At 54.0% G+C, this 69719-nt stretch overlaps 3 protein-coding genes across 3 annotated transcripts in view; 2 read left to right on the forward strand and 1 right to left on the reverse strand.

Annotated features, from left to right (window-relative positions):
- Nucleotides 1–12792: 12792 nt before the first annotated feature.
- KLF17 (KLF transcription factor 17) lies at nucleotides 12793–15085 on the forward strand (the record flags this gene model as incomplete). The annotated part of the gene is made up of 3 exons (XM_082002885.1): nucleotides 12793–12885; nucleotides 13156–14119; nucleotides 14908–15085. The coding sequence occupies 3 exons, from the start codon at nucleotides 12793–12795 to the stop codon at nucleotides 15081–15083; spliced, it is 1233 nt and encodes a 410-aa protein (XP_081859011.1). The 3' UTR covers nucleotides 15084–15085.
- Nucleotides 15086–22973: 7888 nt separating this feature from the next.
- On the forward strand, nucleotides 22974–56317 carry DMAP1 (DNA methyltransferase 1 associated protein 1; the record flags this gene model as incomplete). Its single annotated transcript, XM_082003213.1, has 10 exons — nucleotides 22974–23120; nucleotides 25911–26002; nucleotides 26613–26808; nucleotides 31167–31325; nucleotides 32488–32655; nucleotides 33887–34072; nucleotides 36920–36991; nucleotides 49464–49536; nucleotides 50953–51236; nucleotides 56309–56317. Exons 1-10 carry the CDS (start codon nucleotides 23019–23021, stop codon nucleotides 56315–56317), a joined length of 1341 nt encoding a protein of 446 aa, XP_081859339.1. The 5' UTR covers nucleotides 22974–23018.
- Nucleotides 56318–59780: 3463 nt separating this feature from the next.
- The window catches only part of ERI3 (ERI1 exoribonuclease family member 3), a gene marked incomplete at both ends in the record, with an annotated part of 125073 nt that continues 115134 nt past the window's right edge, over nucleotides 59781–69719 (reverse strand). Inside the window, one exon of the mRNA XM_082003101.1 lies at nucleotides 59781–59863. Within this exon, the coding sequence (XP_081859227.1) occupies nucleotides 59781–59863 (83 nt within the window). The remainder of the gene's footprint in view (nucleotides 59864–69719) is intronic.

Genomic DNA, 69719 nt, shown 5'->3' on the forward strand with positions numbered 1-69719 from the left:
CCTCCCCACCTCCTCCCTGCTGCCCCCATCCCTACCTGCCCCCTCGACTCAGAGGCCCCTTCCCAAAATGGGGGCTGACCACCTGGACACATCCCGACGTGACTTTCCATCCTCCCTGGACGCGTGCACATGCTGTCTGCATCCTTCCTCCAGGATGCGCACAGCCCTGCGAGCGCCGGGGCAGCCAGGCGAGCTGTGGGCTGTGCAGGGCTCGGCTCAGTCCCAGGTGCTGCTCTAGGGACAGGGACAGTCCCAAAAGGGCTCCCTCTCTCCCTGCCCCATGCACGGGCTGGGAGCAAGGGGATGGAGGGACCCTGTGGGAGGGGTTGGATACATATTTCCCCCAGAGGGGGGGAAAAGGGGGGAAAAAGGAGCAGGGGGATGACTTTCTCCTGTCCCCTATCCTGGGTCTGTCACCACCAAGCCAGGGCACTGGGAGCAGGTGACAAAGAGTGTCTGGCTACCTGGCTGCAGGACTGCTGCAGCCTTTGCCACAGGGCTTAGAGTCCCTCCATCCCCAGGCCCAGGGGATATTGCCCATGGGTGGCAGCCGTCCCTGCCAGCATCCTCCCAGCACCCCGCAGGATCTGGGCCTGTGGCCACTGCCACGGGGAGGGCACAGGGGCTCAGGGGCTGGCGGGAGCCAAGGGACAGGGTGCGAGAGGAGTCGCCCGCCCGGCAGGCAGGGCCGGCGAGGGCGGTGAGTCACTGCCAGCTTTCCCTGCCGGGGTGGGACCGCCACAGCCACTCGGCATCCCGCTGTGCTCCCCAGTCCCACCCAGCAGCACCGAGCAACTTGCAGGCATGGCAAAACCCCCTCCCCTGCCTGAAGGGCTCCTTTCCCAGCATGTGGGGGGCTCCTGGCCACGCCAGGAGCCCCATCTCCAGCAAGGCCAAATTAGGTGTGGGGCAGGCAGCGGTGGGGCCCTGTCCCTTGTGCAGGCACCTGATGCCCCCCACCCTGCTCCTTGCAAAAAGGTGCAGGTGGTTGGGGTGTGCTGGGTGCCCCTGGTGCAAGCACTCTTGCCACGCTGTGCCTTCTCAGACACTGTGTACACGTCAGTGCCATATGGCAACAGTCGTTGCTGCTGGCACCACCAGCGGGTTACGGAGAAGGATGGGGAAGCAGCTGTGTTTGCTGTGAGAGGTGACTGCCGGCTGGGAGCCGTGGGCCAGCGCCCTGGACGGCGCCAAGCCAGTGCAGGCAGCACCCCTGTCCCACTGCATAGGTGTCCTGGTGTCCCTGCAGGTTCACTGTGCCATCCCTCCAGCAGACCAGGGACACCACTGTAGGTGGATGCTAGGAGAGCTCATCCAGGCAGGGCTTGGTCTCCAGGAGCTGCCTAGGGTGAGGATTATACCCTTCGGGTGACCCAAGGGGGATTTGGGGTCCTCCCAAGCAGGAGCCGTAGGGCCACCAGCCCATGGTGTAGAAGCACCCACCTGGTGCATCCCTCTGGATGTGGAGATGGCTCAGGTCTATCCTGCCTGCAGGTGCAGTGTGATGTCACCTTGGACCATGGGGCAGGGTCTTCTCCACACCCAGGGAGGGTGCTTGGGGGGCCCTGGGGGGTGCAGAGCAAGGAGGAAAGCACTTTGCTGAGAGGAGGAGAGATTCTGGTCAATCTGCAAGCACACCTCAGGGGATGCAGCAGCCACAGCCCGGCCACCCCAGGCTGCTGGCCATCCCACCCAGCCTGGCACCCCGTTAGGCAGCTGCCGAGCGGCACCCTCCCTGCCGGTACGTGGCACCGGGGCCACTGGTCCTTTCCCTAGGGACACCTTGCAGCAGGAGGAGGATGGTGCCACGCCCTGGTGCAGGGAATGTGGGCCAGAGCTGCCCCAGCCAGTTTCCTTTCGGATGTTGTTAGTAACCCTACACGTGAGTCAGGGTGTTTGTGGGTGCTCCTGCCACACGCTGGCCCCACGGCCCCCCCAGCAGCAGGCAGGGGCTGCGGCCCCCTCACCAGCCTGTCCACAGCCACGTTCCTCCACGACCTGCGTGGGCAAAAAAATCTCCTCCCTGCAGCCCTACGGGGGAGGAAACCTCAGCAGCGGGGTGCCAGGGAGGGGCGCAGTGCTGTCCCGTCCCGGCACCCGGGGAGGGCTGGTGGCCCTTCTCCACCCCTGTTCCGTGGGCTTCCCCGCAGTCGCGGGCCCTCAGGAGCGGGGTGGCAGCCGCCGCGGCAGTGATGAAAGGTGGCGGAGGGGAGGTTTGTGGCCAGGAGGCTGCTATAAGTGAGCCCGGGACCTTTGATATGCAGAAGCCTCCGGGCCCCGCTGATTGCGTTAGCGGGTTTAGCGCCCGAGCAGGCACCCAGCCCCGGCTATCAGGAGCAGACGAGCTGCTAAATGGCCCAGCTCCCATTTTAGATGCAAATGACCCTGCAATTGTGGACTTGGACGGGAGAAGAATCCCAAAATCACCGTCGGGTGGAAGCAGACCTGACTGGAGACAAAAAGGTTCCCAGGCGGCTTGAGTGGCCCCGTAATGGTCCCATTGATGCCTCAGGTGCGGGACATCGCAGCCTCAATGCCTTCCCGGAACCGGCCCCTTTATGGGAAGTGCAGATTCCCGGAGGAATCTCCCACCATCCCCACCACCAGCCCGGGCTGCCCGAATGTCCCCCTGCCTGCCACTAATGTCCCCAGGGCAGGCGGCTCCTGCCTGGAGCTGGGCTCTGCTCCCAGCTTTGAAGTGCATCAGATTGGGCTAATGGGGAGGTGCATCCACCAAACCCGCACCCAGAGGGGGCTAGGACAGGGGTGGTCCAGGGGAGGTGACCAGGCACAGTCAGAGCCCCACAGGTGTCCCCCGAGCCCTGCATGCCCCGACCTCCTGTGCCCATTGTGGCCCCATTTGCACCAGGTGAGCTGGAGCAGACTCAGGGTCAACCCCGGATCTGAGTCTCTTTAGGAGCGTCCCGGCTCCCTAAATCCACCCAAGAGCATGGAGCAAGGCTAGGCCACCATCCCTGTTGGGATGTGGCAGCCCCCAGCACCCCAGGACAGCGAGGAAGGCTTTCCTCCTCCTCGTCCCAGCACAAGCCCAGTGCTGCTCTACTGTTCCTGGGGCACCTTGTGCCACCCCCCCACCTGTCCCCTAAGCTGCTGTGGGCTCTCGCTCAGGCAGGAGGGGGCTGCCCACCTGCCCCACGGCTCCTCGCCCCCACCCCTGGGCTGTAAGCCTGCGAGGGCAGAGCCCACAAAGGGCTTGGCGTGGGGAGTGCCTGGGATGTGGGGCTGGGCTCCCTGCTGCATTGTCCCTTGCCCACTGCCCCGGAGGCAGCCCAGAAAACAGCCCCACAGAGGCCCCCAGCTCCATGGAGAGCTCCAGAGCCCCACAGAGCCTGACTGCAGCCCCATAGGAACTCTCCTTATCCCCCAACAGCCTCAGCCCCAGAGCAAGGAGCAGTGTGGGGCCATGCATGAAGGACAGCAGTGGGGCTGCAGTGGTCTTGCAGCTCCAACCCGCCAAAGATCCCCTCTCCCACACCAGACTTTGCCCTCCTCATGGCATGGCCATGCCATAGACACCCTTCCAAGCAGCCTCCTCGCCCTCACATGTGCCACAAGTTCAGTCAGGTCTCATTCACCCCGCATGTCTGTCAGGGGGGATGGCTTTAGGGCCATAGCCCTGGAAAAGTCCCCCGGGTCCCCTGCATCCCACAGTGCATAGAGTGCCAGGGTAGCAGGAGGGGCTGAACTGGCATGATGGGGAGCAGCGGACCTTGGGGTCCTGTGTGGTCACTCACTCATGGTCACCACCACTTTCCAAAACAAGAAGGCAGGCGGGCAGGTGTGCAGGGCATGGCCTCTGTGTCCATCCCTGCAAAATCGCATGGCTCTGCTTTGATGTGGTTGGAAAATTCCCTGTTTGGCCGGGAATCTGGGGGGCTGCGGACTCCAATGCCAGCTATGCTTAGTGAGGAATTAAAAGCATGTTTTGTTGGAAAGATTTTTCCTCTCCTGACTGGGGAGGCGACATCCGAACCTTATTTTCCTTTCCATGCTGGGACACGCGCCAGTGGGGCTGAGCGGTCCCTGGGGAGCCATGGGACGCCGCGGCTGTGCCGAGCCCCTCGCCAGCACGTGGGAGGTAGCGGCGAAGTGGGGAAGATGGAGCCAGGGAAAATGGAGGCCACTAGAGGTTGGGTTTGGGCTTGGGGCTGTTTGCCTGCAGCCCGAACACGCGCCGAGGTCGGGCAGGGAGCCGGCTCGGCTGTGGATTTTAAAATAGCACCTCATCTGCCAAGGACCCTCCTACTCTGTCACGGGCTGGGTGGATCCCGGTTCCGCTGTGCACCTTGTGCTGCTGGTGAAGCGCTGCATGCCTGGCCGGCTCTGCTCCAGCGGCACAGCCGCTGCAGGGCCGGGAGGCAGGGAGAGGTGTGCTGCCTGCTCCTGCCGCACGCCCGGCCGTGGCTGTGCACCAGCCCAGCTCGCGGACAAACAGCCCACGGCCACCTCTGGGCACTGTCCAGCCAGGGGATGCTTCTCCCCAGGCATCCTGCGGGCCAGGCTGTTGGGCTCCAGTGCTGGCGGCACTGTGCCCTGGAGCAGGTGGAGAGGAGCATTCCCATCTCCCGGCATCAGCCTGGCAGCTGCAGCTCCCAGGGACCCTTCACCCCAGGGCCATGGTCTCTGCTTTGGGACCACGCTCACGGGACATCAGTACCCCTTCTGCCTGCTTCCCACAGGGACCAGCTTAGGGCAGGAACAGACCGGGGTGGCTACATCAGGACCACCCAGGGAGTGCAGAGGAGAGTGGGGTGTGCACGATGGGGCTGGGAAAGCCCAGGCTCCCCCTTAATCCCTCCCCTGGGGTACTGCCCCGCTATCGCACCACTTGTGAATGGCAACAGGGTCCACTCGGGAGCAAAACCTTGCGAGAGCCTGCCCTCCAAGGAACCTGCTGCCCTGCCAGCCCCACAGGATGCTCAGGGATGGGAGGCTGTGAAAAGGATCTTCCTCCATCTTTTCAGATGCGGGTGCTGCCCTGGGGGACACTGGCAGCCAGGCACAGGCTCTGCCGGAGCCGCGGTGCTGTGGCTCCCCGCCGTCCGGCTGCGGCACCGCCAGCACTGCACACAGGTGTGCACATTCAGCTGTGGACGAGCTTGCAACCTTCCTGGGGATTATGCTCATGCCATGAAGCTTCAAAGCTTGACGGATGCTCTGAGGCAACCCCTCTCCATGTCCAGAAATGGCTGCAGCCCCAACAAAAGGGAGGGCAGGATTCAGGCTCTGGGCTGGCAGTGATCTTTCTTCATCTCTCTCCTGCTTGCCCAGATTTGTCTCTGTCCATCCTTGGACCAAAAGCACCCAGAGGTCCCCTGCATCCCTGCTGTCCCCACTGTCCCCACTGTCCCTGGTGCACGCCGGCACTGCCAGCACTGCCATGGTAGGTGAAGCAGCCGGTTCTCTCCGAGTGACTCATGCTGAAATACATGACGTTCACCATACTTCAGGGCTTTCAGCTTGGATGAGAAAAACATCAGGGCATAAGAAAGTTTCTTTGTGAGCTGCTCTTAAAACACTGGAGGGACTTCTCCTCCCACTTGCTCACACTCTACTTCTTTGGAAGAAAAGTAGTATTTTTAATAAAAAATCATTTTGATTGTTTATAACACGGAAAATAAACAATTAAGCAAAATGTTTGGTCTTGATTTATAAAAAAAACCCTGAAGACCATCCGGGTCCCTCCCAAATAGCTCCTGGCTGCATGCAGCAAGCAGCAAGTGCGTGGCCCTGCAGCTGGACACGTTGCCTCTGCCACCTCCTCCCTCCGCCCTGGCCCCTCCGGCCGAGCCTTCATGTAAGGGTCCAGGGAGCCACGCAGCCGCTGCGCCCGCTTGCCGCCTGCCTGCGGGGCCGTGCGATGGCCATACCCGGCAGCGCTGCCCGTCCCGGCACGGCTGTCCCGGCAGCTCGGTGTGGTTTTGCTGCTGCGTTTGCTCGCAGGGTTATCTGCTCCGGAGCTGGTGTTGGTTTTGGCATGCAGCGCCGGGACCACACCTACTATTTAAATACCACAGCCAAGGGCTCAGGGGGAAAAAAAAAAAAAGGGGAAAGAAAGAAAACGAATATGAAATATTTGTTGCGGTTTGGAGATACACACACACATGCACACACAACACAAACACAGCAGCCCGGCTCCGGGTCACTGGCAGCCGAGGAAGGAAGACTCTGGCTAAGATTGTCTTCAAAACCACGCTGGCGGCAGAGTCTGCTGAAGGGAAACCCTTTGGGCCAAAATTAGCCCCTGCCACATGCCAAGCGGGAGCCTGCTCTCGCCTGGGCTGGGGAAGCCGGGGCAGCCCTGGCAGCGGAGCTGCGGCCAGGGAGCTGTGCCAGCCCTTCCCGGGTGGCTGCCCTCCTGCCGGGCTGCAAAAAGCAGGGGAAAAGGTGCCAGGGATGGAAATCCCCAGGGAGGCAGCCCTCGTGGGGACGGGAGGGTTTTCCTTCCGCAGCACCCTGGCATAGCAGGTCCTGTCCTAGAAATGCCCATTGGGACCGCAGCACTTGCATTGGGGCTGGGGTGGCTGGCGAGACAGATGGACAGTGCTGCCGCGTGGTGTTGGCGTGGGATAAATGGGCACCCAGCAGCTAAGGCTGGGCGGGAAATGAGGAGTTTGGGTGTCTCACAGGAATAGGTGGCTCTGGCCACTCCCCTGCCTCTGGGACCAGGGGGCATCCGGGACAGGCTTGGTGACACTGTGACCCTGCCAGTAGCGCTGGCACTATGGCGGCTGGGAAGCGGTGCCGTTTTCCTCCTTGCCCCGCTCAGCTCACCCTGCCGGGGCAGGTCCCACTGCCCCCTTCCCCGGTGTTGGCCCCGCTGAGGCAGCTGCCGCCGTGAAGCCGCAGCAAGGTGGCCCAAGGGGTGCTGGGTGGCCGTGCCGTGCCATGCAGCGAGGCCTGCCGAGGCGGCTGGAGCAGGTGGATTACCACCACCTTCCTTTCCCCAGGCTCCTTCCCGGAGAAGTTTTCCCGATGATCTCACTGGATGCACATTTCTAAATTGTTTGGTTGATTGTTTCATCATCAGAGGTCAATTAAAGAGAAGGCGAGTTCCTGTCACCCCGCTCCGAACCCCTTCACTGCCAGAGCCCCAGAACAAAGGGAGGAATTGGGCTTGGGCTCAGCCAGCTTGGATTCCCATTTGATTATTTCCAACAAGGGAACGAATCTATTTTGGAGCTGGTATTCCCAGGGGATGAGCTCACCAGCGCAGCGCATGAGTGGAGTTGGGAAAAAAAAAATAATAATACAGCCTTTTGTAATGTGTTGCAAACCTATTTACTGCCAGGGAGGCTGGGTAATTAAATGCCACTTCCTGGAGCAGAATGAAGCAGCTTTATGTAATGCCGGTGCAAAGGGGTTTGCTCCCGATGCAGGGTGGACGCTGCTCCTGCCGGACACTGCCACGTGTGTCATGGGCAGGAGGATGCACTTTCGTGGGCTGCGTGTGTGCAGCTGCGCCGTGGCATCTGCGTGTGGCCGGCTGCGAGCCGGGGCTAGCGTGCTGGAGCGAGTGGCCTCAGTGCAGCGCGTGTCCCAGGGTCGCGAGACGGCAGCGGGGCGGCTTTTCCATGCAATGCGCCGCGGTGTGTGATTTACACCGGTGAGGTGGCTGTGGGTAGATAGCTGCATGGGAGAAATAATAAAATCAGATGTCCTGGAAAACAGCTTCCACACAGACCAGGATGGCTCCCCAGCTCCCTGCTTGTCCTGCTGTCCCCTGGGCTGTCCCCTGCGCTGTCCCCTGCTGCCTCACACCAGGGCTGTGTCCCCAGGGGTGCCAGTGACCCATGGAGCAGCCCGTTCCCTCAGCCCCACGCCACAGCTCCTGCCGGAAAGTCGTTCTCCCACCGGGGCGGCAGTGCCCTGTGCACCACGGCCACCCCGGTGCCCAGCCTCTGGGGCCAGCCAGGCTTTCTCCAGGCTGGGAAATGGCGTGGAACTGCGTGGAGCAGGGCTGACCGGTGCTGGGCTTGGTGCCTGCACTTTCCCTGCCTCTGTGCATGAGCAAGGGAGGTTTTCCCCACCTGCTGAGAGTCTGGGTTTATTGGAGGCTGAATACCTTAGAGTATCACTGGAGAGGAGGGATGGAGGCTGATCGGGAAAGGGTGGTGGAGATATTTACCTGGATTATTTGAAACTTTCATAGTCAAATTGCTTGTACATGATGTACAGCTGTTAATCCCCAACGCACGAAGAGAAGGGCTCTAATGCACACATGCCCTATGCTGTGCAGCCATACCATGATGCCCACTGCGAAACTCACAATGCAACTGCTGGGATTGTGTGTTGGTGCTTTTTTTTGTAAAGATTAAACCAGAGATGCTAGGAAAAACATTCTGCGTTCCTCCCAGCCTTCCCTGTTGCTCACAAGGAATCAGAAGACAGCAATTCCTCCTTTTCCCCCTGGAGCTACTGGGGTGGCACAGGTCTTCTCCAGCACTGTTGCAGGTGGCAGCCAAAGCAAACGGCTCCCACGGCCACGGTCCAGACCTAGCTGCTGCGGCTGGAGCCAGGGGGGCTTGCTGGGCCGGGGGGCAGGATGTGGCCCTGGGCTGGCACGTGAGTGCACGTGTTCGCACGTGAGGCCGCGGCTGCGAGGGCTGGCTGGACGCCTCAAGCATGTCGCGCTGCCGATGGAGGCTGCTGCATGCATTATGGGTTGGGACATCACTCAGCACCACGTTGGGTGCGATGTCCCCTCCGAGCAGGGGGATACCCTATCCATCACGGTGCTGGACCCTGTGGCTCCGTGCAGAGCCCAGTGCTTTCAGCTTTCCTGTACCAGTGAAAGTTAAGCAGTGGAGGAAAAACATTGCTGTATGTTATAGAGGAAGAGAGGTAAAAAGGGCAGGAAATTTGCACCATGTCCATTTCCCCTTGGCCCCCAGCCGCTGCTCATTCCGGATTCGGGATTTGCGTAGGCAGAGTTAAAAATAACAGGGGTATATAAAGAAGGACGGAGAGGGCTGCGCTGGCCCCGCAGCCGCCGGGGCACAGCCAGGCAGCAGGCAGAGATCAAAGCAGGATGCGGTCCAGGCAGCGCAGCGGGGCCGGGAGCGTGTGCGGGGCCTGGGGGGTGCTGCCGTGCTGGGGGTCGGGGCTGGGCAGCACCCATGGGAGACGGGGCCATGTACATTCTCGTAGGCAAAGTTGTCACCCCCAAGCCCTGTCCCTCCACAGCGTTTACTGCATGGTGACATTCAGCGGGAGGGACCTGACCCGGCTCCCCCAGCCAGAGAGCTGTGTGGGAAGCCTGGATGTGACCCCAGCCAGGGCACCCCATCCCAGGGCCGAGCTCCCTGACAGTGCTGCCGGGGCACTGCCTGTCTCCCCAAGCCCCCGGCAGCCCCGGTCCTCCGCCGTGCATCCTGGTGCTCCCCAGGCCCAGGGCAGGCAGGGCGGACACAGCAACTTGCTCAGCCGGTGCAAACGAATCTGCCCTCTGTGCCCTGATAACATTGTGTTTGTTGCAGAGCGGGAAGAGCCTGCCAGCACACGATAAGAGCAGATGACTTTACTCTGGACCCGCTCCGGATTGAATTATGCTTTAATTTCATTTTCGGTTCCTCTTTTCTTTTCAGGAGGGGAAGGGGGCTTGCGGGGGTGCAGGTAGGTTTGGGGGCTCCTGGACCCTTCTCCAGGCAGGCCAGCCCGATGCAGAGGGGAGGACAGAGAGTAAAACCCGGACAGATCCACCTTCCGCTCTCAGGGATATAACCCCGAAGCGTCACAGCAGCCCAGGGTGTCCTGCTGTGTGGGTCCCCACAGCACCTCCCCATGGGGTCCCCTGCAGAGCTTTTGGGGCTCTTTTCGGGTTTTGCCTCCGACAGAAGCAGAAGCTCTCTGGAGTGTGACGCCGTGGCCCGTGTTGCAGGGGCTCCACGGTTCCTGTCGGAGAGGGGGCACCGGAGATGCCCAAAGGTGAGTCCCCACGTTCACTCCAGGCCCCCAGCTCTAGCTCACAGAGCACAGTGGGGAGCACACTGCGTGTTTTTCAGTCCCTGGTGTTTTGTGGGGTGGGGGACGCCTCTGAGTCTACTGGGGGTCCTGCTGGGCACTCCATCAGTGCCGTGGAGCACTGTCCCTCTGCGTGCCCTGCACGCGCTGTGTGCGGTGGGGAGGGTGCCGTGGCACTGTGGCAGTGTTGGCAGGGCTGCCGATGCTCTCGGCTTGATGGAGCCGCCGCCAGCACACCACGCTGGGCATGGCACACTCCTCTGCTGTCAGATGTGCCAAGGCCAGGGATAACCATTAACCCCTTCCTCTTTGGCCATCGCCTGAGTGGCTGCCCTTCCCACCCTCTGTTTGCTGTCCTGCCGGGCCGCCGTTTGATCTCCCGGGATGCCAGCGACTTTACAGCCTGCCGTAGTGGCGCGGGAGATAATCCACGTTTCCTAAATGGGCTTCTGTCAACAGCGGGCTGTGCACACCCCAGCTGCTCCCACTCGCCTCCCTCTTGGCTTGGAGGAGGCTCCCGCAGCTGAGGGGCCAGCAGGGCTGCGGTGGGGAACCCCCCGTGCCCACCTCATGGCTCACAGCAGGCAAATCCCTCCCGTGCTGCCCTCCCTGCATGGTCAGCGCTAGCAGCGTTTGCGTTGGTGCGGTGCCTGGCGTGGTGCCGCTCCCCTCCGTGCTGGCCCTCCCACCATAGCATCAGTAATAAGAGTTTCCTGGGGAATATCCCACATTTGCAAGAAATATTGCCTGTAAAAATGAACCTGATCTGCCGGTGACGCCTCTCTTAAAATAAGCCAGCAGATGCCAAAACTGCCTGGAAAAGGGGAAAACCAAGTGGAATTAGTGTTTGTCTCTTGTGGCATCTGCTCTCACTTATCTATGAAAGTTTGGGGCAGGAGCTGCCTTGCTATTAATTATTATTTGGCCAAGAAACAAAGGGATTAACTGGTGACTTAAATAAGCTACTCTGGGGGCCAGGTTAGAAGGGGTTTCGAGTGATGCCCACATGCTCCTCTGCCACTTCGGAGGTGACTTTTTCCAAGAAAGGACTTTGCAGCCCGTGTGTTTTGACCCGCTGGGTGGCATTAATAACCTGCTCCCTTGCCAGCAGCGGGGCACGCCAGGCCCAGGCAGCGACCCAGCGTGTGCTCTGGAAACCAGGGCAGGGATTCTTGGTAAAAGGGGGAAGATTTGAATCGTTGTTGTTCCACTGGATTACTGAAATAATTTATTGCAATGCTCCACCCTTATAATTAAAGCACAGTGATGAAAGCAACTGGTAGAGTAGCTTTGGATCCAGAAGCAGCGTGTGCGTGTGTGTGCGCGCACCTCACCTTTGGTGTTTATATTTGTTTTTTTTTAAATCGAGTCCTGGCTTCTGAATAGGGCAGGCAGCAGCCCCAGTTCTTAGAAAGGTATCTGGGGATGGAAAGCCCCAGAAAGCCGGGAGACAGGCTCCAGAAGATAAGGGCCATTGCTTCTTGACAAGCGCAACAGTAGCAGGGCCATTCCTGGTACTGGCTGGATGGGGGCCAAGCGGAGAAGGTCTTGCTACAAGCTAGATGGGGTGGCAGAGAGCCCCCAGGGAGGCCTGTCCAGCACCCCAGGTCTCTGTGCCATGTCTTGGCTCGCCAGCACGGAGTGGGGTACCTGGGTGTCTCCTGTGAGGTGGGAAATCCCGATCCCTTCATGTCCCCTGCCATGGAAAGCCCTCGGGCAGGGCAGCACTGTCCCAGGGCTCCGTGGGGGGTCGGCCAGCCAGCCCGTGCCCCCCATGGCAGAGCGGTGGGAGGCTCGGCCGTGGTGCCGGTCCCTAGGGAGGGCAGACAAACGTCCCGCAGGGGTTGTGAGGTGAGATGAGGCGGCAGGCAGGGTGCCAGCCCCCCGGCAGGGTCTGCCGGGCAGTTATCTCTGCTCGCACACGCACGCTGTGCGGCCTGCGTGCTCTGGGCCGCTGATTGCCTCACCGACAGGACCCGCGTGGGGGGACGCGGCCTGACGGGCGCTGTTACATGAAGCGAGTGGTGTGGGGGTACCGGGGCTCAGCCACCCCGGCCCAGCTCCCCCTGGGAGTGGCACAAGCACCCGTTGTGACGGCACCTGCGCTCGCCGACACGCGCGGTGTCCCTCACGGTGAGCGCGGCGCCCGTCGGCCCGGCTGGCATGCTCCCGGCTGCAGCCCCACACCGGACCCCCCCCCGCACACTCCCGCTCGCGTCCGCGCACGCGGGCGTGCGACACGGCCGTTCCCCCTCCCCACTGGGGGCAGGGTGCCGGGCGACCCCCGGCGGTCTACAGCCCCCCTCACCACCCCGATCGCAGTGTGGGGCAAGGCGTGAGGGCGCCGCTGGCTCTCTCACGTCGTGGGGACAGGCAGGAGGGACCCTGAGCTTTGCGATCCACACCGGCACCACTGCCCCGTCTCCCGCCGTGGGGCAGGGCGCGGGTGGACTCACGCTCGCAGCCTGGGGCACGGCGCGGGACCCTCCCCCGGCCCGGCCCGGCCCGGCCGCGCGGGTAGGCAGGCGGGCGCGGTGGAGCGCCGCCGGGCCAGGGGCGGCCGCCGACCCCCTCCCGCCGGGGCAGCCCCAGGAGAGGGGGCGTGGCTCGGGCGAGGGGAAAGCCAATGGGAGGCGGTAGCGGAGACTATCAACGCCGGACGGGCCAATAGGGGCGCAGCCATGCTGTTAACAGCTTAGGGGCGCGGGGCGGCGCAGAGCAGCGCTGCCGCCGCCGCGGGGAGCGGAGCGCTGCCGGGCTCCGCGCGCCCCCAGCCCGCCCCGGCCCGGTTCCCCCGCCCGGCCCGCCATGGCGGCGGCCGTGGACGAGAGCACCCTGCCCTCCATCTCCACTTTCGCCAACCTGCTGCCACTGGAGGAGCGGCCCGCCGACATGCTCCATGTAAGCACCGGGCAGCGGGGAGGGGGCGGCAAGGCGTGGGGAGGTATGGGGCAGAGCGTCCCGGGCCGGGGCTCAGCCCGGCTGATGGGGGCGGCCCCCCTCCCGCCGTCGGAGGGCGCCCCGGGGGCGGTGCAGCCGGAACGCTGCCGACCCGTCGGACGGGTTGGGGGGAGCCGCCGCCCCGAGCGGGAGGTGCGGAGCGCGGTGCCCGAGCGGCGGGCGCCGCCGCGGCCGTCGCCCCGCCGGTCCTGACGCACCTCTTCCCCGCAGAGGATGCTGCAGCAGGACGGCGGCGCCGCCGTCAAGCGGGAGGAGGACGACTTGGGCAAGTTCGTGGACTTGGACTTCATCCTGGCGCACACCAGCAGCGGCGGGCAGGGGCCACCCGGCCCCAACTACCCCCTGCCCGAGACCCCCGAGAGCTGCGGCACCACCTACGACAGCGACGGCTCCTACCCCACGCCGGGCAAGTTCCCGGCGCCTTATCCCGAGGGCCAGGGCCACAGCTACGTGGCCGAGCTGCTCACCCCGGACCTGCCCGGCCACTGCGACCTGCAACGGAGGGAGTACACGGAGCTGCGGGTGCCCGGCGGCCCCCACCACCCCCACCCGCCCCTGCACCCGGCCCTGGCCCGCCCGCTGCCCCTGGACCCCGCGCAACCCTTCGGGCCCCGCATCAAGAAGGAGCAGCCGGAGGAGCGCGCCTGCATGCTGGGGCTGCCCGTCGCCGAGTACCTGGGGCCGGGCGGCAGCGAGCACAAGCCACGCGTGGCGCCAGGTCCCGGACCGGGACCGGTGCCGGGGCCGCCGCTGCCCTACCCGGGCTTCGCCCACGGTCGCCTGGGCCCCCCCGAGGATCCGCTGCCCGGCGCCGACCCCCACCTCCTGGCCGACCTGCCGCCCCACTACGCCGTGGCCCCGCACCGCTACGCGCCCCACTTCGCCCCCCAGCCGCCGCCGCCGCAGTTTCATGGACACTTCAGTGTTTTCAGGGAGCCCCTGAAGGGGCCGGGGCCGGGCCCGGCGGGGCTGCCCGGGCTGCTGGTCACGCCGCCCAATTCCCCGGTGCTGGAGTACTTCCCGGCCGGGGCCGCTCCCGAGGACTGCAAACCCAAGCGCGGCCGCCGCTCGTGGGCGCGCAAGCGGACGGCCACGCACAACTGTGAATACCCGGGCTGCGGCAAGACCTACACCAAGAGCTCCCACCTCAAGGCGCACATGCGGACCCACACGGGTAAGGGCGCGCCGGGGAGGGCGGCCACGCAGGGAGGGGAATGCGCAAAGAGTCCCGGGTGGAGGGTACCGGGCACACCCGAAACCCGCGAGCCCACTCCAGGCGTCGATCCTGGAGTTGTGGAGGGGCGACGGGGTGTACGGAGAAGACCCTCCGCGGTCAGTCCGGGGGCGCACGGAGTGTTCCCATGGTGGGGCCGGGTGGGGGCACCCACAGAGAGCCCGCAGCCGGTACGGGCCTGCACGGATGGGTCCTGCGTGGGGCACGATGCAAGTGGGATGCCTCCAGCAGTGCTCAGAAGGACCCTCGTGGTGGGGCCGGGCAGGGGCACGCAAGGACCAAGGCACACAGTGAGACCGCTCCCGTGACGGGGCCGGGGTGCCTGATGCGGCAGGGCCTGGGGGCACATGGAGAAGCCCCCCAGCTGTGCTGGGAGCAAATAGAGGGAGGAGACCCTCGGCAGAGCTGGGATAGGGCATGTAGTGTGTCCCCACAGCAGCGACGGGCAGGGGAGCACCCACAGTTTGAAGTGGGGTAGGGGTGCCCAGAGGAATAGCCCCATGCAGGGCACATGGGACAGTGGAGCACGTGGGGCAGGGCAGGAAGACAGGATAAAAAGAAAGGTGGGTCAGGCAGGGGTGTGCAGGGGACGAGTATACAGCAGGACTCCACTGAGTGGTGGGCAGGGATCCCTCCCGAAAAGGGGGTGCTGGGCAGGGGAGCACCGGGGTGAAGGCGTAGGGAGGATGGGGACCTCCAAGCCCACTGACACCCCCTCTCCTCTGCAGGCGAGAAGCCCTACCACTGCACCTGGGAAGGCTGTGGCTGGAAATTTGCCCGCTCCGATGAGCTGACCCGCCACTACCGCAAGCACACAGGGCACCGGCCGTTCCAGTGCCACCTCTGCGAGCGGGCTTTCTCTCGCTCTGACCACCTCGCCCTCCACATGAAGCGGCATATGTGAGCGGCGGGCCGCGTCCGGACTCGGTGTTCCCGGAGCCAGCTCACGGTGTAAATAGCGTTGGGGCAGGGACAGCACCGGGGAGCAGCCCGGCCGCTCAGCCCTCTCCGCTTGTAGTTGATAACTAGTTTTCTCTTCCTGCCCCCACTGTGAGAGCTGGGCCCAGCTGAGTGGTGGGGAAGGGCTGCTTTGGGGTGTAGATGGGGAGCAAAGCTGCAAGAAGTGTCTCCAGCCACTGCCCAGGCACTGCCACTCAGCTCCCCGCACCCGGAGGGTCCCCCCCAGCCATGCAGTCAGTGAGTGGGGAGGCTGGTACAGCAAGGATCTGTCCTCAGAGTTCCTGGCTTGTATTTGGCATCAGCTTAAAAACCCTCTCCCTGCTCTGATCTTGGTACCCCCCTGGCTCCAGGGACTGTGGGTGGCTGACTCTGGCCAGGTTTTGGCTAGAGACCCACACATGCTGGGTGCGTGGGTCAGGGTGCTGGGAAGTGGGTTGCTGGTGGTCTTGGTTGTGGCCATCAAAACAAACCTCCTGACCCAAAACCCAGGCTGGATGGGGCAAGGGTGGGACCTGCCTGTGGCTCATGGCTATAAAGGTTTGCAGGGGTTGGCAGCACAGTGTCACCTTGCACAGGGAGCGGGGCTGCTCCCGTCACCAGCTTGGGACACTGCCGGGCGGTCTGGTCCTGGCCATTCCCACAGTTTTCTGCTCGAGAGCCTAAAATGGCTCTCCTGGCTCTCGTCTGCTTTCATTTGTCTTGTTCTTTCCCTCAGGATGACACCAGGTACTGCTGCAGCTGCCTTCCCCATGCTGCTTTTTTAAATTTAGTGTGTAAAGGACAGCGAGTCCAGCTATGAATGCCCAGGTCTCTGCTATACTTGAAACTTTCGTAGAGGGAAAAAAAAGAGAAAACTCCAAAGAAAATGAGTCTTTTTATGTGCAGCTTCTGCAAAGCAAGTTGTAAATTAAACAAAGCAGTAATATATAATGTTTCTGTTTTTTAATATATTTTTTTCTTCGAGCTGGGAACACAGATGAGTCTCAGCTTTGGGAAGTGCACTGTTCCCGTCTGTGTATATTGTTAATTAACATTTCTCTGCTTGGGCACGTTAGGTCTCTTGCACTCTGAAATGTTACTTTTCTTTATATGCAAACTGTTGAAATATTGTGATCTGCTGTATAATAAATAAACAAGGAGTAAACATGAAAGAGCCAGGAGAGTTTACTTTAAAGCTTTCTTCTAAGAGGAGAGGGTGAGGCTGGGCTCGCTTGTCAGTAAATATTTATATCGATGTTCATTTCTGCTTAAGTTAGCTGCGGAGGATCGATGGGGAACGCCCAAGCCTCGGCATCTGAGTAGCATCTCCTGTGCAACAGCTCTTGAGTCACCCCACTTCCCCGTGCCTTAGTTTCCCTAATCTGCAGATGGGGCAATTGCGGCACTGGGATGGCGTGACTGGTCCTGTGGTGAGTCACTGCCAAGGGGAATGGCAGCCGAAACCGTATGGGGAGCCTCGCTGGTCCCATCTTCTTCCCGAGCGGTCCTGTCCTGCTGTCCCCTGCAGCGAGAGCTCTGCGGCACCAGCCTTGTGGTCACAACTGGGAGGTCAGTGGCAGCCGCCTGGCCCAGTGTGCTGTCCTTGTCCTCCCGGGGGGTGGCCCAGCAGCTTGGCGGGGTTTGGGTGCTGAGGTTTCCCTGCGTTAATAGGTGGTGACTCAGCACAAGTGTGCTGGCAGGTCCCAAGCTCAGCAAGCAGGTCTGGCTCCATCCCTCCCTCCCTCCCACGGCTGATTACCCGTGATGCACGCATCCCTCTGAAGGCTGGGGCTTGTCCGGACCTGACACCATGCTCCAGTGCAGGGAGTGTGCCGTATGGGCTGTGCGGTGCCCTGGCCCAGGGTGGTGGCAGCTTCTTCCTCTTGTGCTCGCTGCTGTAACCCCCGGTGGCTGGCCAGGGCTGGGGGATGCCCTGGGGCTCCTTGCCCCGCAAGAGGAAATGGGATGTAGCTGTGCTGCCAGCATGGGCTGGGCAGGGTTGATCCTGCTCCTTCCCTGTTTCCTGCTTCCAGCTGTGGAGAGTCAAGCTGGAAAAGAGATGGGAATAGTAGAGCATGACTGATGCCTCCCTGAGGGGTGGCTAGTGTGTTGGGGTCAGGCAGAGTGTCCTGGGGCCGGCACCCAGCCTTGGGGTCTGCCCTGAGCAGGTACAACAGCATAGGTGTCTCCAGGCAGGGTGGCAGCAGTTTGGGATGTTGCATCCTGCCTGCGGGCCTGGGCATGGGACCATGGGGCTGCATCCACAGGTGTCACAGATCCACCAGGCTCAATCACTTGTCCTTTCCACAGCTGCCTCCACCCTCTGCTTGCCCCACTTCCTGAGCAGTGCCTGTGTGTGGGTGACCGTGCTGGGACACGAGTGACCTGTGATAGGGTGTCAGGGGTGTCTCGCTCCTGGGACCCCTGGTACCCAAGGGCAAGGGTCCAGCGCTGGTGGGGTGTCCGGAGCAAAACTGCTGCCTCTTCCCTGGAGACTCCTTCAAAATGTCACACAGAGGGAGAGGGAAAGGTGTGGGCTGTTTGAATTAGCGATGACTCAGGCTGGCAAAGCCAGATGGGGAGAGAGTGCGTGCCTGCATGTTTGTGTGCATATAAGTAATCTCTGGCTTTGTGTTTTTATTATGATTATTATTTTTATTTCCAGGGGAACGATGAATTTCTCCAACCATCCTGTCCCACTGGAAAGGCTGGCTCTGCTGTCCTGTCTTCTCTAAGCATCCTGGGAGCCAGAGTGACGGTCCGCGGCTGTTTTGAGGTTCAGCTCTGAGATCAGAGCACAAACCAGTTCTTCCTCGCCTTTCATCATCGCTACACTGGGGCGGGAGCGAGGCCTGGCTCTGCTGCCGCTGCCTTACATGGAGGCAAGAGCAGGGGAAGGTGTTTCGGCTTCTTCCCTGGGCAGAGCCACTCCAGGTTCGCTCCCCCAGGCCCAGGGCAAGGTGCTTCTTCAGGCACATGATGGGGCACAGCGGTCACAAGGACCGGCATGGCTGGGAACTTTGCCTGGGCAAGGAGTGTCTGTAGTGGAAATGGCAATTATGGTTAATTTGTTGTTAATAAAAAACACCCTCTTCCAATTGCCTGGGCTGAGATGCACTCTCCGTTGGAGGAGGGAGCCTAGCCCTGTCCCCAGCAAAGCCTGCCCTGCAAAGCAATGGGAGCAGCAAGAAAACGCCCTTGGCAGTGCTGGGGAAGGCAGGGCTGGGGCACAACCCCTGCCTGCGGTCCACGCACCTGCGGTCAGCTGGGAAGTGCTTGGCAGGGGCAGACGGGGACCCGAAATGTGCCAGTCAACCAGGTGAGACCCTGCTTTGCAGGAGATGTGGCACTAGCAGTGTGTCCTGTGCCACAGGAGACGGGAGTGCTCTGGAGAAACCAGGCTGGTTCCTGACAGGCTGATTTACACACGTACAACCCCTGGGTCCATGTCTGCCCCAGCCTGGGCAGGTCTCGGTGTCCTGGATCACACACATGCCAGGCTGCTGCAGGGACGGTGCAGAGGGAGAGCTGGCTGGCATGGCAGTGCCGCGGTGCCCACGCCACTGTGCCCATACTGGGGCCATGCAGACCCTGCTCTGGGACGTACCTCCTCCCGCCGGCCTGGCCTTCCTTTTCTCCCTTGGTCACCTCCTGGCAAAAAGGCCCTGGTGAGGCGCGGTGCGGGCGATGCAGAGGTCCCTGAGCCCCCCTGCGAACCTTAAAGCTCAACCCCGTGGCTTTGGGGTGTAGCCAAACTGGCACAGTGGGGAGGCAAGCAGGGAAGGGAAGGAGCACGGCATGGAGAAACACCTGGCAGAGGGCTGAGTCACGGCCGCAGCATGGGCTGGCAGCGTGGCCTGGCACCCTGCAGTCACCTGCCAGCAAGAGCGGGGCCTGGGGGGTTTCATGGCTGGAGTTGGGGTGAAAGAGCACCTCAGTGGGTTTCTGTCCTCTGGGGTGACCCAGCTTGTGCAGATCCCCCGTGCTGCAGCCAACAGGTCCCACAGAGCTGGCCTGGGGGATGTGGGGCTGTGGGGAGAAAGGGGGGGTTGCCGGTCTGGGAGGGTTCTTTGCCCAGGGCTGACTCTGAGGTTGCTGCAGTCCACAAGGACAACATGGAGCTGGGGAGGGGGATGCGGGTGCTGGAGGGGGGGCACGGCCTGCGTGCTCTGGAGTGGGAGGGACGATTTGGGGGTGCTTGGAGGGGCTAACACAGACCTTTCCTTGCCTCAATGCAAGGTAGGAGCCTGTGTCCCCAGGGAAGGGGCGTCCTTGCTGAAGGATGCTCTTCCCAGGGCTGGTGTACCCCCTCCCAGTGGGGCAGTGGGAAGCCTCCCATCCCTGCTGTAGGTCCAGCAGCCTGCCCCCATGTCCCCACCGCTTGGGGTGGGCCAGGCGCCGTGATAGCGGGGCTGTGGCTGTCACCGCACCCTTAGGAAACATTTGGCTTCAGGCACCTGAGCCCACGGGGAAGCGATAACTCCCCGGCTCGCTCGCCCTGCCTGGACCCACACTGGGTGCTATCATGCCTTAGTCACACACTGAGAGTTTTTCCACTGCTGGGCCCCAGATAACCTCCTCCTGCCCCACTGGCCGCAGTGTTTGCACTTGTCCTCCTCCACTGGTGCCAGGCTGGGAGACACGCACACCTTGAGCGCTGGGCTGGAGACACGCACATGTCTGGCCTGTGGCCTCCTTTGGCCATGCCTGGCAGCCGGGGCACGAGCAAAAGGCATGAGGAGCATCCTTCCCCCAGGACCCCAGAGGGGTGGGCAGCTGGCCCGAGGGGGCCAGCGCTGCGTTCCTGTCAGGGCTAAATGTGGGGGGAGATCCCTCCCCCAGCTGCTGGGTGGCAGTGAGGTCACCCAGACTTGGCACCCTGTGCCCACAGGAGGTGGGTGATTGAGGCTGCAGTGACAGAACAGTGCTGCTGGCTTTTGCTGTCCCCCTGCCAAAGCCCTGGGGCACAGGAGCACTCGGCTCATTCTCATTGCTGGCTTTCTCCAACCTGCTACATCCCCTGGGCTCTCCCTGTGCCCTGGCAAGGTGGGACCCCAGTGCTCTGAGGAGGTGACAGACCTGGGCACGTGTCCCTGTGCAGCACTCTCAAGGACGGACCAGGTGTATGTGGGCTGATGAAGGTCTCCAGCTGTGACCCTTTGCTCTGGGATACAGTGGCTGCTGCCCAGAAACAACATCTCTGGGTTCCTTTGAAGGCAGTGCTAATTGCTCCGCTGCTGATCAGGTTAGCAGAAGCACTCAGCTAATGTGTTTCTCTTGCAGGTCCTTACAGCTCCTGGTGGGACGTGGCCCCGCAGTGACACCCACGCTCACAGAGGTGTGGGGGAAGCAGGCTGTGAATAATGCAACCCAGCTGCCCACAATCTCCACCTTTCATGAGGTTAAAAAGCTGCTACCCTGGGGAGAGGAGCTTAAAATGTGCTGTGGACTTAGTTTGTTGAAGAGTGATCATCCTGCACTGGGGCAGAGCTTGGGCCAAGTCCTGCTGGGATAGGGCTAGAAGCTGGGCTTGAGCAGGTCAGGCCTAAAAGTGAGTGATATAATCAAAACTCAAGGATACTGAATGGCTACCTGTTTCTGAATTTTACTTTGGGACTGGCTGTGTTTTCTGTAAGTGCTTGCCAGGCAGGCAGAGCAGGGGTGAGACTGCAACGGCAGGGGAAGGCAGTGCTGGGAAAGCTCTGTCTCCCTCTGCAGACCCACCGTGGGGGAGTATGGACCCCACCTCCAGGCCAGCAGTGGCAAGAGAGCAAGGAAAGGTGCTAGAAATCATTAGGAATGGCCACAGATGCTGATGGTGGGAGGACTTGGGTGGATGTGGCAGAGCTGAGAGCAAATTGGCAGGACAGGAGAAGCCTCAGGATCAGTCTTGTCCTTGTGGGAGGAAGGGCCAAGATGCTAAAAGCCATCCCTGGCAGCATGGGAGGGGGCAGAAAAGGGTTAAATGATTCCTGGGGACAATAGATGGACAACAGTGGTGTCATCAGTTCCTACTGGGGCACGTTGGTGCAGGCTGGGCCCTGGTGTGGAGGTGATGTGCCAGTCCCTGTGGGAACAGATCGCCAGTGGGGTGGGAATGGCAGCAACTCCAGCACAGTCTGGCTGGTGTTGAGGGGCTGCGTGCCCAGCACAGCGGGGTTCAGCTCATCTTGGGGCTGCTGCAAGGGAGTAAGAGATCCCCTCAGGGACACCCTCTCTCCTGGGCTATCTGAGGTGGCTGGCAGATCCTTGTGGATCTCTTTGCCCCATGCTGAAACCTTCTGCATTGGATAAACCTCTACCAGGCAGCCTGGCTCCTGCCTCGATGCAGCGGGAAGGTGATTTCTTGAAGTCTCTCCTGGCCCTACACTGCTGTTTCCTCCCTCTTCCCCCTTTCTTTCCTTCCACAGGGAAGAGGAAATGAGACAGTCCTATCAACAGCTTTCATTCCTGGCTGCCCACGGCCTCAGGTAAGCGTTGCACCTCTGGAGTGCTTCGGGAGGGTTTTCTTGCCAAGCATGAAGGCGAGAAGCGTAATAAGCTTTGTAAAATGAAGTCGGGACAGGCAGCCCAAACGTGCCACGTGGTGCAGCGCTCGCCTGGCAGGTGGCCAGCTGGCACGGCTGGCTCACCGCTGGCGAGACCGACATGGGCTGGCGGGGAGAGCGGGAGAGTGCGACAGCCGCGAGGCAGCGCCTTGGGACCCGGTGAGGAGATGGGAAAACTCCTTATCAGCTCTGCGGGGAACTGGGCTCAGCCCCAAGACCCCCGGGAGGGCACGGCACTGTACCGAGCTGCCCTCTGCCATCGTGCCGGGTGGGCGGTGGGGGCGGCCTGCCCCTGCCCTGCCCCACAGCCCCGGTGTCCCCGGCTGTGGCAGAGCCCAGCGACCCATCACCATGGCCCCGGGATGGTGGGCACCCCTGGCTTTGCCACATCGGGCAACTGGGGGGCAAGGTTGGGAGCCCCCTGGAAGGCCCCGCACACCACGCAGCCACTTGCTCCCGCACACAGGGAGACTCCCGGCCGCGACCTGGGCTGAGGTGGGGGGTGGCCCCGGGCCGGGGGACACCCGTCGGGTACGGGCCGAGCACGGCTGTGCTGCCACCTCCTGGCGCAGGAGCGAGTCCCGCCCGCAGCGGGCTCTGCGCCCTAAGCGGGGCGGGAGCCATGTCAGCCCAAAGCGGGTCTGGGCGCTGCCGCTAGGCCACGGGGGAGGTGGCGCCGGGCCAGGGGGCGGGAGGGGAGGCTGCCGCGACCTGCCGGGAGCAGGGCGCGAACCCGCCATCCACACCGGTCACATTTCCCCCGCCCCCGGTGTTGCATCCCCCAAAAGGCTCCGGCACTTCCGCGCGCCTCTCGGCGGAGCCGGAAGTGGCGCTGCCCGGGTCGCTGTGTTGGTCGCACCGTCCCGGTGGCTGTGGAGCCGGCGCCGGTGGGTGAGCGCGGGATCGGCTCGGTGCGGGGTTGCGGTGTTCTCACGGCGGCGCCTCGTCCCGCCTGTCCTCCTGCGGTCGTCCTGGGACTCCGCTGCGGCGTTCCGGGCTGCGGGATCGGCCTGTGTGGCCCCCGGGACCGGCCGGGTACAAAGGCCCCGTTGTTGGGCCTGGGGGGGATGGGGAGGCGGCTGGGGGTGGATGTAGATATACGCGCGTGTGTGCATATATATATATATATATATTTATATATGCGCGTATTTAAGTAGATATACGTGTGTGTGTATGCGTGTATGTATGTAGTTATTCGTTGTATCTATATACACACATAGGCGTGTTTGTGTGTGTATGGGGTAGCCCCCGCGGGAGGTGCACCTTAAGCTCGACTCCTTGGTTTCCACCTCCCCAGAGCCGGAGGGTACGCACAGGACGGCGGCAGAGAAGGCCAGTGAGCAGGCGGAGAGATGGCGACGGGCGCAGACGTGCGGGACATCCTGGAGCTTGGTGGCGTAGAGTCGGAGAACACAGGCACCATCAACAAAAAGGATATCATCAACTCGGATAAGGTGAACTGTGATGCCCTAAGGAGCCACTGCTTGTTTTCTAGGCACTGACTGACCTGGCATGTGGTGTCGGGGTGAATATTGGAAACAAGATGGAATAAAGCATGCTCCTACCATAGTCTGTTTATTTTCATGCTTCCTAGGAGTGTCTGGAAATGCCTGGAGGGCCCCACTCCTGGGTTTCTGGTGCTCTTAACTGTGCTGTGGCATTTGGGGTGGTGTTTCAGCTGGAGCTATGTGGTGTCCTGGGTGAGCTGGGCCTGGCCCCAGGATATTTTCAGCTGTCTCTAAAATTCCCATTTTATGGAGTAAGTGTGAAGTGTGTTTACCATCTAGCCCCCAAGCAGATAAAAAGAATATAGCACAGTCTTATTATACAAGCAAAAAATGTAGTCTGACTTGATTGAACGGTAAATGTCTTCAAACCACAGTACTAGTGCCCATTAGGGGAAGGTGTGCACCTGTGTTTTGAGAGAACTGGGAGGTATTGCCTGTGGGAATATGGGCAAGTTAGTAAGCTCTGTTAAGGACATATGCCATCACATGCTGTCTTCTGTGTGGTAATATGCTACAGTATGTTGTTGGCTTCTGTATTTTGAATTTGGGCAAGGTCTTCACTGTCCTTTGTGCTTTGCAAGGTGTTGGGAAGATCAATTCACAAGTAGTTATGAGATGTGGAGGTGCTTGGAAATAAGGCAAGGGAGATGAAATCCCCAGGAGCTCTCTGTAACAGAGGTGGTCTGATTTGAAGTAAAGCCTGTGTATTTGTTTGAAAAAAAAAAAACCAAAAAACCAAAAAAACAAACCACCCAAAAACCCAACAAAACAAACACACACAACCACCTCATCCCTGAAAGTACTTCCTGAGTGTCTTTGCCTCCACTGAAACACTGAAATGTTTGTCTCTGAAGAGAAGTGTACTGCTTTCATGACTGCCTTGCTGGGGATAGGACATATAGTATAACTGGTGTAATGGAAAACTGATGAATTACAGTAATTCAGAGGTTGAAATGTTAAAGTCACCAGTTTTCATCTGTGTTGGTGGATAGCATGTCTGGTGAGCAGCTTGGCGGGATTCAGTGGCGCTGTGCCGCTGAGCGTTCAGAGTTGTGAGTTCTTTGATTGAGATGCGTTTGCTAGCTAGCAGAGAGCTGAAGGAGTACTGGTGCCTGCCTGTCTCTCTCTTGAAGCAGAGAATAAGATGGGTTTCTCCTCAAATTTACTGTAATGGAAAGAGAGAGGAAGGGGAGGTGCAGTGAGAGGTTTCAGAAGGTGTGCAGGAGGTGACTTATGACCCTGAGTGAAACATTCTGAATTTCTGTGAAGTACAGAAACTAAATCAAACCAAAGTTGTAAGCCATTATTGCATGGAGAAAGCAAAATTGCTAATATCAGTGCAGTGGTTGCTCAGGAAACAGATCTGTTCTCAGTTAGAAAAGGAACAGATTGATGTCTTTAAATCACAAGAGAACCATGAGGTACTTTCCAGTCCATTAGTGACTGAGAATGTTAAAGTAAAAATTACTAGGCATAAAAACATTTAAATCAGCAGGACCAAATAATTTGTTCTCAATTCCTGAAAGAGCTGGTTGAGCTGATCCTGGTCTGCTGATATTAAATTTTAATAAACCTGGGAACTTTGGGGGGATTCCAGAAGCCCGTCTTCAAACATGGTGTGTGATGACCCACGTGTAGCTGCCTCAGTTGGCCTTACCTCATTCCTGGGCGAAGTGATGGGCATAGTAGGAGAAAGGCGTTTGATTAGGAGTGAAAAGGTGCTACTATAATGAATGCCTGTCATGGAGTTTTACGGAAAATAGTTGTAGTCTAAGCTGATAGATTGTTTTTTTTTTTAATGGGTTTTTGAATTTGCTTGATAAAGGTGACAGTGTGGATTTAATACAATTTATGATATGGTGTTAGTTTTACTACTGCAAAATACTCTGATTTAAAAACTGGTAGTGATATAGTAAACAAGTAGTTAAAAATAGTGGCATGGTAAGTAGTTATAAAGATGGTACAGTTAGACCAAATGCTCCGGACTACTTAGTAAACTTGGCCCACTTAAATAAAGTGTTCCTTGATAATGTGGCTGTTACTGTGTCTATTTGAATCCAAAATGGATTACTTTATAAACTTGTGTACGTGATATGAGGGGGAATGTGTCTTAGAAACCACCAACTGTGACAGGATTTTAGAGGCCATATTGAGTCGTCTACTCTGAATTCCTAGTATGAAGAAGCTGTGTCAAAAAAATTACTTGCTGTATAAATGGGAGAATGGAGGCAGGAACAGGGATTTACTTTTGTAGGTGATACTGGTAGTTTTGACATGGGGCTACTGCAAGACCTTGATCACAACTGGTAAAAACTGAAGTTGCTGCAGAACAAAGTGACAAAAACTAAGAAAGGGCGGGAAGACCTTTCTCGTATCTTCTCTGAAAGGTAGAAAAACACTTAATTAAATGCATTAATACCTTCATGTGGGGACAGTGCCTACCTAGTGAAAAAAGGCTTGATGCACTAGCCCCTGAAAACTACAGCCAGATGTTCAACTTGGAATTTAAGTGCATGTTATCAGCAACAGCAAGTGTCTGAGTAGTGGTGAAGTGCTATCATTGAAACTGGGCATGCTTTGTCTGTCGATGTCTTCCACCGGGAACTTTCCTGGAGAAATTCAAGGTGTCTAAAACCAGATAAAAGTGCAAACCATCACAGGGCACCAGGTTATGCAGTTTAATGTTCCCTAAGGGATTGCTGCTTCTGAATCTAAAATTCAATTCTTTTCTTTCAGAAAAAATCCAAGAAATCTTCAGAGACACTGACGTTTAAGAGGCCAGAAGGAATGCACAGAGAGGTTTATGCACTCCTCTACTCTGACAAAAAGTAAGAGCTTATGGTCGTCTGTGCAGGTTGTGGGTTAGCATAGGCTTTTTGTGGCAGGGCAGCATCCCCTTGAAACCATGGGCAATCTCACTTCCCAGATTGATTGCCCTTTGTGCTTGGCCCATGCCTGTGCCCTTCTTTCTTAGACAGTCATAGACAGTGTCTCTTGTATCTCTTATAATTTGAGGGATTTGCTTTGTGCAGGAGATGAATTAGGTACAGGCACAACAGTCTAGTGCAGACAAGGCAGTGTTCTTACCCTTCTGTATCTAATACTCTTTTATTTGCAGCTGGGAATAGCACCTGCTTTTATTTCTGCAAAAAGAGTTCTGCTGCAGCCTGTATTTAGCTTGCTATGGATTATGCCCCTGCCCCAGGGGTCTCTTGCATAGTTTGCTTTCCAGATGGTTCTGTTCAAACTCATCCATGCTGTCCTCTGATGCAGGAAGCATCGCAGTTTGGGAAGTGCAAAACCTGGAATAAAGCTTAAAATCAGGTTTTCTCACCCTAAACACTGTGGTGGCATATCCCACTCTGAGTCCGAAATCTCTTTGGGTTTGTCCTGGGCTGCTTCTTGCTTCTCGTCAGCCAGTGCTTTTCTCCACCACAGGGATGCGCCTCCGCTGCTGCCAAGTGATACAACTCAGGGTTATCGAACAGTCAAAGCAAAACTGGGGTCCAAGAAAGTCCGACCTTGGAAGTGGATGCCCTTCACCAACCCAGCGAGAAAAGATGGAGCAATGTTCTACCACTGGAGGAGAGCAGCAGAGGAAGGGAAGGACTACCCTTTTGCCAGGTTCAATAAAGTAAGTGGGAGCAATTTCAAACAAAAGCATATAAATAGCAGCTGGAAAGTACCCTTCGGTCAGCTTCTTGAATGTCCAGATGGGAAGTTTGTTCTTTCAACAAGTGGAGGTTGAGTTAGATTTGGCAATTGCATTTTAAATTACAGCATGGCCTGCAGCCATGTGACCACAGACTGTGATGTCTCCAAATCATTCAAGCTAGGTGGGCTCAGTATGTGATGAGAGCTTGCTGGAGCCCCCTGTGTTTCAGGTCTGCAGTCATTGATCCGATAAGGAGGCACTCTACCATCTAATTTAGTTCCTAACCAACATCCTCCCCCTGATTACAGGCTCTTGGTAGTAAAAGATACTGTATGCTGAGCGAGACATTAGTCGTAAGCCTTGTAATTTTGCCCAATATGAAAAAATTCGCTTGAGCTTTGCAGCCAGAAAGCTGGCTTGCAGCCTCCTGGCCAGATTCCAGCACAGATGCTGAATTACGTTGTGTTCCCTCTGAAATTGCTTCTGTGGTATCAGTGTGGTGCAGTACCCTGTTCTTTGCGTCTTATATTAAATTGTCACAATGTGTTGTTGTAATCTCCTGCTGTCTTTTGTCCCAGATGTATCTGCTTTGAGTGGTTGGGGCTTTCATGTGTATGCACAAAGAAAACTACATCAAGATTTATTCTTCAAAGTCAGGACCTCCAAAGTTAGGAAGGGGCAGAATAAGGGTGCCTCCATAATGTAATTTAACCTCCTTCATGATGCAAATCTGAAGGAGGGGAAAAAAAAGAAAAAAAGAAATGTGTGCTAACATGATTCCACAAAAGCTCTGCTTGCATATAACTGTATACAACGTTTTAAGTTTGTAACCCATCAAGCATCAGCTCTAAAAAAGCCTGGCTTCCTTCAGAGTTAAGTGGTTGGTTGACCTTATATGTTAGAAGGCTCAAGCTCTGACTGATGCTTTTTCTCTTGCTGGGACATTGGTAAGAGCCTCCTGTGGTATCTCTTCTCTTATTTCTAGAGTGGAAGTCTGAAGCATGGCTCACTTAGTCAAGGCACCTACCTAGCTTTCTGAGTGAAACTTTGGGAGTGTAATTGTCTCTAAGACTCTACTGCTGTAACAGTTTTTGGCTGAGTTCAAGTGAGTTTATCAGAGGACCACACATGGGTGTTGTAATTATACGATTCTTGTTTCCTTAACTTTATCATGTACTGCGAATTGACAGACAGAAGAGCCTACAGCAAGGCTGCAACCTTTAGATTAGTGGTATGGACCTCTGCCATCTGCACATGCACAATTACATAATATTAGGAGCAAGTTGTTATCCTTGTGGATCCGCGGTTGAGAGGACAGAAGGCACTGATGGGGAGTTTTGCAGATGTTTGCTATGTCAGAGGAATTTTATTTGCTTTTCCAGACCCTTCTATGGGTTCCTTCTCACATACTTGATACCTCTGCCTGAATCTCTCGCTCCCTTTGGCATGAGCCCATTCTCCTGTGTAGTCTGTCCTGTTGGTTGCTCAAGCTCTTTAACCTGGCTCCTGCATCGCTGCTCAGTTGCTTTGCCTTTTGTCTGTGCTTCCAGTCTCCAAACCAAATCCCTCCTCTTCATTGTGAAATCCAAAATGTAAACTTAGGTTTCACAGTGTACACTGAGCCTTGGTCGAGGGTGTGAAAGAGGAATATAAAAGCAGCTTCACTGGTGTCAGAGCAAAGGCCTCTCTCAGGTGATATTTTGTTTCTGGCTATCATTAGTAAAGGCTTAGGGAAAGAGCATGAGAATGGGGCAAATATAGAGCATTTTTTCCTAGCTCCTGGTGGTCTTTGGTTTAAGGATTTCTTAACTTGGAATTTGTGTTTAATAATTCTTGCTAGGTACATCCAGGGCAGAAAGCTGCTTTATGAATATCCCACAGTAAAGAGTTCTTCAGGTTAATTTTGTATGGTGTGCAAAGGTGCTTTCTTCTTTTAATTTTAAACTGCTGCCTTGGGATTTCATTAGGTGCCTCTCAGATCTTGTGTTACATGACTCAGTAAATTGTTCTTGTTATGTACTGTGTTTTCTGTAATTTGACATACATCTGTCCTTCTGTGCCCTGTCTCACCTTTGTTGTTCTCAAATACCATTTCTTTTGAAATGGGTGGACTAGGAATGAGTGTTTCACTTATAGAAGTATGGTGGGTTTGTACATTGGCTGTCTTTCTCTTTATTTCCCTGATCTTTTTTACTGTTCAGTTTGTCTTTTCACCACTACTAGACATTGTGCTGATACTTTCACAGAATTGTCTCATGGCTCCAGGATCTTGCCTGAGCAGTTTCAGCTAATTTAATGCCCATCATTGTGTGAGTTTATAGTGTGAAATGTAGGACTGAGAGAGGTTTTCTGGGCCATTGAATCCTCTTCTTGGCTCTTTCAGGTCCTGCACCATCCAGTCCCTTTCATAAACTGATCAAGTTCCTTTTGAAAAGCACTTGGATTTTCCTGCCCGTGTGCTTTCTTGGGAAGCTGTTCCGGACTGTCTCTGCTGCATTTCTCATTTCCAGGTTAAATTTTCCATGTTAAATAGGCATTTCTTTTCAAGCCAATTTCTTTGTCCTTGTTTCAGTTGTTGTTTTCTTCTTGTGGGTATTCCTTTAATTCCGTCTAGCATACTTGAAGCCTGCAGTCAGATTCCCTTTCAGACTTCCTTTGCTTGGCTCCTTTCTTTTCCAATCTGCTGTGGGAAGACAAGCTCCCCACCCCATTACTCATCCTCGTTGCTCTTCTCTGTGGTTGTTCCCATTTCAGTTCATCTTTCCTGAACAGGGGTCAGTAGAGTTGTAGTTGGTATTCCTGCCAAGGTCATCTTGTGCAACTGAAATCCTGCCAGTTTCTGTTGGAAATCCCTCCCTGGGGGCCACATTTGCATCTTCATGGCTACATTGTATTTGAACTTATAGTCATGCCATGGTTGGCTTGACGTTTCTATCTGATGAGTTCCTACCTTCTCACTACTGAGCAGTTCTCACCTGAGCAGCTGTGAGTGGGGCTGAGGAAGTGTTTTGGTGACTACTCTTTGCTCTTGTCCCATTCTCTTCTCTGATCAGGCATCTGCCACTTTCCTTCCATCCACTGCAGAAGGCCCTGCCAGCTCTTTTCATGTATATCTGTTACTCTAGAAATGTTGGACATCCTTACAGTATCTAGTAGGATGGCTTTTCTTCTGGTGGAAGTGGTACCTGAAGGTTGAGCTGCAGTGCATCCCAAAGGGGTATGCTTCACCTTTAAGCTTCTGTGTCCAAGTGATGAAAGAAGGGCAGTAGACCTAAGGAGGCTGTTATTTAGAGGCTCACAAATGCTCCTCTGAGCTGTATGGAGTTCATGAGGATGGTTTTTCTCTTATAGGACTCAGGAAGGAATAGAGGTGTTGAAGCATGTGTGCTGCTCGCATGCACATGGTGTTTTCTTCTGGAGGCTGGGCTTCCTCAGGCTGAGCAGAGTTCCACTGCAGGAGTGGTGGGAAGGGGGTAAAGGAGGAAAGCATAGGCTTATTTGCACTTCTGCTTTACCATGTACTAGGACTTCCCCTAATACTGTATTTTTACTGTTCCTTTAGTACTCATGTGACACTTGTGTTCTGGATAGAGCCTTTGCAGAGCAGTTCCAGGCTGAGGACAGTGGTGTGGGTTTGGCCTTTTAGGCACCTGGGACACTCTGATTTGGCCTGTCATTTGTCCCTGTGGCTCTGCTGGAGAAAGGGTCGATGAGGAAGGAGGGACAAAGCTGTTTGCCAGGTTCATGGCCCTCAATTATACAGCACGCAGCCTTTCAGATCTTCATGGCACTGTCTGCACCAAACATGGAAGAAGTGGGCTGTGTATCAAAGTAGAAGGTGCGGTAAAGGCTCCTTGCCTTTCCCGTTCTTCCCATATGAGTGAGGGTGTCCCAGCCCAAGTAAAGAGTCGACTGCCAGAGCAGTTTATGTCAAGGTACTGATGCTGCTATATGGGAGGAATGCAGGGATGCTGCCTGAACCTTGGTTTCACTGTTGTGTTAGCCTGATAAATTTGAAACCTATTGTCAGGATGTGGGTTGCTGACTTCTGCCTATGTCAGCCACCTGAAATAGGTTTCAGCCTCCCAGGCGATAGTTCCTGGTGGGCTGCCCAGAAAGTCATGTGTGTGGCCCTGAGATCACACATTGCTCCTTAGCAAGTCCTCTGCCTGCTTGTCATGTTTCCTACCAGAACCCATTACTCACGGTCCTGGCAGCCCCCTCCTGTCAGTATGCTGTTCTTGTTCTTGGCTCAAGTATCTCGGCCCTTACCAGCTGGCAGTGAGAAGGGCAGAGAGTAACAGGAGAGATACCATGTTTTTCTTGTCTCTGCATAGACGGTGCAGGTACCTGTGTACTCGGAGCAGGAGTACCAGATGTATCTTCATGATGATGCGTGGACCAAAGCTGAGACAGACCACCTTTTTGACCTGGCTCGGCGTTTTGATCTGCGCTTCGTGGTGATTCATGACCGCTATGATCACCAGCAGTTCAAGGTGAGTCCCAGGGGCCAAGGTGCTGCTAGCAACCTGCTGCTATGGCACGTGCAGGGCTTACTGCACTGCAAAGACCAAATTACCCTTTATATCAACTTAATTAGGGGAAAATAATGAATTATTGGCAGCAAGGAATATTGAATTTCCAGCACAGGACATTGCTGCTTGCTTTGCTTGTAATTAAATCCACTGTGACTTGTGCTTATTCCCTGTTGTGTTTTATTAGAAAGTTAGGTTTACCCCTGTCAGGAGAAAACTCATTGTTCCTTGAAGATAAGCTAGCTGTGGAGTTTGTTTAGTTGAGCAGGACAGATGTCCTTGTCCTGGATTCCAGTCTGTGCCCTAGGAGAAGGATCTGTTAACAGTCCCTGGGGATTGGGATTTTTCCCTGCTCTTGACTTGTGGTCTGACCTGGTGCAGGTTTCTGTCATCTCTGCTGTGAAGCTGGGACCATCAGTGGTCTGAAGATGCGACCTTGGTGTCATGATTGTAAATCTCCTGTAACTGCTGGTTCCATGCCTCCTGGTGACACAGGGGAATGTTGTGACTCTTACAGAACAGCTCCAAATGCTGGAGCTTTTTGTTGTCCTCTGAAATGCTCATGTGAAGAGCCTGTAGTAAAGTGAAATAATAAGAGTCTGCCCAGCTGGGCAGCCCAAACACCTTTGGTGCTTGGAGTAAGGGAACACAGCTCAGACTCTTTGTATAATGATGGGTAGTGAAAGGTTGGAGCTGATACCTTCTTGTTTATGGTTTGAATGGCCATTGTCTGGAGCAGCTCAGAGACGACCTCCTGTGTGTTTGTCAGAGTTTCCTGTTTGCAGGTTTTCTCCTCTTGAGACAACTATCCTTGCATCCTTCCATCTGGGAGTGCTTCACTGCTATTTTGTCTCTAACCCTCGGCTGTATTGTTGGACCCTCTGGTGGGCATTTTTAAAGCAGTAGCTGTGAACCCATGACAGTTAATTCACATAGTTCACTGAGAAACTTGCCCTTCCCTGTGGTTGCACTGGGACTGGCGAGGCTCCCTGCTGATCTTACTCCCAGGCACTGTATCTTATACCCTATCTGACATCCTTCAACCAGTGGTCCTTAGCTGGCTACTGCACAAGGATCTGCTTGGTTCTTCCATAATGTTGTCCTCCTGTGATGTCTTCCACAGAAAAGATCAGTGGAGGACCTGAAGGAACGATATTATCACATCTGTGCCAAGCTGGCTAATATTCGTGCAGCTCCGGGCACAGACCTGAAGATCCCAGTCTTTGATGCTGGCCATGAGAGGCGAAGGAAGGAACAACTGGAAAGGCTGTACAATAGGACACCAGAGCAGGTAACTTGGGGAAGAGAGCATCACTGCTACAAAAGATTTATGATAAGTTGAATCAGTAGGTGGATGAAATAGGCCAGAGGGTGGGAAAGGGAAATAAAGACTCGACAAGAAAAGAACAACATCAAAGTACTGCTTTTGTTGTTGAATTCGTGTCATTTTAAAGGATACAAAAGGTCAGTAACTGAGAAATCTGACTATAGAGGAGAGAGGGCTAGGTGAGCAGAGTTATGGTCTCTGGTAACTGCCAACACCTTCTCTGTGACACTTACTATACTAGTCCTCTGATAGAAACAAATTCTCAGATCAATGTCCCTGATCCCTCTCTTATGAGTCCCGGAGTCCCATGGGGAGAAAATTACTTCCTTGAGAGTAAAAATCTTGCCAGAAAACATAAAAGACTGTAAATCTGCATGTTTAGTTCTCCTCTTTGTTGAAGCTCTGTAACAGTCTTAGGGTTTGGAAGGAACTGTGTGTCCCTCAAAGGCTGGGGGAGAGATCCCTTTCTGTTAGTAGTTCCCTCTAATAACATGTTTAGTATGTGTAATGACTCTGCTTGTCCTTTCCACATTGACAGGTGTGCTGGTACGAGACATAGCTGCTCTAGGTTCTACATGCTATGTCTGGGAAGGGGAGCTAGCTTTTCATAACACCCCATTAGCAACTACAGTATATTTGGCATTTTTTACTCTTCTCTCTGAGAACTTGGTCCCTTTGTCTGGAGGTGGGATTAATCATTTATGGATGCTGCTGAAGGGTGCCTCATGGATGTTGTGATACAGAATCACAAAATCATCAAGACTGGAAAAGACCTTTAAGATCATCAGGTCCAACCATCAACCCAACACCAACCATGCCCATTAAACCATATCCTGTCTGCACGTTTTTTGAATACTTCCAGTGATGGTGACTCCACCACTTCCCTGGGCAGCCTGTTCCAATGTTTGACCACTCTCTCAGTAAAGAAATTTTTCCTGATACCTAGTCTAGATCTCCCCTGGTGCAACTTGAGGCCCTTTCGATTCAGTACCTAACAGTTTCTAGACTGGCATTGCCATGGATGCAGGGTGAGGTTGTGGAGCATAATGTGCTCTGCAAATCCAAGATATTGGGCAGGGGAGCTTAAAGTCATTCCCAAGCTGGCCCAGAGCAGAGCTGTTACCGGTAGATGGCCCCCTTGCCTTGCTAGGCCTCCTCTGCTGCTCTGATTGCCTTTACGTGCTCTGGTCTGCAGGTGGCAGAAGAAGAATACCTCATCCAAGAGCTCCGCAAAATTGAAACCAGAAAGAAAGAGAGAGAAAAGAGAACCCAAGACCTGCAGAAGCTCATCACAGCTGCTGACACCACCACTGAGCAGAGACGTGCCGAGCGCAAGGCTCCCAAGAAGAAGCTGCCACAGAAGAAGGAGACGGAGAAGCCTGTAAACATTTCTCTCTTCCCCCACCCCGCTTATGCTCTGGCTGGGTAACATGTTTCCTTCAGAAATCCTATTGGGATCAGGCCCTCAATTTTTTGCGGGGGAGTAGCTGCTGGCTGCTTTCTGGCAGATGCTTTTTCGGTTATGTCTTTTGGAAGGCAGATTGGTCTAAGGCAGCCACTGTCAGAGTCCTCTGCTGTGTTCTCTGTCTCTCTTCCATTTGAGAAATGCTGGTATAAGTTCTGTTTCCCTTTTCCTCCCTGAGAAATGGGATGAAATTATACCAGACATTCATGCTTCATGGCAGGGAGAAGCATCTGTCTCCCTGCTTTTCCCAAGTGTATTCCAGTACTGCTGTAGGGTTGTCTCACAAACCTGTTGTCTTTCACCTGCTGCCTTTTTCTAGCCCAGGTTTCCCTTTCCTTCCCCAGCTCTGGGTCTCATCAGTGTCTCCCCAAGCTCAGTGCATGCCCTTCTCTTGATCCTCAGCTGTGATCAGAGCAGCCCTGCTGAGGGACTCTGGCATTCTGGGAGCTATTGCTTCTTACTTCTCCTTGAGCCAAGCTAAAGTCTAAGGAGCCCAGAATACAGGTTTCAATTCACATTTGATGTTACCTCAATTCCCCTTTCTGGAAAGAGGACAGTGTGGGCTGAACTAAATTTAGCACCATCAGTCGGAAAGGGCTGTCACAAAATCTCAGATGTTTCCAGTGAGTCCCTGGGAATTCCTGTCCTTCCACCTTGTGAACAGAGAGCACTTGTGCCATTGTCCTCCAAAAGGGTCTGTGCAGGGAGGGGAGAGAAGCAGTGAATGCTAGTCACTTATTGCTTGATGAAGTGTGCCTAACGGCCACCACCTCCTTAAAACGTTGTTTTGGTTTCACCCCCAGTCCTCTATGTAATTAATGTAATATCACTGGGCACCTTGTGCATTGAATTCCCTTGAGGGTTGATCTGGTAAAGCTCAACCATGGCTGGCCTATTTTCCTCTGAAGAAAGCAGCTTGTTGGTGGTGGTAATGAAAAAAGGATGGTGATGGAGAATGGGTCTTAGAAAGATGCCAAGGATGTCAAGGTGAGGGAGTCCAGCCCTAAATATTGCTTGTTGGCTGGTGCCTGTCTACAGGCATGTAGTGGATAGGCACGCCAGGGTGGGCAGAGAAGCAGTTTCTGTTGTTGCACTAGCATCATTTCAACCATGACAGAGTCCATTAGGAGTCAATTACCAACTATAGCTGGGAAATGTTAAGAAAAAAATTGCATTTTAACTAAGAATTTGAATCGGGAGCTGCATCAGCATCATTTCAACAAAGGAAAATCATTTACCAAAGAGTCAATTGAGGTTGAAGCGTTTACAGCATGTACAGGCACACAAGGCAAAAGAACCCATTTAATTGCTTATGTGCTGAGCGCAGTCAGAGTTGTCTCAGCTAAGCCAATGATGCTGATTTACCCTTGCTGCTTGTATCAGGGTGTTCAGCAACAGGCTGGGGGGCAGAGTTTGGAGAGTCTGAAAGCCAGCCTTCATCTAAAGGAAGCAGAGAGGTTTTTGATTGCAGCCGCCTTTGTCTCTAATAATGCAAGCAGGGAAGCTACATCCTACCAAAGATCAAAGTGATCCCTACAAGTTCATGAGCGCCATTGGTACTTAGAAAATACTCTTCCTGGGGTCTCTGTTTATTGGACCGAGCACAGGTAACTGAAAAAAATCTTAATGCCTGGCCACGCGGAGCGGTTTGCAAGGAGCCATCTCAAGACCAAGACTTAGCGATAGATGATAGAGATGTGAGAGTCATTGGCAGGGAACTTGAGGAGTTGAGTCACTGTCCTTCAGCATCTTATGATCTTGGGGCAGCCCTGGTTGTCTCAGCCCTGTCTGGAATGAACAAAGAGCAAGCTGCAGAGCCTCTCTGTAGAGAAATGTGGGAGCAGCAAGGCGAACACTGTCTCCAAAGAAATTAGATTTGAGGTGACTTACTTTTGGAAAAGTGTGATTGAGCATGCATTTTGCAGAGATTGTGGCTATTCTTAGACTGAATCATAAGTATCGCTGATCCATTCAAGGGACCCCAAACCATTCAGTGCACAGGGCCCTGCTGATAACCTGGTTTAATGATTTAAAAGTTTGCTTACCTTGTGCTTTGCTCAGCAGTACAGATTTTTATGGGATTGCATTTATTTTTTTTTCCATTTTGTTGAAATGCAACTAAATGCTCTACTGTCTAGCAGCAGCATTAGAAGTTTGCCGCCTTGTATTACTATGCTTAAAATGTGAAGTGAGGAAGAAAAAAAACTGTCTAATGAGTGGACAAATGGCAAAATGTGTATAAACAGCAGGCCGCCTTGGAGGGGTGCAGTCCTTACATCCTTGTTAGTGGGCTCATGTTTGTACAGATCAGAGGTTTCTCAGCTCATTCCTTAGAGGACTTGCAGTCAAAAGCCAAGATTTAGGGAAGTCCTGGGCTCTGCTGATCAGTGAAATGGGCCTAAGTTAGCTAAGGATGATATTGTGCAAATATGCGTATGTTAGTATAAGGAGCACCATTTCGGGTTAGGGTTTATGCTTGTGTGGATGGGTGTAAGGCTGTGTGCAGAGCAGTGAGTTTAAACCAACCAACCAGAAATGCTTGAGCTCTCAAAAGATACCTTGAACTAGAGTATTTTTCTCAGCAAATTTCTTGGGATTTTCCCACTGAATCCCATTGCTTGGGATTTTCCTCTTGCCTCAGCTCTGACATGTGGCTGTGGCAGGTGGTTCTCTGTCATAGGAAACAGTGTTTCCCCTTCACATAGTCTCTGTATGAAATCTTGTGTTTCCTCCATGAACACATCCTGTTTCGATCTCTTTCAGGCTGTTCCTGAGACTGCTGGCATCAAGTTTCCTGACTTCAAATCTGCAGGTGTCACACTGCGAAGCCAGAGGGTAGGCTTTTGTCCTAGTCCCTTGAGACCTCTGTTAATGTCTTTCAGTCTGCTTGTCTGTCTCCTCATCTGTTCTCCTTTTATAGCTAAAGAAAAATCAAGTTCTTGCCTCTAAAATAAGAAAGGAATTCCATAAATGTGGAGACTCAGAAACCTGGAATGCTGGCTCTGTGAAAGGCAGCTCATTGCCTTGCAGGGGCACCTGAACTTGCTGGTGTTGTACACAGAATCGTTAAGGTTGGAAAAGACCTTTAAGATCATCAAGTCCAACCATCAGCCCAACACCACCATGCTCACTAAACCATGTTTGTTACTGGTGTGCCCACTCTGCTGTTAGACACACGTGACAGACCCAAATGGAGCTGTCTAGTCCAAACAGAGCTCACAGAGCACGTGTGTTAATAGATGAGAGGTGCTTGTAAGAGCTGGATGTTCAGATTGTGTCTTAAAAAAAACACAGAAATGCATACAAATTTTAGCCTTCCTATTTCCATTATCTTCAGAAGATATTTTGGGGAAGAGCCCCTTTGTTCATTCAGTTGCACAGACATCCCTGAGAAAAAACTTTCTTGCTGTTTTATCAGCAAGACTTCACAGAATCACAGAATCATTAAGGTTGGAAAAGACCTTTAAGATCATCAAGTCCAACCATTAAACCAACACCACCATGCCCACTAAACCATGTCCCAAAGTGCAATGTCTACACGTTTTTTGAATACTTCCAGTGATGGTGACTCCACCACTTCCCTGGGCAGCCTGTTCCAATGTTTGACCACTCTCTCAGTAAAGAAATTTTTCCTGATACCTAGTCTAGACCTCCCCTGGCACAACTTGAGGCCATCTCCTCTTGTTCTTGACACTTGACGTGTATCTTTTAGTGGCAAGTTTTGGGGTAGCAAGTAAGTTAAACCTGCCTGGTCGACTGAATGTTTTCAGAGGGGTTTTGATAGCAAAATCCTGTTTGCCCAGTACAAGTGCTTTTTTTTTTTTTTTTTTTTTCCCCCCTAGCCAAATAAAATAACTTTAGTTGCTTTATTGTAGCAAAAGTGGAGAAGTAAGTTCCTTGCCTGGTACCCTCACTTGGCATAGTCATTTTTAGGTCAGTTTTAAAGGCTGTTTTATGGGATGTTCTTCTGTTGGCAGAATAGTTTCACATTTCGCTGGGAACACCCTGGGGCTGTTAGTAGAAATGCGTTTGGGATCATGCTGCTTCGATGTATGGGCGCATGTGCACGTTAGAGGCGATATAGCTCAGCATGGTCATAGCTGGGGGACCCCTTTAGCGTACAAGTACCACCATCTGCAGGCTACCTGTTTGAATGAGGGGCTACAGCCTTGAGGAAGTCACAAGCAGGTGACAGACAAGACTGCAGTGCATGTGTTGAGATTTATGGAGACGTGGCAGATGTGTTCTCCAGCACCAAGATAAATAGAGTAATTTATGGAGATTGATTTGGATTTTGAAAACTAGTAAGTGATGGTTGATATTGTCTATTTTTATCCCCTCTGGAAGAGAAGCTAAGCAATAACCTATCAGTGATGGAACCATTTGGCAAAGCCAGCAGCCTTTTTGCCTGCCAAACAGGCAATTCAAATCTTAGCCTTTGTGAAATGGGTGCTACATGCTTCTTCTTGTTCTCTTTAATGCTCACAAAATGCAGTGATAAGCTGATGCATGGCAGTCTGATGCAGCAACTTTCAGCCTGCAGTATCCAAGCTCCTGGGATGACCTAGAGCAACTTTCTATGCTCTGCTTGAAAATTTTAAGGAGATAAATGCTGTTATTAGAAGTACCAGTGGACTGCGAATTGAAAAAGATTGCAAATCACAGATCTAGTTGAAAAAACAATACTTTGTTGCTTGGAAATGTGAAACCTGACTCCAACATAGCAGAATGAATTAATTTGTGGCTTTTAGCCAGTCACCTGGCTTCCTTATTCAAGTCTTTCCTTTTTTTTAAAATGGGAGCTAATAGACTCACTTGCTTCACAAATGAGTGATGGGGTGAATTAATTACATGAGGTCAGTACAGGCCTTTTGAACTGTAAGAGTTGCTGAAGTGCTAAGTGATATGGAGCTGACAATCCATGCTAATCCAAATTATTTCACTTGTGGGATTTATGTGGCAAACCCTCTACATACCAGTGGTGTGGAATTGTTAAGGATGGGAGCCGACTAGGACTACGTGAGGAACTGGGATGCTGTGCTGGAAACTCATACTCTGGCAACATCCAGCATAAGATGTTTTGCCTGACCCCGTTGCAAAATGATTTCTAAAGGCTTGTGACATCCTGCAGTAAGTTCTTTTGCCTGAGGACCTAAAGGTTTCCGCACCTAAAGGCTTCTATTGTCCTCCTTTATTTTGTACTTTGCTACTGTCATTTACGCCTTCATAGTTAGGTGAAGTTGGATTTTGCGCTGATATTAGGGACTCAACCTCTGTCACGTGTGAAAAATGTACCATATCATCCCCAGGATAATAGCACTTACTCTTTGATTAGAGAGATTCTTTTTTTTTTCCCTGAGGATTTACAATTAGTCTGAGAACTTGAGTTAAAATTAATTTATAGAAATGAGTCCTTGAAGAAAAAGTTAGCAATCGATATTCAACTTAATTTGTTCCCAGTATTTTTTATGACAATAGTCCTGGCTTTTCAAATTCCCCCTGTTGTTAAAGCTTACAAAATCTTATGCACAGGCTGAATTTGAAGACTTTTTTTTTTTTCCCCCTAGGATTACGGTCATTACGGTCACTTACGGCCATTATTCTTCATAACTGAAAGTTTCTCCTTCAGCAGACGCTGAAGAGTAATCTTCTGCAGTGAGTTCGACAAGCTGCCTTCTATCACAGTGGCTTCAGTCTCCCATTGTTCTCCATGGGGCTGTGGCCACAGGCAAAGAAGGCCACAGCCCCTGTGCCCTTGCTCTGCATGGGATTTCCCCTCTGCCTCCTGACAGCACAGGCTGCAAGTTTCTCTAAGGCAGTAGGAAGCTGGGAATTATGAAAAGCTTCGTCTTAATTCAAGGCAGTGTATTGCCTTGGTGCCACTGAGAATGGGAGGCAGTAACAGATGTTTTGGAAGGGGGTAAGCCTTTCATGGGTTTCTTGAAAAGGAATTTTAGACCTTTGCCTTTGCTGTTAGTAAAACAGTGTTATGAAAATAACTCCAGAAATGCATTATTAATCTGAAGCATTACTTCTGGAAAACTTCCTGTTACACCAGGTCTGGTCAGCTGGGAGGGTGAACAGCCAAAGAGCCGGAGGAAATGAGAGATGGGTAGGGAATTTGTACAGGGAAAGGAGAGGAAGAGACTAAAGGGAAAGCAGGGAGCTATGAGGAAGGAAAGCTTTGCTGAGGATCTGCCTGAAGGAAAGGAGAATGGGAGCTGTTGAACTTGAATCTTTTCCAGGACCCAGACAAACCAACAATAACTGTATGTTTGTGATCTAGGCATCGTGTTGTTTCTGTAGGGCACAGCTGAGTTTGTTTTGAATTCACCACAGTGTTTCTGTACTGTGTCATGTTCATCTTTCTTTTAAGTTTAACCTTTGTCTTTTGACTTTATTGTGTTCAGAGCACTTGACTTTGGCATACTTAACATCTCTTCAGTGTGTTTTAAGTTGCTCATCTTCTCTCGCAGCCTTATCTGTGAATTTTAAGTTATGATTTTGTAAATGCTGTTGAATTGCTGCAGCAGTGCTTTTAAGAAGGAAGGTGATGGATGGAATAGAATGGATACTTGTCCCCACTCCTGCACGTTGAGGTATAAGTCTGTGTCCTTGCTCTGTTGTCACTGGTTTGGAAACAAAGGAACTGGAAGAGAATTGAGTGAGTGATGTCTCATCTGGAAACAAAACAAAACTGGGATGAAAAGGAGTTTGTGGAGATCTCAGTCTGCAGAAAGGACTGAGGGATGCTCCAGCCTAGTCATTCAAAACTGACCACCTCCTTGCAGAAAAGGCTTCCAGCCAGCAGCCTGACTCCATCTGCTAACTGGGATCTTGTAGACAATTTACCAGTCGGACCAGTTAAAATAGAAGTAAAGGAAGGAAAATTACAAGTACAGCTTTAGTATGCATTGATTCGAATATTCATACTCACTGGCTTTTAAATATTTACTAGCCTGCTGAGCATTTTTTTTAGCACTGATTAATGAGTAAGAATTTACTGTGGTTCTGGGGTGAATGTGTGTGTGTGAGTTTTCTTTTCAGTTTCTTTTTTTTCTTGGAGTGAGAACTGAGTGCTTACTGCACTCCAAGGTGAATGATATTTCTAGAGGAAGATGGGGTTGTATGTATGTGTTTAGGCATGTTTATTCTCCATGTTTGATGTGACCCACAATTTAATGGCCAAGCACGCCACCTGTTTACTCTGCATCAGAGGCTGTTGGCTCTGTTCCTTCCCTGTCATTAATGCAAACCCAGACCTCATCGGCTGTGAACATGTGAAACATCTGTCTGTCCTCCTGTGATCAATACTGTCCCTTCAGAGGTTCAGCTTTGGAAGCAGTTCCATAAAATATCAGTTATTTTTATTTGGATTTGGTAAATTTAATTACTTGGAGCAATTAATAATTTATTTGTTTTGTATTGATTGCCCTCCAAGGCATCCTGGCATCAATCTGATGGAGATCAGCACACCCTTATTAGGTAGGAAAGTTTATGTTTCCAGATCTGAACATCCCATGGATTAGTTAGCTGAGATGTGCTTGTTGCTTCTGCTAGCAATTTTTCATTAGCAAAGTTGTATGTTTTGCACTCTACAAGAGAGTGGATGAGAGTAATTTCCATGGGGAGCCTGACAGAGGTGTGGAAGGAAAGCAGTAGTCTCATTTCTGTGAATAAAAGTTATGAACAAATGATGCAGGCTAGATCGAATTCATGTTGTGGCATTGCCATCTATTTGTTGTATTACATGCCCTTTAATTAGGGCCAAGAGAGTGCTGGTGCATTTCCTAATCAAACTCCTGCCTGTGGAGAATGAAATAAGATGAAAATATTGGAGTATTTATTTTTAAAGAGAAAGCAAAGGATACAAAATCTTGAATGAACTAGAGAAGGTGAATCCAATACTTCTCTTCCTCCATTCTCATTCTTAGCTAAACTGAAAGGCAGTTAATGTTAAATTGCTGAAAGAAAATGCATCCATTAGCTTTTTCATGGAGCTCTTTGGTGTGGGAGAGCATCTGGACCAGGGCCTTAGTAGGCTCGTGGGTATAAAGAGAGCACTCTGGGTACAGTAATGTGGTCTTTGGAAATAAGTTGTAGTTCAGGAAAGGACACTCTGTGTTGCTGCTTCTGTTGAATTGTCAGGTACCAAATAGTGTCTGTGTAGTACGAGGCCCTGGGGACCTTTGTCTGCCAGTCCTGGACCGATTTGAGAAGCTTTTACCACCTGTGTGTGCTTGTAGTGACACAGTCTTAGGTGTCATTCACCAGGTAATCTGATTGTATGTAACTTGTGCAGAGCACCATATAAATTACTTTTTTCTTTCTTTAGCTTAACCAGTGTAATGAGTTGGAGTGTAAATAGTCGCTCTGGTTTTTTTTGTATTTGTGTAAGTGTAGTTTCAGTTAAATTATTTAAGAGAAAGGCAACATCAATTCAAGACTAGATGCATGTTTTTCTACAGTTTCTTGGGTTTGTGTCTGATCTGGAAGTTTATGTTCTTGTACTATGTGAAACTGTCCTCGGAGTTCTTCCTCCTGTGGCCTGTCCTAGGGCTCTCCCTGTGATGGTAGCATACTCTTCTGTGCACTTGATTTGTTTCAGTCAGATGCAGCTCAGAGGCTGCAGCCATTTCCTGCAGCCACCTCTACAGGTCTCAGCTTGGTTTCCATGCATGTAATGAGAAGCCAGGGGTAGGACTATCTGGGAATCTACAAATCTCCTAAAGCAAAATGTATGTCACACTGGTAATGTGCTTTTAACATAAAACACCCTCCAGTAAAAATGTCCTGTGCAGTTCTTTCTTCTGCACCATGTATTTTACTATTTTTCCCTACACAAACACTTCCTGTAGTCCTTTTGCATTTGTTTTACAGGCTTGCACTGTATTTAAAGCACAGAGTATTTAAGGGCAAGGAAATATCAAAATTGGTAAATGGCAGATAATACTTTGATTGCCAGAAGATGACCATCTTCTAAATGGCAGGCAGTCCTGGAAAGATGTGAATTATTCTTGTCTTCTCAGATGTCTCATTTCTTGTCACAACCTGTGTGTCAAACTGGAAGAAAGCTGACTCTTTCTAAGATATCAGCCATCATTTGTGTGGATTCCAGGTAATTCTCATCTTAGGCCACTTGTGCTGGGTCAAAGCAATCGGTATCCCCTTCCTAGGGGGAAAAGGTTGGGAGAGTATAAAAACACTGAAGACCTTGTTACCTGCACTGGTGAAAACCCACCGTGCTGAGACACGGATGCTGTAGGACCTTTTGTTTCTTTAGGAAGTATCTCTTAGCTTTAGACCTTGAATCGATGCTATAGATGCATAACAAGGCATTAATGTTTATAGGATCAGTGAGCTGCTACGTTGCCATATGCTTGAGTGTGCTGTGCTTCTCTGGGATCTATTGGCCTCCCTCATCCTTGACAAAGCTTTTGCTAGGTATATTCCTCTAACAAGTAAAACTGGTTTAATTTACTAGGAGGATTCAAGTACAGAATTTATATTTTTGCACGATTGATTTGGGAATTTGTGAGGTATTTTTAACTTTGATCCAAAAAAACCCTGAAATAACTATTTACATAAGTTAATATAGAAGTGTTTTCTTAAAAGATAGGCTTATTTAGCATTGAGCCTCATTGATGGAGCAAGTTGATGGTCATGTGCCATCCTAGAGTGATCGCTGTGTATTTAACGTGTTACCTAGCATAGTAGAGATGGCGTAGTGGTATGGCTATTTGTATCTGTCTGGCAGATCAGCAGGCACTGACCTAAGACATGGGGTCCATGGCTGTAAGCTGTGGCAGGGGAAAGCATGGATGTTCATTGAGGCAGAGAACACCTGTGCAATTTCAAACTTTTCTAACTTTTGCATATATCCATTGCAATTATCTATCTGCCTTTTGTTGTAGCACTTTAGTTCTAAGCAGTTAAGCACTTCAGATTTCCAGAAATGTGCACGTTTGTATCTGAAATTGAACTTCTCTGTTGGGGCTTTTTGAATTCCAAAGCTCTAAGCCTAAAGTACTTAATATGGTTCTTTCCTTCCTTGGGTCTTAGCACTGTGCAGAAATGGAGGCTGTCCGCTCCTGCAGAGTAGAGCCATGCAGCAGGAGAAAGGTTGACCTTCTTTCCCCATCTTAAACCAGAAAATGCAAAAAACATTATTCATCTGAAACTTTAGCACTCCTTCCCAGAAACCCACTAAGCAATTCAGTACTCTAAAGATATCCATGAAGAAAGTGCCTAATGAGAAAGTTTTCTTGCTGCTGAAATCCACGAAGAAGGTGGTTTTCAATGTCAGTGAGCTGTATTATAATGCTGAACAACAATGCTGGTGCCGGTGCATAAAACCACAGTTTATAGCTGTACCAACACAGGTCAGATGTGTGGAGTTTTTAGGACAGTCATATTGTTTAGGGTTGGGGAAGGGTGAGTTTAAAGAAAAGGTTGTCTCAAAATTGAAGTAAAACGAAGTGCAGCATCAGGAAGGGTACATGTGAAATATCCAAATAGCCATGGATTAATTTTAAAAACCTTGTATTTTGGTGAGAGACCAAACAAAAGGTTTCAGCACAAAAGTGGGATTTTTTTTTTTTTGAAGTTGTGAGCACCAGAAATTGAGCATTTATGAGGAAAGAGGTAAATTGAGAGCAGGACACTTAAGATGACCACATAGATATAATCACATATGGGACCTAGCTGAATCTGTCTATATAGATCCTGCGGACTTCTCCCATTCCTAGGGCAGATCTCCACAACAGTCTCTACCTGCCAGGTGGTGATGCTCTAAGACGTAACAGGGGACTGTGTTGCAAGCTCTGCTATTACTTAAACTTCATTACTCTTCCAAAATATACTCAAATGCATTTCTGACTATGCTTAAAATTATTAGCATAAATCGTGAAAACTGAGTGGCCCACAAAAATAAATGAACCAAGTCTGTTTGGGGAGGCTTTATCTTCAGTTATTTCTTATCATGTTTGTTCACTTAATGAATTTTGCCAATTAGCAATTAATTTGCAGTAGGTCTCCTAGTCATTAGTGTGAATTAGCAAGGTTTTGTCGGTGGAATGTCTCAAACATTAAATAAAAATCCTGTATCATTCAAAACCTCAAGGGTACTCTGTGGTGAGACCCTCTATAGAAATCGAACTGCTTGGGGCCACCCTCCCACCCCAGTCTCTCAACCCCTGCAGTGAATGTGTGGTGGATGCTCTGTTCATCTATTTAAGCTGCATGGCCCAAATCCCGAGCAGTGCCCTCCTCCTTCAGGGGACAGCAGACTGGGTCAGTACTGACGTCCTCTGTGCCTCTCAGGCCAAGTGCATGGCAGCAGAGGCTGTGTATCCCAGGATCAGACAAGGCTCCTCTCTGCATAGGTAGGCTACTGTGGCTTCATGGTGTTGATTCACACAATTTTCTGTAGCTCTTTATTTATTTTTCTCTTAGTACACGCAGTTCGTGTGTTTACTGCAGGTTGTTTATAGCAAGGACAAAGGATTGCAGTCTTTAAATCAAAAGCGACATTGGTGTAATTGTAAGCGCAGGCTGGTGTTGCAAAAAGGGCTGTAGGGAGAGGCTGTCAAAGGAGAAGAGCATCCCAAATATAGTAACCTCAAAAATCCTGGCTAATCAGTTTTCTGACTGGAGCAATCTGTTTCTGAGGTATTATTATTATATGGGGACTTTAAAGATAATAAATAACAATAATAGTCTAGTATAAGGAAGGAAAGAAAAGGGCAAATGCCATTCACCTCGGAAACTGTGGTTGCTTGCTGGAGTTCTCTGAGGAACATAATTTTCCTCAGCCCCTGCGGAGGATTTGATCCATGATAACACCGAGAACATCCCAGGAGCTGTGGTGTAAGCAACGAGATTGCACTGAGTGGCGTTTTCATTAACGCAGAGGTACGGCCTGCAGAAACCACATATCCCAGTGCATGCATCTTGAGGCAGAGGGCTGTTCTGTGGGCTGGGACCTGCGGTTCCTGCAGATTGTCTTTCCTCAGGAAAGAGAGCAGGTGATACACCACTTCCAGCACTGGTGCATCTCTGGACATCTAGTTAAAAGACGCAAACAAAGAAGGCCTTGCTGAAGTAAGCTTGGGCTTATCAGAGCCATATAGGGTATGAAGGCTTCTCTCCTGCAGCAAGGCAGCCCAGCTAACGGACCCTGGCTAACAGATTATCAGCAGCATTTGAGTAATAGACTGCTCATTTAGTTTTAATACATTTTGCATAGAGAGCAATCAGCCTTCATCAGTCTCAGAGATGAATTGGCTTAGCCAGCTAAATTCTAAAGATATTAGTCCGACAGCAGCCACATAAATCATAACATTTTCTTAATGATGGTAAAATTAAAATATACTCTTGCTTTGAGAAACCAATGAAGCCTTCCTGTTTGCAGGCCAGATCCTCCTGCCTGAATTAAAAGGAAGCTTAATCGATGTGTTTTTAAACTAAACTCACAGCCGCACTCCTTCTGAGCATCTCTAGTGTTCCTTTCTTTGAAGTGAAATTAATTTGTCCTGCCTTTCCCTGCTCCATCCTCTAATCTTCAGGAGTGTCAGTGAAGACCTTGGCTTGGTATTCATCGACCAGACTCCTGTGGGACGTGAGCAAGACACACACAACATTACTGTTGAAGGCTTTGCCAGGTTAATCATTTGTGTTGCCAATAGTTCCTTGAGGTAGTGGAAGCCTCTCAGGAGAAAATCTTGTACTCTTCTAACCAACAAGACAAGGCCTCTTGTCTGTCCACCTAGCCTAGACAAGTGTGAACTTTTCTTATTTTTTGTCTTTTGTTCCTGAAGTCCAGCATGCTTTTGCCAGCAGGTGTTTGACAGAAGGGAATCCTGCCTTTACCTAGAAAGACCGTGATGTCAATGTTAGGGGTAGGCTTGAAGATGGACTCTCAGGGCTCTGATAATCACACAAGTATTGTGTGTCCAGAGCTCTTCAATGAGGAGGTGCTGGGCTCTGTTAACTCTTTGTCTCCTAGAAGTTAAGGCTAGCACAGCCTGACTAGGTCAGCCCATGCATCTTCCCAGGATGAGACAACTGGGTGCCTTGCTCATCATAAATGTTGTGTGTGATTCCTCACGGGGCAGAACAGTTCCCTGGACCAAGACATCTTGCTCTCAGGACTGTCTTCCCAATGTTCCAGGCTAACCATTCTGTCTCCTGCTAAGCTGTGCTAAGTGACCTTTCCTTCCGTGGCATGCCTCTGCTAGCTGTGGCATAGCATCCAGCAAATAAACAGAACCGTCTCGTGTCCCAGTGCTGCGTGCTGCCTTGTCTTAGGGCTCTCCCCATGCCTGCTGCCTTTCAGCAGAGCCTGTGCAGGTAGTCTGTGCTGCAGAGCTCCTGGGAAAGCCTATTTTAGTAAGATTCTACTCAAGTTAAGACTAGATCAAAGACTTGAATGATATCCAAATACCTGATACTTTTGGCAGCCTTTCGTCTGCTGAAACAATCATTTTGTGGTCAAGCTTAAAGATTCAGTCTTTGAAATTCACTGCTATGCAGAAACCCCAGCTCTGAGCCAGAGACATCAGTGTTTAAAAAAGGACAGAGATGTCCTCTAGTGCCTAGCAGTGCTGGCTTTTTGCATGAGAGCAGGTTTTCCTCTTTCCCTAGTGCTCCTTTTGGAACCCCTGGATCAGGTTGGTTTCCTAGAAATCTTTTCCTGATAGTCCTCGTGATACTTTGCTGGAGTCTTAACTGTGGTCCTAATACCTAGCAAAAAGAATATGTGCTTCTTAGTGTATACTGTGACAGGCCCATTCCCCTGGGGTGCTCTGTGGCATCTGTGCTCTGGCTTCTTGGCTGAAATGATGTGGTGGAGAAGGTGGGTTTTCCCAGCAGGTCCTGCACTGGGGTTGAGGAGCTCCTGATGGGATGTGTTCAGCCATAGCTGAGTTAAGGTTGGTGCTTTTACCATTTGGATATGTACATGCAGTGCTTTTGCCTTCAAAGGAATTAAGAAGTTCCAGATGGTGTCTCTTGTTGTCATTTTTGTGTTAGGGCAGTGAACACTGGAAAAGATGGGCCTATTGGGAGGCTTACATTGGGCTGTCTGTTTTGGGGAACTTCAGCCTGTGGCTTATGGGAAGTAAGGTGACCACAGGACCCTTTGAGCTCACCTCAGGGACCAGTTTTAAGGTGAAGTAAAGAATGGGTCTTCCTTCAGGTCATTCCCAGCTCAGTGTTGCAGTCTCCTGGTTGGTTTGGCCAAGGTTGGGGCCACTGATCAGTAAGTGGTGTGCAGGATGGCTGCAGGATGCTCTCACTGCTTGGCTATTCAATAGCCTGCGGGGCAGCTTGGGCTGGAAGGCTCGTCAGGATAGCATTCCCAGGTGGAGGTGTGGGCTCACCTTCCCAGGGCTGGACATGGAGGGGCAGACTACAACTCTGTGCACTAAGGTGTTTGACACTGCGGTGTTGTGAATCATTTCTCTCCTGGTCTGTCTTCTAGCATTGCTGAGGAAAGAAAGTGTTTATATTCATTCTTGGATATATCCGCAGGGCTTGGAAACCTGTTCTCTCTGCCATATTGTGCCAGCTGCGTTTGTGCTGCTTGTAATCTAATAAATGCTTGGTCTGAGCAGCTAGCACTCCTGCTAGAGCCCAAATGAATGCAGAGGAAGGACCCTGCTAAGTGTATGCATTCTTCCTCTCCTGGCCAGCTCCGATTCCCTTTCATAGCTCACATCTGATGCTTCCTCTCTCACCTAGCCCCTTAGCTCCGATGTAAATGTGTGTTCACACTTCTGCCAGTCAAGTAACTGTGCTCTCTCTGTCTCTCCCCTTTGTTATAAAGCCTGCTCTGTAAATGAATCCCACAGGTCTGGGGCTCAGCAGGTAAAAGGAGAAGTGAGTCTGTTAGCGCATGAGTCTAATCAGGCTGGCTAAAGCGAATAAAGTAGGGCAGCATTGCACATTAGCTGCTGTGTAAATGAGCCCTTTGATGGGCTGGGCACTGCGGGAGAGGGTTCGAAGCCAAGAAGAACTTTTGTTGTTAATTCAGTGACACATGGAAACTGTAAAACAGCGTGTCTTGCACACACACGAGAGAGAAAATAAAAGCCCTCACGACCGGGCTTTTCAATACCTGCCCTCGGACCTAGTCTGAAAACTTTCAGCCCCTGTCTCCCTCTCTTACTTGATTTTTCCTTTCTCTCCCTTTCTTTTTTTGTTCCCCCTGCACTATAAAAAGAAAAGCTCTCTTGCCTTTTGAACTAGACGGCTGTGAGTGAGGGCTATCTCTGAGCTGTGTGGCTCTGTTACCTTTGTGTTCCAGATGAAACTGCCAAGCTCGGTGGGACAGAAGAAGATTAAAGCCCTGGAGCAGATGCTGATGGAACTCGGAGTAGGTGAGTAAAGGGGGCACGCGAGAGAGAGAAAGAGACACACAGAGCTAGCCTTTGTTCTCGAGATGGGCTATTTTTTCCCCTAGTAATACAGCCAGTTTCTTGAATAACAGTATGTGAATGGTTTTTAAAATATTTTATGTGTTTAAAAAAAAAAAAAAAGAGAGAGGGTAAAAGCCAGAACAAGATGCACAGGGTTTTTTTTTTTTTTTTTCCCTCCCAGTAGAAAAATCTTTTAAAAGAGCCTTTGTTTCTCTCTTGTTTGGGCCTTTTTAACCATCAAGAGAGGCAGCACAGTGTTAGGAAGGCAAATCCCAGCCTTGCCGGGAGAGGTACTTCTAAGTGTGTTAGTGACCACGGCACACGCATTGTTCAGGGCTGCCCTGTCTTGCTTTCAAGCTTCGTTTCCTCTTAATTTACTGCTCACGGTGGCAAGTCCAAAATGCGTCTGGGACTGTTCATCCCCCCTTTATAGGTTGCATGCTGTGTGAAAATCTGGAGCATCTCTGCTGAACGGCGAGTAAACACACATCCCTCGCTCTTGAACTCCAGTGTCTTAGCAGCAGAAAGACGGGTTCACTTAACATCTACAATACCCGCTCGGAGCTAGAGGGGAAGAAGTGCAGCCCATGGCTAGCTGCTGCCCTCTGTGCAGTGGGTACGGTTTGTGGCTACTACAGGTCCCAGCATGCAGGGCCCCTTGATTAGACACCTGATGATCCCTTTGCCCCCCCCCACTGTGGCTGGGGGGATTTTAAAAGAAAAAAAGGGGGAAGAAAAAAAAAAAAAAAGACTTGTGATTTACAAGAGATTACAGAGCCTGCTCCCAGCACTGACTTCTGTTAACTCTTGTTAGTTTTTTGGGCCGACTGGTTTATGGCTTGGTATGTTGTCTCAGAGACTGCATGTAGTTCTGAAGGCCTCCTGTGGCTGGTGAAAGCAACCTTCCTGCTTTAAAACTAAGGGAGTTATCATTTTTGCTTGCTAGGCAAGCCTTGGGAAAGGATGAGAGTGCTTCTTAGAGCTCACTTTCCATGAGGGTAAGGAGGGGTTCCTGCCTATCCACTCCTGCCTTACAAAAACATACATATCTTGCTCTCAGGACTGACCTCCCTTCATAGGACCTGGCTGGGTAGCAAGGTTCAGTTTTCTGGTCTGAACTACATCTTCCATCATCCTTCACTTGCTGAGTCCTGGACTGTGCAGGTTCACCCTTAGTCCTTGGCCAGAGCCAAAGGACAACCTGCAAATTCAGGTCTCTGACCCTCAGGGATGCTGGTTGCTAATGAACCATTTGATGGGAGTGAGGCTCCTGGCATACCTTTGTGGGAGTGAAGCGGGCAGCCAGGATCTGTTTAGGGATCTTCTCTTGTAGGGTTGCAGGTTTGGGTGTTTAACAGATACCCTTTTTCTCCCTAGATCTCAACCCTATGCCCACAGAGGAGATCGTGCAGATGTTCAATGAGCTGCGGAGTGACCTAGTGCTGCTGTATGAGCTGAAGCAAGCCTTTGCCAACTGCGAATATGAACTGCAGATGTTACGGCACCGCTATGAGGCCCTGGCCAAAGCTGGTAGTATTGGCCCCCTCAGTGCAGAAGGCGCCCATCCAGACGGCCAGGCAGGGCTCGGCATCGAGGAGGGCAAGGGAGATGCCAAGGACCAGATCATTGATGTAGTAGGAGCACCACTGACCCCCAACTCGGTGAGAAGGAAGGTTGGGGGGGCAGAACAGGGAGCACTCAGGTCTCCGACGCAGATGCCCTGACAATCTCTGGGAATGCTGCCCTGCTGTTCCTCCAGGCGTGCGTGTCCAAGGGAGCATGGCACGCCTGTTCCCCCCCAAGTCCCAGTGCTGCTCTCTGGGCTTGTCTCCTGTGCTGGACAGTGTTCTTGGTGCTACAGGTGGGGTTAGCAGGGCTTTCTACATCCTGCATGCAGGCAGATGGCTTGACGTGGGTGCCACCGTGGACCAAAGCAGCAAGGCTTTGGGTGATGAGAGCTTGCACTAAGGCAGCAACAGTGATGCCAGTACAGCTGCAGGCCTGAGGCATTTTCCTTCTAGGCACAGCCCCGTAAGGGTTGCCCAGCAGAGGGAGGCGAGTGGGGAAAGCAGTCTTGAGATGATGAGCCATGACCTGCCCAAGTCCCTGGAGTCAAGCAGTAGCCCTGCCTGGAGCAGGAGCCTTGGGAAGGAGAGGTGTTTGAAGTTCGAACAAAGGGATGTTTTTAATACCCCACTTCCTGTGCCGAGAAGGGCAAGCCAGACCTAGGGATTCTGACACTGCGAGCCCTGTGACAGTGTCCTCTGTGTGTATATCTGCAGGATGCAAATCACAAGCCCTCTCCTCCCTGCCTCTATGAGGGCAGGCTGCCCAATCCCTCACCTCTGCCTCAGGGCCAAGGGTATGCCTGGGGATCAGGTGAGGTTGCTTTCCCCTCTGTGCAGTCCCCTGGCACAGCTGAGCTGAACTGCGTGATAAAAGCTGCCCATCTCCACACAGTGGCATCCCCGACGCCTCAGACATACTGCCCCTGGTAGTGGCACAGACCTTTGCTTTCTAAAATGTATAATGTATTGCAGGATATTGAGAACACCTTTTCTGTCAATGGCAGAGGCGACACGTTAATCTGGAGTTGAGTAATGTCCTACTTGATTGTGACAATATGGAGTCGTAAGGAAACGTTCCATTGAGACAGGTTCATGTTTGCAAAGGAGTTTCCTGAATTTTTTTTTCCCCTGCTGCATTCAATCTGAAATCTCACCCCTCCTTGCGGTCGCGAGTGTCCTGGTTTGCAAACTTTTTGGGCTGATTCACAACACACTTGCTCTCCCTTGAGACTTTGCTTGTGGGGAAGGTGGGAGAGGTGGTGGTGATGGTGGTGGCGGCCATAGCTGCTGGAGCCCCTGTGTGTGTTTCTGACAAAGTTGTTCCTCAGTGCCACCTCCTGGAACTGGAAACAAAGGGGTGGGCCCAGGCGGCACAGAGAGGGTTAAACTGACCTGGTCTCTGACATATTTGAAAGAAATATAATCAAGTTAATTCACTGCAAGGCAAATTCAGTACCTAAAGGGCCCCCATGTTAAATACAGCACTGACCTTTACCGGCTGATTACACAAAGACGACACAATTAGATTAGTCCAAGACAAAAGGTCAAGCACATTCACACTGTGACCATTTTATGCTACCTTTTGAGGGGGGAAAAATTACATCCCAGCTGGAGGGGTATCTTGGAGAGGAGGGGAATGGGGCTGCTGTACCATGTTCTGCCTGGCTCAGGTATGTTTGGAGAGCCAGGCAGGGCCTGGCACTGTGATTGCCCTGAACCTTTCCTGCTGTTCTGGGTCCTGAGGTGGCGCGAGAGACCTGTGACCCACAACCAGCTTTTCCAGGGATGGGCTGAGCTGAGTGGAAGCTGTGCGTTGGTGATGCTCCCTGCTCTGCCCAGAGCTGGCAGGAGCAGCCCCAGTGCCTCTTGCTCAGCTTCATGGCTAAAATTGGCCTCTGGAAGATTGACCTCAGATGTGGGGTCAGCCCTGAGAAGTGGTGTGGCTGGGGCAGTTGATGGCTGTTTGGCTGGTGGGTGCATGCATATGTCCCCACCCCGCACAGTGATAACCCTGACATGTGCCAGGCCCTGATGTGATGGGGACAGCGTGGGGGGCAGTGGGCCCAGGACACGGCGCTGAGAAGGCAGCCTCCCCCTGCAAGCACTGTGCTTTTCCCCCACCCTGGGGTTCTTGCAGCAGGGGTAGCAATTTTGGTAGTGCAAACAAGCAAGCTCTCTGTAGAGCAAGTGGTGTGCTGGGGTGTATCCAGCCTGTCCACTGGACAGCATGAGGCATGCAAAGCGCAGCGGTGCTTTGTAGTAGCCTTTCCCTCCCTTGCTTCCTGGGTGCTTGTGGGTGACACCTTGCCCTTCCCCTTGCTGAGGCTGCTTCAGCTGTTTAACCTCACCACGACAGCCTTGAACTCCCAAGTTCAAGTGTATGCTTTGCCACTGAGCTGCTGGGGCCCTCGGGGGGAATCATTTAATCTCCCTGCTTCAAATTCCTCTGAGTTGGAGAATCCCTTTGTGCTGTCTAGCACTGCCTGTCCATGGCACTCCACAGGTTGGATTAAGTATGGATTAGTTCAGCCTCCAAACCAGCTGCTCCCCTGAAGGATATCTTGCTCCAGATGTTGGAGGGAGTGAGTGGCAAAGCCAGGAATAGGGCTAGGAGTCCTGACTCCCCAGTCGTGCCTGGCATGGCTGGATTCCTTTACAGGGATTGGCATGAATGGGCAAAGACAGAGCAGGGTTCTGAGATACTGATTGTGGCAATGGCAGGCTGCCCCGGCCCCCTTGGCCAGTAGTGGGGCCTGGGGACATCTCAGCAGGGTGTTTTAGCCCAAGTTAGGAGCAGTATCTGCCTGTCTCGGCAGCGGGAGGCCTGGCACTGTTCTGCCTTGCTGCGTCCACCACATCCCTCCTACCCTGGCTGCCCATCTACCCTCTGCTAGGGGCTGTGCCCCTCGCTGACCACTAATGCCGAGCTGGGATCCCCCCAGTGCTGTCTGCTGCTGACCCCGGTAGGGACTTTGCTCGGGGCCTTCGGGAGGTGAAAGGTGAGCCGAACTCAGAACAAATTAGTTCCGAGCAGAAGTTCAGCCAGTTACTCCAGATTGGATCCTTTGATTTCTGCAACTCAGACTCCACTCAGTGATCTGTAATGAGTGACTCTCAGAAATCCTCACATTGCAGCACTTTGTTCCTGAGCTCACAAGTCAGCCCATTAATGGGTAAAGGAAAGGACCTTGAGTCTAAGAAGTCTCGGGTTCAGAGTCAGAATTATTTGACTTTTAAGCTTCCTTTATCTGAACTCCTGCTGACTTCTTGTTTTCTGAGCCTGTTTGAAAGCTAGAAGTTACATTGTTAAGATCAAACATTCTCTCTTTCCAGATGGAGTTACAATATCTGTCTTTTATATATATATATGTTTTTTAATATATATAGTGTATATATACCAGGGTGTACAGATATTCCTCTCTTTTTTTTTTAATCGTTCTTTCCATTAAAAGAAACTAGACTTGTAGGCTCTTGTAAATTATAATGTAAAACATTTTTTTTAACCAGACAGTTCCCCATTTTGCCCAAGGCAACTGGAATAGCTGTGCCACAGAAGGCAATAGGAAGGTGATTAATATGAATTTGTGACATATTTGAAAGATGGGTCTTTTGCCATATAAAGATTATCAAACACATGTGCTCTTCCCCATTAATTCCACAGCTCTCCCAGGAAAGCCACAAAGCCCAGCTCCTTTGTTTCCAGGGTGGGTTTTTGTTTTTTTAAATGTACCTTTCGGTCCCCTTGATTACCATGTATTTGATTTTTATAGGGCATCTGTTCACACTGCTGTGTGGGTTCTCTGGCCCTTTTATTTCCCCGTTAATCAGATCCCTCAAAGGCAGACGTGCCAGGGCCTCTGACGAAATCCGTGTGTGTGTTGTATTTAACTTCTAGCCGTGCAAATTCCATGCTCTGTTTGCTGTCTGCCCAGTGCCCAGTGGGGACTGGGGGCTGCCTTCCCACTGCGGGAGGCAGCAGGGCCTCCCACCACGCACGTTGCCGCGAGGAGCACATGCGTATGGGACTGGCAGGGTTGGAGGAGTGCGGGGCTGGACAGACCTGACTCGTTCGGAGAGCGTGTCAGTGCTGTCTTGTCTATCCCCTGGGTGCTTGCCGGCTGGGGCAGTGGCTCTGCAGGCCTTTGGGGATGGGGGATGCCTGCAGGGCTGGGCACAGTGGGGACCTCACAGCAGTCACCGTGCACCGTGCGCGCCCTGCAGTGCCAACCTCTGCTGCTGCCTGCCTTGCACTGCGCAAAGCGGACCCAATCTCATGCTGTGCAGCTGGGCCCCCAGGGGTCTGGCACCACGTGTCCCTACGGCACCCAGTGCATGGGGCACCTGGCAGCTCCGGTATGCCTTGGGCACCCTGCACACAGAGCCCGGCTTTGGGTGCTGCATCTGCCACGCTCTTGGCCAGGGCATCTGTGCAGCGCCTGGCACGGAGTTGCACTGAGTGCAGTGGTATGGCTAGGGTCACGTTCCCCCTTTGGTGTGAATGGCCCCATCTTTCCTGTAGCCAGGTTCAGCCCTGAACTCTTGTCTGTGAAGGATGAGGCTCACCAAAGCCAGCCAGTCTCCCTGAGATGTATCGGTGCGCACTGCCCAGAAAAGAGGTGGGTGTTTTGAGGAGCCATGGTTCTCTATCAGCCTTCTGCTCCACTCTGGACCACTTCATGGCTGCTCTGGATGGTGGAGGAGCATTTCCAGGCTCTGCCCTGTCCTGCGCTGAGCAACCCCAGTGCAGCTGGCCATAGCACGGAGCTGCTCTGCCGCTCTCTCAAGTCCCTGCTCCTTAGGGCTTGTTGCATGCTAGTTTGTTTGGTCGGGGCTTCTGGGGCCACTGGGTTGTTGCAGAGCTCAGCCCCTTTCTCTGGATCACTCCTGGGCCCTGCACTGCAAAGATGATCATCGCAAAGCCCTGTCCGTGTCAGGGAGGTGACATCCCCTGGCAAGGGTGCCATCCCAGCCCCTCGTCACTGCTGGCTGAGCTCTGTCCCTCCGTACCTGGCTCTGCCTTCGGCTGAGCAGGTAGCAGGTGGTCCATTGGGCACTGCCAGGTGTGGCCGGCTCTGGGACAGGCGGGTGTGTTTTCCGTGTGACCTGAGCCCTCCTACCCACTGACCCTGGTTTTTCTTTTGTTTCCCATCTCCCTCTTGGAGCAGAGGAAGTGAAGGGAGTCAGCCTCCAGCTCCTCCTCCATCAAGAAGGTGAAGAGGCCGCAAGGCCCCTGCGCTGGGCGAGGAGGAGGTGTGGAGCTGTGTGCAGGGTCAGTGTTGTCCTGTACTGGAGCCCCCAGGGACAGCTGTTTGCCTGCAGCGATGAGGCAGGACAGGGGCCTTGCTGGGCCAAATGCACCAGCGCCCCAGGGAACAGCGGGAGCCATCCCCTGCCCAGCGCCGCGGCCCCAGCCTCATCTGACCGCCGGAGCAGTGTGACCTCCAGACGCCTGCAGCAGGTGCCGGACGGCGGCGCCGGGGCCCTGCAGGGGCTGCTGCTCTGCCCAAGGCCATACATGGCTGCCCCACGGCTGCTGTCGCTAGCCGTGGTTTGTTCTGGTGCCAGATTTTTGTGAGTGTCCCTGTAAATACGGAACCTGTCACTTGTACTGGAGCAGTTGTTGTTAGCCCTGGGGAGCCAATGAGGAGCAGGAGGAGGCAGTGCAAGCCAGCTCGCCTCCACCCCGGGCAGGCTGGGACCTGCTAGCCCTACCGGGAGCCCTAGCTGCTGGTGACAATCCCTGAGCCCATCCGCTGCAGTTGTGGGGCTGCAGCGCAGGTTGCTGCAGCCCCTGCCGCCTTCAGGGCGACCGGGCTCTGCTCCGGGCTGCTGCAGCACTGCTTGCGCCGGGCTGGGGAGCTCCCGCCAGTGTCCCACGTGCCTGGCCCCTGTGTAGCTGCTCTCTGCTGGTGGCTCTTGCCTGCCCCACACCTGCAAGCACTGCCTCGCCTGGGTGAGGGGCTGCCCCTGCCAGGAAACACTCATGCTGTCCCCAGCACTCCCTGTCAGGCCCAGTTCCTCCTCCTGCTGCCCTGCCCAAGGCAGGTGGACACCTCTGGCTTCAGTCTGCAGTGAGAGGGGCTCCTGGTCCCTGCGCCCCATGTTTTGCAGGGCCTTGGAGGGTCTTGAGGCATTGCTGAAGCTGGCGATGGAAGCCTGGGTTCGTACACTGCCCACCGTGGGCACAGGTGGCCCTGGCTGTGTGCCCCGTATCCCCTCCACCTACCCTTCAAGTGTAACTGGTGATCGATCTGCCGTGACAGCGTCCTCTGAGTCACATTCTCGCCTGCAGGAGTAAAGGGCAAAGGCCAAGTTCTTAGTTTTCATAGAAAACTAATTAGATGACTCTATTGAAAATAGGTCAATAAAGCTGATCGGGGGCTGCACGGAGGGAGCCATTAAGACCCCGGTGACCTTTGTTTGGAGCAAGTGGGCTGGGGCTGCCCTTCCCTTCGGGAGCTGCCCACTCTGTGCCAGCTGGACAGCTGCGTCCCTGTCACCCAGTGGCACCGTTGTGCTGGGCAGGATCCCTTGGGCACCTGGATGTGGTGGCCTTTCCTGCACGGCTCAGTACAGCTCCTGCACCTCATGGTGCTGTGCTCATGCAGGCTCTGCTGCCCAGGGCAGAGCGGGTGCTGCAGCGCCCTGGGCAGAGCCATGCCGGTTCCAGCCTGTAGCAGAAATACTGTAGGTGCAGTACCGGCCGTGTGGGTACAGCGTGCCAGGCTGCAGGGCGGAGTGACAGATGCCAGTGGGAGCTGGTGGTGGCTGTCACCCTACACCGTGCAGAAAGCTGTGCTTGGGCGCAGCCCAGCTGGGAGGGGCTGGTAGCGTCCTCGGGGCAGAGCTGTCCTGGGGCACAAGTGAACCCGAGGTAGTGGGGAAGGTGCCAGGCCCACCCATGGTGCCCCTACTGGAGAGCGCGACAGTGCTCCCAGCAGCAGGAAACCCAGACCTCCCTTTCAGAGGCAAAAGGTTTGCCTTTTTGGGGAGTATGGACATGCAGGGGTGCTGTAGCCCGGGGGGGCAGCCCTGCTGGTGGGGCACCCTGCTCCAGTGTACCCGGGCGGCACACCTCCACCTCTGTCCCCTGTACACACTTGCACATGCATGGACACAGCGCGGGCTCCTTTACCCCCAAACTTTATTCATGTGGCACATTTACAGCAAGGATTGGAATAACTAGACAATGAAAATGCTGGGTTTGCATTATCGGTTGGTTTAACTGGAACACCACACACCATGCAGTCATGTACCGCCAAGTTCAGTGCCTGTATTGCCCTTCTGGCTGCCGTCACCAGCTTCGCTCCAGGCCATGCATGCACGGGCCAGGGGCTGCAGCCTCCCTGCAGGTCAGCGCCCGGATGAGGGCTCCATTCAGCAGGGCCCTGGGGCTGGGTGACACCAGGGGGGATATGTGCCCTCAGCCTGCCCCACAGCTGCCCCCCAACCACCCTGGCCAGCTGGGAGCCCACCCAGCCGGAGGGGATGAGCTCGGCAACTCAGGCAACAAGCCAGCTGCTGCTGAGCGTCTGCAGGGACCTGCAAGGGGCACGGCATGGCCCGTGGGGACTGTGGGCATGTGGGGGCCGAGCCTCAGCTCAGGAACCGAGGGAGGCCAGACAGGGTGGGAGGGGAGTGGGGTCAGGGGCCTGGGGCAATTTGCAGCTTCCCTGCTCGGGTACCTGTGGGCCACGGGCCAGCGCGTGCTGGCACGTCCACCGCCGGCAATGGACGCGGTGCTGTGGTGGGCCTGGCCCCGGTGGAGCTGGAATCAGTTGGTGGGGCCGGGGCAGGGCTGGGCATCCCACCCAGCCCCGCAAGAGGCACGAGCAGATGGGACGGGGACAGGATGGGACGGGGCTCCGTGCGGACATTGTCACCTCCCTCCCGCCGCCCACCCGCCCGCTGGGCCCCTGCCCCACTGAAGGGAGCCCTCCGGGGCCCCGCAGCCCACAGTGGGGCTGCCAGGGGCTCTGCAGCGGAGAATACAGGCACTTCACCTTGAACATAAAGAGACGGATCGCGTTTGTCACATACAGGAGTCAGAGAGGGGTTAGTGTTGACTCAAAAAGGGGAAAAGGCGCTCAGGGGAGAGGCGGGGGGGCTGGCGGGGAGGGCGAGGGGCCGTCTTGACACTGCTGAGCCTCTGTGAGCGCTGCCCAGGCATGGGCACGTGCCAGCCTTGCTGCAGCAGCCATCGAGGCCTGAAAACAAAACCAGAGAAAAGAAAGAAGGAAGGGAAGGTGGAGATGGCCCATGCCAGGGAGGAGATGGGGGATGCTCTGGCTAACGGGGCAGGAGAGGGAGGACGGGGTGGGATATGGAGGGAGGGACGGAAATCGGGAGCCAAAGAAAAAGAACAAACTACGAGTCTAAAATGTGGTGCAAGCGCCCTACGCGGCTGTCCGCTAGCATGGCATAATGTCCGGAGCAGCCCAGAGAGGGAGTCACATCAGGTCTACACAGATTTGCCTTCCCATATATACAACCTCTACTGGAGTTAACAGCTGAAATTGAGATTTTTTGTGTCGGTTCCTCTGGCCTCGGTTGCCGTTTTATTTTAATGCTGGAGCCCGTCCTCCCCGCCTCGCCGGCGCCGGGCGCATGCAGCCCTTGCCTGGCTTGCCTTGGGGATCAAAAGGGTTTGGAGGTCTGCTTGAAGATGAAGCCTCTATGGGCCAGTGTCTTCATGATGTTGGCAATGTTCTTACAGTCGTCTGCAGAGAGAGCACAGAGATGCTGGGTTAGCGCCATGATCCGACGGGGAACTGTTGGATCAAGCTCCGAGTCCCACACCGGGGCTGTGCCCAGAGCCTTTGGGGGACACAGGGGGCCATGCGGCTCTGGACACAGCCCCTGTATCCCCACCAGTCCGGGAACTCTGTCCCAAGTGCCTTGCAGTGGTGTGGGGCACGTGCGGGGTCCCCAGTTCCCTGGCACTGGCTACCTGCATCCCAGTACAGCCCCACGCTGCACTGGGATGGATCCACGCCCAGGACCCGGAGGCTTGCCTGGGACAGTGGCATTGCCCTGGCTGCTGGCTGGCACATCCCTGGGTCCTCCAAGGCCAGTGCTTGCCCCACAGCCCGTGGGGAGGTGGTGGGTGGGGAAGGCAGCATTCCTGCAAGCTGGACCCATGTTGGCCTCCAGTTCTTGGCCAGTGGCTGCTTCCCTCCAAGCCCAGTGCTGGTCATCCCGGCCTCCTCTTCCACCTGTCCCTCGATGGCACTGGCCAGCAAAGGGGCTGTCCCCGCACCGGGATGGGGATGGCAGGTGATGCTGGAGCTGTCCTTCACCAGCCAAGCAGGGGCCTCTCCTTCCCCTCGCCCTCCTCGGGCAGGGCTGTGTGGCACCCGGCTCGCTCTGCTTGCCGCCGCTGTTCGGGATCGTCCCTGTCTCTGCCAGAGCCATCACTCGGTGCTGCCCCATGCCCACTGGCCCCAGGCTGGCAGGCAGCGGGTGGCTGGGCCGGTGAGCCGCAGCCGTCCCCGATGCGGGGCTGCAGTTGAGGCGGGTGCCAGGGCCCGGCCAGCAGCACCACAGCCACCAGAGCAAGCAGTGGTGGGGCGGCGAGCCGGAGAGGGGGAAGGCTCCGGCTGGTGTTATTTACCTGGGACTAAACGCAGGCACCGTTTGCTAAAATAGAAGCTGGGCTTAAATTGATTCCTGGTGTCTATATTTCATGTTGAAAATTGGCTTGTAAATCCATGTTTTGATCTATGAGGGCCGTCTCCTTAAGAAAAAGCAAGAGTAAATGTGTAATTTCTCCCTTGACAGCACACGGCGCAGAGGCGATCCTTCTTCCCGCTCCCCTCCGTTTCGGGACAGCTCCACTCGTTCCGATTACCACTCTTTCTTCCTCGCCCCACGCCTTGATGTCTCCATTTCATTACCGCCCGCCCATTTATCAAGCTGTTACCGTAAGGGTGACTTTGCCCACTTGCGTGTGGCAGCGGGGCCCGGCTGACACGGGGAGAGGGTGCCCCGGCAGGGGGAGCGCAGGCAGGGCCCCCCTTTCCCCACCGCTGCTGGATGGATGTTGTGGTGGAGGGAAGGCTGCATCATTACTGATGTGTAAATGATAAAGAAGCCTCCACATCCATCTCCCAACTGTAAATCCAGGGAGTGCTTTATAATCAAGCTACAGCGATAATAATGTGAAATTAGGTCTCTCTATCAACGGGAGGAGGCCTTTTAATCACGGCTTAAAGGGTGCAAACGCTGTTTATCATAATTGAACTGTATCCGGGCTAATTGTGGCCATATTTCACTGTCTAGGAGACAGCAGGCTGCCTGCTGACAGTGCCGCATGCCGGATTGAGGGCCCCGCGCAGACGGGCAGCACTGCCCTGCTGCCAGGCGCCTGCCTGCAGGGACCGGGCTGCCAGGCCGCCTTGCCACTCCCTGCCAGCCCTGCACAGCTCCGTGGTGCCCAGTGACCTGGTGGTAAAGCCATAACTTGTCCCCCAGCATAAGCTGGAGGTGCAGGGGGCTTCCCCCGTGCGCAGCTCCCTGGGGAACCGCCCTGAGCTGCCGGGGACCCTCCTGGCTGATGGCTGGCAGTGGGAGAGGTAACGTCCCCGTCAGAGCCATGGGCCTCTCGAGGGTCCCCCCAGGCCCTCTCATGGCACCCCTTCCCCTTGCTGTTGTGTCAGGCTGGGGAAGGGAGCTGGGCATGAGGACAGCCCAATGAAGGAGAGGCATCCCCAGCCCCACTGGCTGGCGCAGGGGCAGAAAGGAGCCCATATCTCTGTGCCTCTGTCCTCTCCACTGGCCAAGGTGGCACCCATGGCTCTGGAAGGGCCCTGGAGGTGATGGGTGTTGTGCCTGACCAAGCCACAGTGCCAGCTCCTGCTGCCACATGTTCCAGCTCAAGCAAGGCCCTTGCCATCCTTAAGATCCCCCTGCTCCATCCATCTCACCCCCCCGGCCAGCTGAGCCCTCGGGAAACCAGCACTGGACCTGCCCCGGGAGCCCACTTCCGGTGGGACCTAATGGGGAAATGGTGGCTCAAAAGCCGAGGAAACCGAGGCAGGGGGAGTGGAACTGTCTGTGGCCAAAGTACCCCCACCCCCCAGCCAGCCCTGGCCTGGTCCCCCAGGCAAAGCAAATCCTGGCCTCTGGGCTGCGTCAGGGAGGTGGCAGGTGAGCGGCTTGGATTTGAAAGCACAGCCCCGGCCGTGGCGCTTCACCGCTCCCAGGCATCCCACGGCCCACCTCCCTGCCCACAGCACCGCCCCGGGCTGGTGTGGGCTGCCAGGACTTGGCTACTGCTCCATATTGCCGAAAGGGAAACTGCGCAGGGACCTGGAGAGTGGCCAAACTGGCAGCGAGACCCCACAGCACCTCCTGGTACCCCTGAGCTGGTCCCCAGGGAGACCCTCTGGGACTGCTGGCTGCTTCCGAAACCCTACCAGCCATGTCCCCAAAGCCCTGACGTGCTCTCGTGCTGCGTGCCAGTGCTGGTGGCCGCCCTGGGCTCCGGGCTACCACCCTGCAAAGCCAGTGGGACCCCAGCGGGTCGGTGCCACCCATGTGCCTGTGCCGGCAGCACCGGCCTTGCCGTCCCGAACGATGCTGCGGCCCCTGGCAGCGGGAGTGCCAAGCTCGTCATAAGTCATTTAGTGAGACTCATTCCAAATCAGCACTAAGGTAAACACGCTTATTATAATTATCCATGTAAAAAAAAATCAACAACAGCAGAACAACTTTCTAATATGCAATTACAGCCATCTATTGATTTTACAATGTAATCCGCTCCGATTGATTTAATAACACAATTATAGGCTGGCTCTCGGGATATTAGAGTGGGAGATTTTCATAAACTCCAAAGCAAAAAACTAAGCGGCTTTTAAAACAACACAGTCAGATGGCTGTTTGGGGAATTATTAGCAATATGAAATCCTCTAAATCTGGCCGTCGTTACCTTGTGAAAGGAATTTCTATTACAAAAACGGCAATTGACAGCCTAAGAGAGCGCGAACGGGATTGCTTCGCTGCTCTTTCAGTGCTTAATCCATTGCAAAGGTGACCACGGGGCAGGGGATGAGCGGGGTCCGAGGCAGGTGGGGGGCATGGGCAGCCCTGCCCACCCTGCGCCCCCCAGCCTGGCTCTCCCCGGGGGGCACGCGGCCGTGCTGGGGCTGCCCCAGCACCCAGGCTGGCACCCACCCACCCCGTCCCATCAGGGTGACCCTGCCTGGGGCCGCGGAGGCTGGCAGGGTGCAGAGCCCCCCACGATCTCCGTCCCGGCGCAGTCGGCTTGCCCCGGTTCCAGACACCTCCGGGCCATCGGGGTGCCCGCCTGTGTCCCCAGGCCTGAGCAGGGGGATGGGGTGAAGGTGGCCCCGCGCTGGCGGCTGGCATGGCTCCGTGGGCGCTGCGCAGGCGCGCGCACACAGGCGCGCACACGCTCTCCTCGCGCTCGCTCCCTCAATGTATTCCCGACTTTATGGGCACATTTTTCTTGTCAAGCTGACAGGGTTGCTAAGTGGATTTCTCCCTGATATGCGGACGGATTATCACATTACTCCAATGTCCTACACAAACATATTACTTTATATTCAATAGCCCTAATGAATATAAACTGCTTTTTCTTTTTTGGGGGTGGGGGGTAATCTATAGATTTTTTAATGAGGGCACTATTAACTCCCTCCTCTTTAAAACAGACTTAGGTGCAGCCTCTGAGTAGAAAATCAATGGTGTTATTGTAAGAATATTGTATATTGATATTGTAATAATAAGATGCAATTGATTTAGGGGTGTTGTGCCGTGTGTGTGAAAGGGGTCAGTCTGGGGTTATCCTGCCTCCTGCAAACGGAGCGGCGGCTCTCCCTGCCTCCCTGCCCCGTGCCTTGTCGTGCCGCTTCCGAGCATCGCCCTGCGGCCACCCCAGGACCACCCCAGGACCTCCTCCGGGACCCTCCTTGGCCAGGCTGCCGCTGCAGTGCGGGGAGAAGTGCCACCCCAACCGCCTCTTGCCCGGGCTGGCTCAGCCCTGCTGGGTTTTCACCCTTCTACCCCGTGTTTTACCATTACCTGCTGCAACACTGCACCGCCTCAACACCCATGTCCCGGCCCTCTCCGTGTCTTGCCAAGCTCTCACTGCAGTGACAGCCAAGGATAGCGGCATGTGCACACGCATGGAGCGGCGGGAGCCCTCTTTTAGTCAGGGCTGGAGTTTGCTGCCGTTCAGCATCGCTGGCTGCCCTTGTCCTTGGAGGGGGACGGACATTCCCACTGCGCTCCCCTGCTGGGATGGAGGCAGAAACCCCTCAGCCCGTGGCCCTGGGCCCACCGCCCTCCCTCCGGCCGCTGCAAACCCACGAAAAGCGCACGGATTTTGTCAGCAGGAGGCTGACCCACAGCCCGGGCACGATGCAGCCGCGCCACGGGAATCAACTGCCAGGAGGAGCAGAGCATCAGCTCCGCACCCACCCCAGGCACCGGGGAGAGGGGAAGGTGCCGCGTCCCCAGGCACGCACCCTGCCGACACTTCCCCCACCTCTCCCGCCTCCCCACGGGACCAGACCGCCCAGATGCCACCGCTGCGGGGGCTCGGAGGCCCGAGCGCCGCCACGACCGCCGTGCGCTGGGCCGAGACGCTTGCGGTGCAAGGAGCGAGCTTTTCAATCCCGGCAGCGGGGTGGGTGGGCTGCGGGCGGCTGGGGGAGCGCAGGGCCCCCCTCAATATGCTCATCTGGAGGCAGCCCTGCCGCACCTGTGCTATGGCCGGGAAGACGGATCACCCCCGGCCCGAGCTGAGCAGGTCCATATTTAAACTGTCCCCATGCTTTATGGGCTGTACGAGAACTGATGCTCAGGCGACGAGGGGCCATTTGTCAATGTTCTAATGGCAGATTACTGTTAATGAATAATATCACTGCTGCCTTTGTATAACAGCTCGCTGCAAAGTGGAAACAGGGCCGCCCGGACACCGCCGCCCTTCGCCTCCCTGCTGCTGACCCCGGGTGACGGCAAGTGGCCTTGTGACCGGTGGGAGCCGTGCTGTCCCCACGCAGCCCGGCACTGCTGCCGGAGTCCTCGGCAATCTCAAAGGGGACCACTGCGTGCTGCGTCCCCGCCTCGGGCTGCGCTGCTCCCCCGGGCTGCGCTCCTCCCTCCAGGAGGGGACAGCCATCAGGGGCAAGGAGTGACAGCGTTCGCCCAGCACGTGGAGCCAGGCTCTCGTGGCCACTCGTCCTGTCCTTGCCAGAGCTGGGAGGGAGCTCTATCTGGTCTGCCTCCATCCCCACCACGACATGCGGGGCAAGGTGAGGACACTGGGATGCCCAGCTGCAGTGGTGACAAGGATATGGCAGAGCACAGAGCTCCCAGGCTAAAGGGAGCCATGGGGACACTGGGGACGGTCCTGCTGGGCTGCTCCCAAATGAATGGCCTCATAATCCTGCACGTGGGGCGAGGAGCTCCACGTGCCCCGCACAGCCAGCAGGTATATTAGGTGGAGCTGACAGCGACGCACAGAATATTAAGAATAACTTACCTCATTATCTGCAATTACGTTACTGCCACACACCTCATTTCTTCACGAAGAAAAGAAAATTAGTTTTATATTGACTTCATCCCAGTGCCTCCCCTGCCTGCCCCGCCACTGAATGCCCGCACAAGCTCTAAAGAGGGCTTGGACACAATTAATACTTGTCCTCCCCTACCTGTTGCTGTCCCTGTCCCGAGGGGACGGGATGCCCGTCCCACTCCCTGCACACCAGGGTCAGTGAAGCCTCCAAATCCGGCTCACCCTGGGAGGGATGCTGGAGCGGGGAGGGCCCGTCTCTGGCAGTTCCCGGGTCTGCAGGAAGGTGACACTGCCAGGCGTCCCCGGGAAGCAGCCAGGCAGACGGGCGCAGCGGAGGGGACCTGTCCCGGTGTTCAACCTTCCACCGCAGCCACCTGCTTCCTCCCGCCTGGGCCGGCCACCATCACCCCATGGGTGACGGCCGCTTCCTCCTGTCCCCTGCGCTGGGAACTAGGAAGGAGGGCAACCGGGTCTGCGTGGCTGGACACAGCTCCGCAAGACACCCTGCTGCTGAGACACCCACCAGCCCCGCGGGCTGCCGGACGGCCTGGCACAGCGGTGCTGTGCAGGGGGACCCTGAGGTCAGGGGCATCCCAGCTGGAGGGGATGGGCAGCTGGGGCTGAGCTCTCTTGCACCATCCCCAACAGCTCCTGGACTGCGCCGAGGGCATCAATGCTGCTGGGGCCGAGGTGTGCAGAGGTGTGCGGAGCCCTCGGTTTGTCCTCCAGCCCCCATGACTGTCCCCCCACATCCAGCACCCTTGCAGGCCGGCAGCATCCCTGGGCAAACAAAGCGAGCGCCACCCTCGCCCCGCTCCGGGCCACAGCCACGCACCGGCCGGGAGGGAAGGGGAGCAGCGTGTGCGGCAATACAGGGAAAAAAGCCAATTTCATCTTTATTAGAAGGAGATTTCTCCTTTAGTAATAAGCACACTTCAAATAATTAGCGTGTTTTACGTAATAATGAAATTATGGAAATGCAGGCCACTTATTCAAACAAGTCACCATTACCATATTTTTAAATATTAGACTTAATTAGAGTTTATCACTTCAGAGAAGTACGAGGAGTGGAGATTTTTTTTCCTTTACAAAAAAAATCCTCATAAAGTGTTTATTAAGAGCGGGTAAGAAGGGGATAATGATCTGTTTGGAAATTAAGGCAATCAAACATTTAATGCTCTGCACTCCTGTAGGCAAAAGCATTCAAATGAGTCAATTATACATCCATTATCCAGGCACGATTAAACAAGGCAGGACGGGGAATTTGTCCTCCGCATCATGCGATTGTCGCGAGGACTTATGTCCACTTAAAGGCAGCTAATAAAACACAAAACTTGGGGAAGAAGAGGAAGGGAGGACTGAGAAAAGGGAAGAGAAGTGGCGGGTCACTGGGAGCGCAGAGGGGTGAGGGTGGGAGGTGGGCAAGGATGGAGCCGTGTCTGCATCCCAGCCCTTCATAAATCAAAGTAATTAAGTTAACATGAAAATCAACTTCACCATCCCGTTAAATTACAGCATTTGCATATTAGGACTCAAATGAAGTAGGTAGCGAGTGAGGGGGGCGGGAGGGGAGGAAGGAATGGGGAGGGTCGGGGGAGAAGGATGGGGGGACCGCACACCAAAAAGGGAACCATTTATTACAGTGAATAACTAATTTCAAAATTTATAGCACTGGATTTTCGTTCCCGTGCCATTTATATTACAGAAGGAAATTAAGGGGCGGGCAGGAGGCTGGCTGGACATCTTTCTGCGTTATTGCTTGTCTGCCATTTGCAAATCATTATTAATTGTGGCCCATGTCGCTGGTGCAGCAGGGCAGGGTGCCTGGACAGCCGGAGCAGACACACATATCTCTTCATCAGGACCCCAGCCGCTAGCCCTGGAGAGCCAATTACCCCTCCCTGATTGGTATCAGATAAGGAGGGAATTTTTACAAATTAGGGAATAAATAGAATTTCCACACGTGGAGCAGGGAGGGCTTGAGAGGCAGTAATGAAAAACGATACATCACCATCAGCCAGACAACCCTATTCATACGCCGATGCATTACGCTCACTACTCATAATCCCGCCGAGTGACAGACAGACGCCGAGCCGGAGGGCAGCGCATCCCGCCGGCCAACCCGCTCCGAAGCACCGGCCTCCAGCCGCCAGCACCCTCGCGGCAGCCCAGGGAGGTCTGTCTCCCCGCAGCCGGCCCCGTGGCGCAGCCTCTGCCGCGGCCTCACTGGCCGCGCGCCGCCTGCTCGGCATCGCTCCCCAGCTGGTGGGGACAGACCCCCTGGCAGGGGTGACGCCGTGCGGGAGCTGTCCCGGCTCTGCTGCCTGCAGGAGGAGCCCAGCAGGACGAGCCTCCAAACTCGGTCCTGAGTTTAGCAATTAAAGTTGGCAGCTGGGTACCCAGCCGCACCCAAGCCTCTCACCCGACTCCTGTGTCCCCGTGGGTGAAGCATGTCTTCCTCAAAATTATCCAGCCCAAACTGTGTCCTCGAGAAGACCCCCCCTCCCTTGGTGGCTCATGGCAGTAACCTGCTATTACAAGATTCCTACCTAATTTTGGGCAAGAATGTGCCTTTTTATACTATTCAGCCCCCAGATCAGCCACACCGCTTTCAGCTCCGTTGCTCAGCTGGCCCTGGGTCCCCCCGCACCGGCGGGGTCCCTGTGTCACCCTGTGAGCAGTGCTGGGACTTGGGGATGAGGGAGGCAGCGCCGGCTCCAACCAGCCGCAGGAGCAAAGGATGCGCTCCCGCACAGTTCTGCTCCACGAGGAACAGGCTCGGACTGGGGCACCTCCATCTCTTGGCGACCCTGCAACCCCAATGCCAGCCCTCGCCCAGGGCAGACCCCAGAGCCTCCGGCTGGCTGTGAACCCCAAGCTGGAGCTTTCAGACGCTGGCAGCTCCCTGCGGCAGCACCATCCTTTGCCCTGGGATGCGACGGAGCTGGATGGCCCTGAGAATGCGGCCAGCACTCAGCTAACGGGGACGTGGCATGTGGACAGCCTCGGAAAGAGCAAATCCTGGAAGTGCGGGGAACCCCACTGGCATTCGTGAGCCCAGTTTGCACCACAGTCCCCAGCGTCAGAGCCACATGCCTCTGCGCCCGTAATTAGCTCTCCCTTATGACAAGCACGTCACCAAACAAAATGCTCGGCAGGAGATCAATCTCGCCTGTAAGTCACGCAGCCTTTAATTTATTCAGCATACAATGTCGCTCCACCGCTGGCTTCCTGTAATTTATACCGTACACTGTCGTGTATTATTTAACTCGTCCGAGTGTTTTACAGCTCGCCTGAAAGTCGCTGCGCAAAATAAAGTCAGGGCTGGGGCACTGGCGAGGTGCAGGGAAGATGCAACCTGTCCCCTGGCTCTGGGGCGGGTACAGGGCCCCTGGCCTGGCTCGGGACGAGGTGACGGTGACAATATCCCACAGAAGTTGGTGGCTCAGGGCCCCGCTCTTGGGCTCCGCAGGTGGGAATGGGCACGGGAGGTGGGTGCCCACAGGAGCCTGGTAAACTGCAGGCTCCAACACTGGAGCTTCCTTAGAGGAGGAAGGAGGAAAGGACGGTGGTGGGGAGAGTGCAGCAGGACTCCTGCCAGCTGGGGTGACTGGGGAGACTCAGTTGGACTTGGGGACAGGACAGGGCAGAGATGCTCTCGGCACCTCCTCCTCCTGGCTGTTCTGGATGCTAGGGGCGGCCAGGCTGGTGCCCGCCCCTCTCTGCAACATGGATGGAGGGTCCCTGACCACAGGCGCTGCTCGAAGCACAGCCAGAGACCCCAGAGCAAAGCGCGATGAGGGAGGAGGCTGGGAGCTCCATGGAGTGGCTCAGCAGATGCAACAGCCTCATTCCCTGGCCTGGGCAGACCGCAGGGCTGCGGGCAGCTGCCAGAAGGGAACAGGGCAGGCAGAGGAGGTGAGCAGGCAGCAGCACTGCTGGCATGCCCAGCCCCACCAGTACCAGAGCAAGAGAGAAGTCCAGGGGACGGGCGGGAGCTGGGATGCTGCAGCAGCCACGCTGCCCAGCCCATGGCC

This window comes from Phaethon aethereus (genome assembly GCF_964289735.1).
Source record: "Phaethon aethereus genome assembly, chromosome: 8".
NCBI lineage: Eukaryota > Metazoa > Chordata > Aves > Phaethontiformes > Phaethontidae > Phaethon > Phaethon aethereus.